The sequence below is a fragment of the Tinamus guttatus genome, unplaced genomic scaffold (genome assembly GCF_059628265.1).
Source record: "Tinamus guttatus ecotype Peru unplaced genomic scaffold, ASM5962826v1 Tinamus_guttatus_pri_ptg000208l, whole genome shotgun sequence".
Lineage (NCBI taxonomy): Eukaryota > Metazoa > Chordata > Aves > Tinamiformes > Tinamidae > Tinamus > Tinamus guttatus.
Window position 1 is genome coordinate 4,793,015 of NW_028288742.1, and position 72,089 is coordinate 4,865,103.

The window sequence follows — 72,089 nt, forward strand, 5'->3', positions numbered from 1 at the left end:
AGCAGTCCTCTAGTCCACCCCTGCCAGAGGATGAGCTGTGCCTTAAACATCACCAGTGTTTCGAGTCATCTTTGTTTAACCTTTTCTTAAAATCGTGTACGAATGACTTTATAATGTTCTCAGGAAATGTACTGCAGGGCTTTCCAAAGATACCATCAGCCCTTTTTCTCCCTAGTGTCTAGAGGTAGCCAACTACTACTTGTCTTATGAATAGGGAATTTGGAGAACAGAGTTTTGGGGGGAGGGTTTTTACTCTCCTCTCTGCAGTAACTTTCTACAAATGTGAATACTCCTTTGGTCTTCACTCCTGCAGACTAAACAAACCAAATTCTTTCATTTTTTAACTCTCGTCATTCTTGTCTCTCTCCCTTGGGCTCTTTCCAGCTAGCCCCCAGCCTTCCCACAGTGCGGTGCCTAGAACTGGATGCAGTATTCCAGCTCAGACCTAACTAGAGCTTAGTAGGCCTAATTAGAGCAAAACGTTACTCCATGTGCATTTCATGGGACCTCATTATTTATTTACTCTTATATACATATATATAATTATTTTTCACAAAAACATGGTACTACTGACCCATGGTTACCCTGCCATTCACTGGAATCTCCAGGTCTTTTATTTTTTCACAGAATTACTAAAACTACAGTATTAGCCTTCATCCTCTATCTATTATTACTAATTTGCCCTCAGTGAAATGAATTCTACTTACTACACAATTTCTCCAATTAATTAAAAATAATCTTGTTCTAATCTTTTCCTCTAGTGCACTTTCAACCTTTATCAGTAAGTACTGTTTGTAAGTGAGGCATCTATTGCATAATCCAGGATAATTTACAGTGTACACCGAATAGCGTCAAACAGATCCAAGTAGAGCCCTGCATGTTGCATTCTCCTGGTGACAGTGACACCAACTATCAACTCTAACAGCACGAGTCCCTGTGGTAGCTCCACTTAGACTATGCTCATCTACTTGGGCTATGATGATGTCCAAAAGCGGCCTTTATCAAAAGCCTCTTACCAAAATCAAGATGTGCCACCTTTGCAACAGAACACAATGCCAATTATTCTTTCATGGAAGGAATGATTCCATGGGATTTATTTGGTATCATATTTCTTCTTTTCCCTAAAATTTTGCAAGAAAAAAGGAGAACTCAGGGAATGAAAAATGGGCATACAAAATATCTTTTCCTCTGAAGAACTGCGAAAAAATTAAAATGCTTATTGCAGTTTGTGGAGATCTTCAGAAGAATGAAAGACATGAAGATGAGACTGAAATTCAGAACCACTATGCTGAACTTTCAGATTTTGGCCGGAAATATCCTATGGTAACACTAGTAATTCTAAAAACATGTTTAAAAAAAGGTTTTGAAAACTGCAAACCCTTTTTTTATGAAAAACTTGACAAATCCCTGTATTTTATGAGCAGTCACGGATTTAGGCTGAAGTCTGATATAACTCTATACATTTGTCTTATTCTGGTCTTCCGCACCTACCGCCTCCTACGGCCAGTTGCCCAAGCTCACTGCTACGAGATGTTTCAGGCATATACATGCAGGTTCCTTTACATCTTCCCAGCTTCTAGATCTTCATTCAGGGAACTGTAGTTTCTACCTGCCTCTAAGCTTATGTCACTGCCTCCCTTAGTCCTAAATTGAAGGCCCAGTCATGAGTTCAATGCATTGCTGTTTTAAGAGTCCTCCTTAACTAGTCTATTTTTATCTTGATTTATGCTATATAGAAGGTATATAAGAAGGTATATAAGAAGGTTTAAGACAGGACAGTCAAGGTTAAAGATAAATCAAGATGCTGGAGAAAGTCCTCAGAAGACACAATAACACCACCACAATTGGCAGTATTTCAAAGTGAAATAGCCAGGATTCACAAGCTTTATGGAGGTCTCAGTAAAAAAATCCATTAAAAATCACAAATATAATAGACTTGTCCAAAACTCTTAATATCATTGGTCTTATTTTTAATATTTCACTTATTGAGGTTACAAATAATGTAAAATATAACTTCGGTATTTAATTTATAAAGCTTTTATATTTCCATGTAAAACAAACAGTAGATTTAAAGTAAAAAGATCTTAGTAGAGGCAACAGCTTCTTCTTTAACTTCAACAAGATTCTAATTTTTTAAGAGTAAATGCGTAAACAAAACATCCATGATTTCCCTTTGCACACATCTGTGCTGATCAGTTGACACAAATATAATTTACTATAGAAATAAAAAGTATATATTTTTTGTTTTTGCTACACACAGTTCTATGCTGGCATTGCATTTTAGCTGGTTAATCTTTTAAAGAGTAAGATCTATGCATTTTTCACTCTAATCCCCAATATGTCCATTGCCAGCAGTGGACTTTATGTTCAGAGAATCAAATTCACAGTGTCAACAATGTAAAATTACACTTAAATACAAGAATTATAAATATTCAGAGAAATTAATACAATTATTTTCATATCACAATTTCCAGGTACTTAAAGGCCATGATCCAAATCCACTGAAATCGATGACAGTTTCCCCACCTGCTTAGCTGGAATTTAGCTGCAGTCCCGAGCGACTGCAGATTTTCATCATGATCCCATAATTTCATCACAGCAAGAAGATTTAAAAGTGCACAGGGTCACAGCTTCAGCGTGAGAAGTAAAGCCTCCAAGTCTTTCTGGGTCTCTTTATCCTGAAAGAGACAGGCCATCATACATAAACTTCGGATAAATCCCTTGATTTGCCTACTGCTACGTGCCTATCTGCATTTCTTCACCAACTACAGACATAACGTACAACTGTAATAGCCACACAGTGTACAAGACTGCATAGTAAGTTAATTTATCAGCAATCGCAAAAAATAAAGTATGAAGTGAAAACAGGAGCCAGATGGCAGCCCCCCTTATACAGCTCTGTTAAAGCACTTAAATTGTTAGCCACAAATAGCCTTCTCAGCAGAGCAGCAAGCTTTCAGCTCAGGCCGCAACTTTTATTCATGTACTCTCCGTACAGTTTTGCCATGTCTTATATTTTACGTAAGCTCACAACCCACTTTTCCTATGGATGTTTCTGCACCGTTTCCTAATCATTTATTATCTAATTATCAAGGAAATATTGGGAAATGTAATTAAAGGCACAGATGAGATTATGTTTTCAGTGCGTATGGCCAGACCTACCTATAAAATCCCACTCTCCCATGGTGCAGCACGTGGGCTCTGCCTACGCTACAGGGCTCACAGCAGAGCGGAGCTGGGGTGGGAGCAAGAGGTGGGAAATCTGCTGTGGTCAGAGCGGACACTGAACCCTATCGCCTAGGGGAGAAGGGGGAGGCTCCTTCGAGGCTGCTGCGTAAATGCAGTTTGCGCAGAGCTATTCCCCAAAACAAAACCTGACCCACACAACTCTTCCAACAGCCTCCAGTGACATATGTCTTGGCTTCTTCATATAAACCATTTGGGTACGTGTGTATGAGCATGTAACAGCAGTACAAAAAAAAAAAAAAAAAAAAGGAACTACTTTTGTACTTATTTTTGTAATGTCTCCTGGATATAATCCACTTCCTGCTGCAAAATTTCTAGCTTGCAAAATAGACCGTGGCTTAAACCAACATTTCTAAGAAGTTAGCACTTCATACCTGCAAACTGGTAAGGGTCCAAGCAACCAGCACTTGCACCCGCACGTATTTAACAGTACATGGGCATATGTGCATCACAAATTTTGTGCAAGTATTTTTTTGTTCTGATAACAAGCATTTCTGAAAGAAAATACTACAGACAGACAGCGAAGCAACCACTGAATTTCAGGATCACTTCATTATCCAATCAACCAAAGAGCTGGAACAAAATACAGGATATTTTAAAATATATTTCACGGGTGAAGAAATTCCTGCTTCTCTTTATTTTGGTTACTTGTCTATAATGTCATGGAGGAACAGAGCAGAATATTGAGATGAGAGAAACCATATGCCAGATACGTCAAACTATATTATATTATTGCTCTGCATTAAGGCATTAATACATTAGCTGGACACTTCTCTCAGAGCCAGTGCCTTGCTCCCACTGGCAAGAATATGCTAAACTATCTGCCTAATCATTTATCAGAGGCCTCTAAAAGGCACACACTGTAAAGCTAGAAAGCACTTGCCAAAACTCTCTCGCAGAAGGAAATGTCGCACTGAATTCTGCACCCCTTAAATTCCATGTCACTGTGGGCTGCTTGGGGCTGCAGTCCATGCCTTTCAATAAAAACTGGAAAACCCACAAAATTTGCATCACTACGTCAATTAATTCAGGGAAGACATTTTTCCCCCCGTACCAATTGCTGCCCATGAAAACAATTTCTAAATTCCATTAAACATAAAAGTAACAAGCGAGATACTGTCCCGTGCTTTAAAAAAAAATGAAAAAGGCTTTCTCTGCTTCTATCTGGCCCTAGTCTTTTCACACATTTCTGAGCCAAAAATAATAAAGATATAGGTTTTGTCATATATTAAGGAATTGAGGTCCGTATTTTATGGGTTCACAAAATTCTTCATTCACTTTGCACAATATAACTTTTTAAAAACGGATCTCCAAATAGTTCTGCCTAATTATCTTTTTCCTTAGAAGCAAACTATTATGTCGGGCAATGAGTTTTAGGGAGTTGCAAAGTCCCAAATCTATTGGGCAATTTCCTGAATCATCCTCTGGGCTTAAGAAAATGAAGGAAATAAAAACAGGACTGTTCTAAGACCTAGTTAAAGGAGAAGCTGGAAAGAGCATGTAGAGTTCTCCACCTCTGAGTTGCCAGTATTACGAAAGACTATACCAGAAAAGGCAGGAATTACTGTTGTGAATTGCTGTGGATTTAATGTGCTGTGCTAACTGAGCTAGCAGCTTCCATTCAAAAGTAGAAACACAGCTGGAAATCCAAAAAAAAAAAAAGTGTAAAAATTAAAAGAAAGGCTGAGAATGGGCTGGGAAGGAAACTATTGTCTCCTGCAAGTAGGGCCCTTCCTGAGAATTGTGTCACGCTAAAAGAAGAGAGAAGCCCCAAAATTGTTAAATGCCATTCTCCAGTCCCACCATTACTGCCCAAATCTTGACTGTTGGGGGAACACAAAGTCAAGCAAAGTCAAGTCCTGTTTCTTCCTCATTTTGTTCCCGGTCTCTGGCTTTCTAGAAACAAACACTAAAAGTTTTTTGTTGTTTTGATTTTTTTTTAAACAATTTTGATGCCTCTGCGTTGTGGGGCAGGGGAGAGGGCAGCGTGTGAGTCAGATGGAGAATTCACTGCGTGCACCCCGTTCCCCGTTGTTCAGCCTGAGGCTGAGCTTAGCTCTCATTGAACACCCCGTCATTTTCAACCCTGGCTTTCTGCTGTCAGGGCTTACGCTTCTCAAACACTTCTCACATCATTTTCTGAGGTGAATATAGGTTCAAAACGTTCTGCAAACCATCACACAAAGGGCATTCAGAATTGCAGGGTCAGTGACTACGTTTCTGCCTCTTATTTACTTTTTAATTTCATCATTCACAGGGGATATGCACAGAAAAGAAAGACCAGGGAGCTGGGGACTGAGCAAGGGAAGAGAGGGAATTGAGAACAAGAGCAAGACGGAGGAGAGAGTTGGTGGGAAGAAGGGAATGTTGGCTTAACTGCATGCAGCCCATATTTTTACAGTTAATTTCTGCTAATAGGTTTCATTTATACATACATAAGCACACATATAGTCACATAAACATGCATGTAAAAATTATATGGCAATTAGGACCGAGGCAAAAAGATAATGATTTTACCTTCCATCTCAGTTAATTGCTTCCTTATGCATTAAGCACACTGGGCCCAGGCACCGCATGTGCGTGCACTTGTTGACAAAGTCCCGACTGTCAACAGAGAACTGATACACCCCCACGACCACAGCCAAAACGGTTACAGCCGCCAACTACAACATACTTGTGCGCGGCGGGTGCCAAACACCGAGCCGACACGCGTCCCGCGCGATCGCAGCGCGGGCGGCGGGGCCGCGGCGGCTCAGCGAGCGGCGCCGCCGCCGGGGTGGTCTAGGCCGCGCTCTGCTCTCGGCAAGGGCCGCGAGGGCCTGAGGGGCGGCCTGGCTTTGGGGCAGGCCCGGCTCTGGGGCAGGCCCGGCTTTGGGCACGGCTGCATCGCTCCCTCACCTCCCCACGAGGAAGCCTGGACCAGAGCAGAGGCACCCGCACGAGTACGAGGGGTAACGGCCTTTTCCGGCAATATAAATCACTAGGGAACGTGGTGCGCTCTCCCTCCTCCTCGACTTCGCCACAACTTCTCACACGTGGTGTGGATGCAGTACGTGTTATATTATACTTAGTTGCCTACTGCTGTTTTCACCCTTGGATATTTCAATAAACCATTGCAATCATCCACTTGCAACTTTCTGTGTAACTGCTGCATGTGACAAGTCAGGGCTTTTTATATTGCTTCCTATTTTCAGCATCTTCCTCCATGAATGAAAGATGACTTCTCTGAGCTTTTAACGTCAAGGCAAACAGAGCTTTAAAATATGGAACGGACAATAATTCAACATACTGTGATTACACTTCAAACAATGGCAAAGATACCTTTTCCTATCAGAATGACTACGAATTGCTAGTTCAGTTAGCTTTAGGATTGCTGCTGCAAAGTTACAAAATAACTGAATTCAATTTTTAATGATTAACAGTTGGGCAGAATTTTTACACGCCAGCAGATGCTCTCCTAACCCGAAGCTCAGAGCCTCCCGCACAGCCTCTTCCTGTTCTCAGCGCACACACAGGAGCTGTTGGTGCTGGAGGATCCCCCTGCTCGTGACACCGCGGCACCTTCCCCCCGTCTCCGTCCCGCTCCCTGCTGCACAGGCTGCACCGTGGGTGTCCGTGTGCGTGTGCCTCGTTGCAGCCTCTTCCGAAAGATGCCCGCTCACCCTCACCCTCTGCATTGCCTCCGGGATGATGCATTTCAAACTTCTAGAAGCTTCCTTTCCCGCAGTTAAAATATATATATATATATATATGTATATATATATATATGCTGCCACCTCCGTGAATCTCTCTCCTGCTATCCCCTCATCCTCAGCATGCCAGGGGAGGATGATTCTCTGACAGGATGTTGCTAGAAATAAATGGGTTCATTTCCTCATACATACATTAAACTCGATATTTAACTACTGTTAAATAGACTTTATCCACATTAATGAAATTACTACACCACTGAGCAACCAAAATCCTCATCGCTTTTTGAAATCTTTTTTTAGGAGGGGAGTAAAGAGCAAACTACGCAAACAAATCTTTTGCCAAGAACTTGAAAATATGCAGCCTGTAAAGCACAGTGATCAGTAAGAGAGAAAAATAGACCGTCTTCTATGAAGAGCTAACTAACGCAAAGTATAGGAGCTCTCAAATTCTTTTAGCAGCGCTTTTACAACTGTCTCATTTTAGTAGCATTTTACAGATTGAAAACGGATCCCTTTAGTATGAGTTTCTGTCAGGTCCGTTTCCTAAGCTTCAGGAACTCATATTCCATGTAAACAGCACTAACTAAAGTAATAGTTAAGGTTTTTTGTTTAAGCAGCTAACAATCTTTTGTCAAACAGAATATTCAAAAGATACTTTAATTTAGGGTTGGTGGTAGCTTTAAGGAAATCCTTACTGAACTTCAAAAACAGTATTATTAGGAAAACAACAGTCTAGAATTTAAAAATGAATACTAATCTGAATAACTTCATTATTTTGTAATTGAAACATTATGGATTTTTGTTTGGCATTTTGAGAACAAATGTACATAAAATCTAAGTGAAAGAATACCCTCTGAAAACAGTCACATTTTGTTTTGTGTAACATCTGTATTTGATATGTTTTTGAATAGGGGGGAAAAAGGGAAGATAGAAAAGAAAATGCTCTGGTTAATGAGAAAACAAAAACATTTTTGCGGAAGGTTAACCTAAATTAGCCATATAGTGTCAATGGGTGGTTTCTTCACAAATAAGTTACAATTTGCACCCTTTCCTTTAAAAACAAAATGACATTACTTCTCCTCCTGTCAGAATCTTACTTAGAAATACAGATTACCACATCAGCTTCAAATGAGATCTACTGGAAAAATCTCAGCAAGGTCGGCTACATAGAATCAGTGCTGAGATTGGAAAACACCTATCCTGGAAGATTTTTGTGAAATTAAAGGTATCTAAATACTCCATTTTGACAAAAGCAACTGACAGGTGCTGAATTTTATATTCTGTGCCCCTTACTATCCCTTTCTTATATCCCTTTTTCCTTACAGACAATATTCAAAAAGAAAATCAGTGTCTTGGAATCTCAATTACTGTAAAGTAAAAAAATATAAGAAAATGTCAGACATGATTTTTCCTCAGCAGCTGTATTCTTGTTCAAACATCATGCCATTACCACACATACCAATGTGCAATGCTACATACACCTCTATGACCTTACAGAGTTTCAGGCTTTTCCAGTGTCACTGGGTTCGATGGCAGAGTCCTTACCAAGCCTATGCTTCCTGCCATGCTATGAACATAAAAAGTCAGTCAAAACTGTCAGTTTCTGTAATATCTGTAATATTTTCAATAATTTTCAGTTCTGAACCTCCTTTGTTTTTAGTTACTGGGGAGGAGGGAGTGTTTTGTTAAGATTTTTTTTTTTTTTTCCAGAATAATATTGTGGAATACAGTCTCAACTTAAGCGAGGTTTTCATCTGCATTTTAAATAAGACTTTTTTCAGTGCAAATAAATGTGCTTTGGTTTTTTTCCTGCTTTATTGTCTTCAGTCCAAGACTACATTGTTTTTTGTAGAACAACTGCTGCTTTTTAGATTAATTTTCAAGCAATGTCATAGAGACAAGAGCCTTGAGGTTGTGTGCAAGATCAATGCTCATGTTTTCAAATTTAAATTATATTTTTCTCCCCAAGCTTAAAAATGTCATTTTTTCCATCCCAGTAGTCTGCCACATCTGGTTTCAACAGCCTTTTATGTAGTCACACTCACCAAGCCTCTGAGTGCATTACAAAGCAATGAGTAGAGTCTCAGAACGGGTATTGCGAGGACTATTGGATAAACAGAGCAGCTATTATACACTTGACAATAACTCACATGCAGCCCTGAACATTAGGAGCTCTTTTTTTGAAGGGTGACTGTTTCCCAGGACCCTGAGGTTATCCACCTGGCCAGCAACCAGAGAAAAGCAGGACAATTTAATGTCCTGTGAACCTCCAGCCATTTAGCACCATTCTATGATACGAGAATATTTACGGCCAAGGAAAAGCTATACGATTCAGAGCTTTCTGTTTAGAGTAGAGAGGAAAAAGGGAACGGCCTTTCACATGGTACTCTAACTTTGGTTTCATTCTCCAGGTCTAATTTGCACCAAGTGTCCTGGACATGCCCTGACAAGAGGAGAAAAAAAAATATTATACATATATATATATATATATATAATATATATTACATATATATTTTATATACACACACACACACACACATATATGCATACTGCTTAATTAAGAATGTGCCAAACTGAGTATTTTAAAAAAAATGATACTAGGACTTATGGGAATCTTTCTTAATAAATTGTCTCTCTCTTGACAATTGCTTTGGTATTCTGCTTTATCACTGGGTTGAAACCGGACATCAGATTTGTTTTCTTTAATAAGAATTAACTCTGTTTGGAAGCCCCTCTCCCACTGGGAATTAAGCAAGTATTCTGCAAGTGGTAGAACTGACGCACAAAAGGGGTAACTGGATGTGATACAGCATTTGAGACAAGAATCATCGCACTTTATTTGAAATGTTACATGAAATGAATCCTAGAAGAGTGTCAGGGAAGTGCGTTGACTTAGCCCAGCTGAGAATTTGGCCTCAGGATTAAAATGAGCTATGGGTTGTTTTACTGATGCCAAGTACCTCTGGTTCCCACCAAAGTCAATGGAAACTGAATGCTCCGAAACACTAAAAATTAAACCATTATCGACTATTATTTTTCATATTTGTGCTGCAGGGTGATTTGTATCATGAAATGCTATACATTTTCTGAACGTGGCACCTTTCCAGCGACTTTGTCTTTCTGTCTAGTGCTGCTTCTATGCCTTTATACATATATATGTTTCTCAGTAGAAGCCAGCATTTAAAAAGCAATAAAGGAATTCCCCTGCCTGAAGAGAGAGAGGTTTAAAAAAAAATCACATGAGAAACTGTGATTACTCTCAGATTTCTAGCATGACTGTGACAACCTACTATGCTGCTGACAGCCTTGACATTCTGTGCCGTGGCAAACTGGAGAGGCCCTCAGACTGCTGTTTATCTGCATTTGCTATTACAGTCCGTGAACTCCACCTTCTACAGGGCTGTAGTCAAGCCAAGCACTTTACCAGCATCTGTTTTTATTGTCTCCCCCAAATCTCCTATTACAGCCTCTTCCCTCCCCTTTATTATCACAGCCTTTTCCCTCTTTCCCTCAGCTAAAAGTTATTCCTATGCTGAACTCCAAACCCTGGACAACTGCATTTCCAATGCATCTTTCCCAAAAATCAGAGAGCCTTTCTCAAACACGGTAACCAGAGCAATACACAATATTATAATGCAGGTGAGACTGGAGTTAACAGCACCCGCAGCAGTCATGTTCCTAAACTTATCTCAAAAAATATCACACGTAACAAGCCAAATCAGATAAATCTGTGATACCTATAAAGTTAGTCATAGCAGGAGGGGACAGATCATCTTGTCCTCTTCAGATGAAGAAAAGAGTTTTTGTGGCTACTTGCTGCTCCTTTTCAGTTCACATACCAGTATAATTCTTATTCTCACCACCACTCTGCTTATCACAATACACATGCACCCTCCAGATTGCTCCTACATTTCTTCCCTGCAACCCCTTGCCTTTTCAGGTCTGTCAGCACTTCAGAAATGAAATACGGCTTTTCCCTTTCCAGGAACAAAATACCCCCAGATTGGCTTCAGCTCATGTCTAGAGTTTGGAGGCAGGATTTGTCTCCCATTAACATGACGGCCTAAAGGTATATATTTCTCTCTAGTGACTTTTGGCCAGCTAATCTTAGCAGATATGAACCCCATCCTATGCCATCTCTGTATATTTTGAGGAATCTTTATGAATATGTTGAATGACTTCCAGCTTCCTATACACACGCAGTCTTTCCACTACAAATTTCTATGATATATGTATTTGCAATTTTATTCGGCAGCATTCACAATTACATGCCTTATTTTTTGACTTCAGAGTTCATTGCAATATTACGTAGCCTATAGCAGAAAAAGCAAACAAACAAAAAATCATCAGCATAGTTGGTCCAAATATACACAAACTTGGCTGAGCTCAACCAGTTTCAGTTGCATATTCTTCCCCTTAAACCACTGGTCCTACTTTTTTAATTTTTATTTTGCAGAGAAATATGGCACAAAATTACTGCTAATTGATAGCAATCTCTCCCATGTTCTGTAAAAAAAAAAAAGGGCAAACTGAAGGTACATTGCAAGAGTAAGCAAAGAATAGAGTGAAGGGATTACTAAATCATATCTACATCAACACATATTTAAAGAAACAGTGAAGTTAAGCAGTGACTGCTTAAGTCATGACTGGTATGCACTCCAAATTGGGCAGAAAAGAGAGGCCACCCAGGAGCAGCTGCTGGTGAGGTAGGCAATGGTCTTTCTTTCTTCTCAGCGTGAAGATTTCACACAAACATGTTAGTGCTCCACACACTGCACTTCTTGTCAGTCAAACTATGGAACTATTTAATGGCCTTTTCCTTAACTTCAAAGAACTGAATGAGATAGGGCCAACTCCTCTCTGGAATCACATCTCTCCTTTCTCTCTCTCCCGCCTTGCCACATCTGCTATGCTCAAAGGGGGTCCCTTAGGCTGACTAAGCTCAGGTTTGAACTTGTGATGCTTTAGGATGGTGAGGCAGTTCCAGTCATAGGTTGTTAATTATGGAACTTGCTTCTACATGAGATCAGACAGCAAGAGTGAATCTTCTTGCCATGGCTTGGGTTACATTTGAGAGATTAAACCACTTTGAATCTCTCCAATATGTGTAGAAATTTCACATTCATGTACAACAATGCTCTAAATGATCTAAAAAATAACATTCATCTATAAAAATAAACTAACAACCAGTAACTGGAACTGGAAGAAGTGGGTCTAACTAGACTGCAATTGAAGATAAAGACAAGCAATTAATCCAGTTTACCCTGGGAGGCCTTGACAATAATCAAACCATAGGTTTTTAGGCGAACTAGGAATTGTAGGACTAAAATCCAGACTACTTTCTGCCGAGAAAGAGTAGGTGTGAGGCAAAACACTCAGCACAGCTAGAGTGACGCACTCAGCTGCTTGTGCTTAAGACAGTTTAATGAAACGGGTTGAATTACAAAGAGCTTAATTCACACGTCAAATCTCTGACAGCCTTAGACACAGACAAGTCTCTGACAGTTCCCCAAGATTTTCTTTACAGCTGTTGATACAGACAACTGTGATGAGCCAGCCTAGAGTAGAGGAGAAAAGAAGGGTCTGTGTTCAAAGGAAAAAGTGAAACATTATGTTATTATTGACACTGTAATAATGAGTACTAAAAAACAGCAAAGCAGTCACAAGAGAACAAATTATCATTCTCAATACCCACCTCATTAGTAACTGAGAGAATTGACAGTGCAGAATCACAGTACTTCAGTGCATTGTTTTTCTGGCCAAGATCTTTATAGCACTGAGAAGAAAAAAAAAAAAAAAAATTCTAACCAGGCCACTGTAAGAATACCAGAGTCTACAAATCATTATTTTCTAAAGAAGCTGATTACCTTTGCCAAATACACATAATTCGACTTGGAATATCCTGGGCACATTTCTTCTGCCTAAGTAACAAAAAACAGGAAACAAAATAGACATCAATATTGTGTGATGAGATGTATGTGGTTAGCATAACATTCTTAGTAATGCTCTAAGCTTCCTCAAACAGCAGACTTAATCATCCCTACTGTGTGCATCACAGTCCATGTAGCATTAAAGGAAAATAAAAAAGCCCAAACCAGGCACAGGAGATGTTGACATTGAACACAAAAATGTTCTGAACTCCTCAGGCCTCTCTCTCTTTCTAAATGCTTTGTAAAGACAAGGGATCATTCTAAACAGAAAACAAAACATATTTATTTGTACAGTGAGCTGAAAGACACTATTTCTTTCTGCATTATTAATAGCTATTTTTCCATCAAAGAAATAAACAAGAAACTCATCATTCTTCACTTTGGGTGAAGCTTAAGAACTTATTAAGAACTTATAAGGTAAATAAATATAAGCATTTTTCTTTCAACGACTTATTTACTGCTTCTTTACAGAAGCTACATGTTTTGGACCTCAGGAGTGCTACTTTCACTGTAATAGTCTATTATCAAACAATCTAAAAGGAGGCGCAAACAATTGCCTTTAAGAAAATGGTTTAATTTTTGTTGTAGAAGATGATTGAAAATACAGCTGCTTTGCAGCATGAGGTCTGCAAGCCCACCACAAAATGCCCTGCAGCTAACTGAATATTTCAAATGATTTTTCCTAGCTTTGGATCATGACCTTAAAGATAAAAATCTCTTACATAGAGAAAGCTATAATATATTGTGTAGTCTAAAATACAAGAAATTATTCCACTTTTAAATAAACTAGGAATATAGAAAATAAACACTTCTGATATTGCCAAAAATACGCTTTTGTGAAATTCTTTAGAGCAACTGTCTGAAAGTAATTATAATGATGAAAGTTTACACTTTGAACTTAATCATGTAAAAAAACTTCCATTTTTCAGCCTCACAAATAGAAATGATCCACATAAAAGACACTGAAAGACAGCTTTATTTTATACACATGGGATACTTGCTTGTAACTCTGCATGCATATAGAATGGCCAGAGCCTATGTGACACAGAGCTTTCTGTTCTCCTTCACTGTAAAGATCATTTCTTAGCCTCCACCTCACCCCCTGCCAATAAATAAATAAATAGGAAAAGCTTCTACTGAAATTCAAAGAGGAGCTTCATGTCAGAAGTATTCCTTGCTCCTGTTAGATCCCTTGCAAAAATGGGCAAATAACCAGTTTACTGCTGTGGTCACTTTGTTGCAGTGTTATGTATAACCACATCTATTACCTATCTCACATTAAAGTAACAAGTAATGTGGCAAGTCCTTAAAGAGTTTTGCAGAACATAATTAAAAGAAGAAAAGCTTTAGCCATTTGTCTCCAAAGTAATTTTAAAATAGAAAGGAAAAAATAAATATTAGACAGCCCTGTGATATTTAGAATTTATAGCTACTGAAAGTCATCTGTGGAGCAGACGTTCTGGGAACAGTCACACAGAGCAGCTGGCAAATAACCACACAGAAAAACCCTTGGCTAGGACCTACCTTGAGGAAATTCTGCAATGCTTCTTCTACTGTGGAAGTAGGAGGAGCTCCAAAAAGAGCAGTAGCTACTTTCTTTTCAATCCAAGACAATTGAGCTACCTATAATATAAATGGAAGAACAAAAAAGAGAATTTTGGGGGGATTGTTTCTTAGATTCAGAATAAAATATTGTCCTATGCTGCTGCACTGCCTATACAACTTAGTTTGCAAAAGAACACACAAAAGAATCAGCCGATCTAAAGCACAGTTTTTTGGTTTCAGAGCCCAATAACAAGGAAGCATATACAGGTAGAAATACACTACAAAATGCTAACATTGTTGACAGATTATCCCAGTCTATAAAGCTTAGGTTACACAGATAAAGCATCCTAAGACTGCAGCATGAAAAAAAACAAAAACACAAAAAACACTAAGGCTACTGCTTTAATCGTTAAATATTTTCAAGAAACAGAGATAGCAGAGCATGATAGTCCATCTACTCAATGCTTTTCAGCAGTACGAAAAGCTGTTGTTACCATCCAAATGTGCTCCTAGCCTTTGTAAAACAAGTTTGTTTATTATACAGAAGCTGGTCACAACAGCTCCTCCGGTTCTGACACGTGCCCAAAAGGCCCTTCTCTGCTCGGGATGACAATCTCTTCAGCGCTGCTGCCACCTCCCCTGCCTCTCTGAATCCAGGTGCTGAACCCAGTAACTTACCCAGCGGATTACAGTTAATCATACTAAAACATGGGAACACGTCTGCGCTCTAACGTACAGCTACCCACTGCCATCAATCAGAACACTCCTCTTTTATGCGGGCATCAAGTTCTCCTTACTTCTTGCTGCAAACTGCCTTAAAAATACCACTGCAAAGAGAGCATGTGCTAGGACAGTGCACGGAACCCTGTTTTCTCATTTGGCATCAACAAACTCTAAGTAAGAGCAACATTGTTTGGAGACAGGAGGTGTCCTGGCAGCCTGCTTCAATGCCCTGCTTCTTAGATGTCACCAGCAAGTCTTCTACTCAAAAACACTGAAAATAATATTCCGGAGATAAACAATACTAACACAGCTTAGCTTTATTTCTTTTTCCATCATCCCCTTCAGATCTCCTGATCTTAAAGCAATAAATGCAATAAAGCATTTTTAGAAAAGCTCTCTTCACCAGTCTCTCAGTTCTCATTTAAACAAAAACATTTCCTCTCTTTGCACTGAAATGCTTTAACACTGTGCCTTACAATTTGTAGCACAGAGCTTAAAATTTCAGGTTATAGATAGATAAATAGTACAGATGCACATGCTGCACTTTCCTAGCTTCTCACAGGTTCTGGGTTTTTCTTTTTTATAAAAATGTTTTCTTCAGGCCAATCTACTGCTATAGGTCTCTATATTCTCTTGGAACAGAAAGGGATTTTCTGTATCCCCGGGTTCATCTCGGCAACATACAGTGAGCTTAGAGGAAAAGGAAGAGATGGAAAAAAAAATGAAGTGCCTGAATCTTCTCATACTGCTTTCTGAGAGTCTGCCCGGCACTATATATAATCTGAATAGATACACAATTCTCACATACACAGAATGAACTCTTAGGTTTTCCATGAAGGGCTATAATTAGCTATTTAAAATAAAAGTTCTTCCTAACAGCTGTATTACTGTCTTGTAAGATTCAATCAGAATGATTTTACTGAGGTCTTAGTTCTTATTTCATCTGCCCTGGGTACTGGTTTCTTCTATACATACTCAGCCATTTCTATATTACAAAAGCTACCGATTTAAAGCATTATTTAAAAGGAAATTGCAGCTACAGTGTGTTTTCATTAATGTGCACTGGAATAAATATTACACTTTTTATGGGGAATACGCAGGTAGTCAGATAATTCTGGAATGCTTTACATCCTCAGACTTGCACAGTGATGCCTTGATGAATTCATTGCAGCAAACTCTAGCCATTTACAAATTAAGTGCCTAGTTTACACCGATTTTATGGGCTCCTTGGAGAGTCAATAGACAGGCAGCAGCGTTTCCATCAGGCAATTCTTCTTGCTTCCTCCACTTGAGCCTGTTCTCAACCATCCACTTTTCCTCTTTCTTTCTTTTGACTAAAAAATGAGCGCTGACAATTGGCTCAGATCTGACACGTGTCTTGGGGATGGCTAAAGACACGTGAGATGAGTCCAGCCCAACAGTTTAACCACCCACCCCTTAACTCCTCTCCCGGCCTTTTTTCCTCCCCTCTCTCCCAATACGTCTGAGCAGGAACAAATGGAAAAGCACTGCTTTGTGACAAAAAACTGTGTCCTGGAGCAGTAATCATGTACAGGAAATCATATCCTTTCCCTAAGCTGAGACAAGCTGAGTCTTTATTTTTAAATGAATTTATGACAGCACATTTTATACCAACTTCATGAAGTGTTCTCTGCGTGTGAGCAAGCACATGCAACAAACCCCAGTGCAGGAAGCTCTAGTGAAATTTTAATTTCTGCTGCGATTTCCAGCAGTGCGAAGCATACCTGGAGGCCCACACCAAGCGAAGCACAGACACTGGATGGAGCAAGACCAGAGCTATGAGCCCTCGGCTTCAGCATGAGCATTACTTCGCCTAGCGGGCAGTCCCAGGACAGGCATAGGAGAGCAGAAAGTAAAAAACCAAGATAACTAACGCAGCAGGTAATAACCACTACAACAACCACGAAACAGAGATGAAAAAACATGACTATTCTCCTGAACTTCCCTAGGGCCACCCAGCTCAGCCACCGGCAAGGAGGGGACATCATTTTCCAGCATCCTTAGGTAATCTTAAGATTTCTCCTGCTAAAACAGCAAGTTTTCAGCAGCTTATTCTACCTAAATGTGCAGAAATAGAAAAACACCACCCACAGGACTCAATTGCAGCTGACCATAAAGCCAGAGTTCAGCATTCTCCTACCAGACCTTTCCTTGCACTGAAGACTTAAGCAGAAAATATTGTTCTCCCCTATATGTTTTGCATCTAAATTGGAAGTGGCAAAGAAGCTTCTCTAACATACCTTTCTCCTATGAACGAGCGGCAGCAAAACCCTGATATAAACTAAATCATCCACTGCTTGCAGTCTGTTTTTGTCTTCTATTTGGTTTCGCTGAGATGCCAACCCTGTCCATTCACACCTCTGTCAGACTCCAGCACGTTGGTACTACCAAAGCCAGCCCAGTGGGTCTGAAAACTCAGCCAAGACTGAGCTGCCTCCCTGCAGGGTTTCCTTCTGCACTGCTTCCTTGGTAAGAGTTCACTGAAGACACAACACAACTGTCTTCCATAAAGGCAAATCCTCACACTGAGCCAGCTTCAGTAAAATTTTAATGCAATCCATTCAAATATCTTCGGAGAATTTTCATTTTTTTATTACAATATACTAATATGAACGGGGCAATGCTTCCACTTCCCAAAGAGATTAACTAATCAGACTGCAGCCTTCAAACACTGGCCCCCACCACAGACACTCTCTCCTCATGCCAGCCGAGGAGCCCCTGCAGCCTGCAAAGGCCCTCGAGGGTCAGGCAGCCGGAGCTCCCGGGGCTGCCGTGCTCCAGGGAGCCGGGACGCGCCGCTCTCCCCGCGCCCCAACGCGTCACCGTGCGGTCGGGCAGCCCTCAGTCTTCACCAGGCAGGGACTCGGTCTTAAAAGCTACTTGAAACATTAAAACACTAAAAAATGCATCGGGATTAAGAGTTACCAGATAATTGCTCACACAATTTTAAAGAAAGCTCTAATTCATATATATAATACATACATTTGTATATACACAAAATATACATACATATAATTTACCACAAATCAAATCATTTCCATAAACACTTCCTGTTGGTTTAACGAGCAAAGTAGTTTTCACTCTCTCTTCCCAGAGGTGAAGAAGGTGAAACACCTAAATCTCCAAACAACCCTGAATTTGCTTTAAATCACATGCAACAACATAAGCATATATTAAACACATGAAATCTTCCCTAAAAGATATGTACTTCGCAAAGTCTGCTTTGCTTACACTAACCACAGATTCAATTTGATTACTAAATATTTTAAAATATCTTAGTCATAATTATATGGTATAGAATCATAGAATCATAGAATCATAGAATGCTTAGGGTTGGAAGGGACCTCTAGAGGTCATCTAGTCCAACCCCCCTGCATACGCAGGGACACCTAAAGCACGTGGCACAGGACTGCGTCCAAGCGGGTTTTGAAGATCTCCAGAGAAGGAGACTCCACAACCTCTCTGGGCAGCCTGTTCCAGTGCTCTGTCACCCTCACTGTTAAGAAATTTTTCCTTAAGTTCCTATGGAATTTTTGATGTTTCAGTTTCCGGCCATTTCCTCTAGTCCTATCAGTGGCCACCACTGAAAAGAGACCATCCCCGTCCTCTGCACTCCCTCCCTTGAGGTATTTATATACACTGATTAGATCCCCTCTCAGCCTTCTCTTCTCTAGGCATCTTTTCCTCAAGATTACCTCCAATGCTATCCTATACCAAATTACCACTGGTTAGCTGTACATATCAGCTCTGGAAAAAGGACTATTAAAACAACCTTTTGTACGGTTCTGTGATTATTCATCTCTAACATTCTTCAATTATGTTTGCTAAATGCATTAATTATTCTTTTCCTTTTCCTCATCACTACACTGGAGCTTTATGTGGGTTCCTCTACGCATGGTTAGTCTCGTAGGAAATTTTTTTCCAATCGTGGTATCTATGAAGAAAGACTGCCTATCTGATTTTGTTACCAGAAGCAGTTCTCTGATGAACCTGAGATGATCAGCGAGTTAGAACAGAATCTAGCTGTCTTCCCTGACAAGGGAAAATCCCAAGTGTCAGGAACGGGATTTGGGAGCGGGTGGTGTCCGAGGGCCGCGCGGCAGCAGCGGAGCCCTCGGCCTCGCGAAGCAGTGGCACCAGCAGGGATCTGGTCCCAGGAGAACTGCTGCAGCCCCGAACAACCTGCTGCTGCTCGCGGTGGGCCTGGGTCATCCCGAGGAAGGAGAGAACGGGCAGTCCAAAGCCAGCTCCGGCACAAGGCTGCAAACCAAACTGCTCTCCCAGCAGAGCACGTGGGCTCTGAGCACAGATTTCAGCCATCAGCCAATGCTTGATGTTTGCCTCCACTGCATTTTTATGCTTGAACGTATGTTGAAATGATTTTCATTCAAGAAAATCAATTGCAGCTCAGTAATAACACTAAAAGCATCCCATTTTAGAGTTTCTTATGCTATACCTGACTGTCAACTTGTCAGCCAGAAGAGTGCTAGAAAATAGAAACTACATCCATCCCCTATCGTTCAGGGAGGAATAAATCACAGAAAGTGATAAGGAGCTGACCAGACCCAGAAGTTGAAACAAAATGTAACAAAATTTCATTTATTTACAGCATACAAATCTGTCCTACGTGCCTCAGGTTACTATTTTGCCATGGCCATCCAGACAGCCACAGGATCTAGGAATTAAAGAAAAAAAATCCTGAAGCAATCCAATGGATACATCAAATTATATCTGATTAGGTGTATTGTTGACTTTTGTCTTTTAAAAAAAAAAAATTAAAAAATGCTGGTCAGGCCCTATCCTGAAGCAAATGCTAACCTGCAGCTTTGCTGTTCAGTAGGGAAGCACTGCACACATGGGGCTGTGAGGGTGGAAGACGTATGCACAGTGATAGGGCACAACGGGCAACACATCCCTCGGTCAGGAAGTGGAGTTTGTCACTAAAGTAAAACAAGATTAAAAGAAAAACACACAAACAGTGTAATAAGAAGCAAGTGGGATATATGGAGATTACATACAGAGTATCCAAAAGAGACAGCTCAAACAAAAAACAAGCCATGAGAAACATCTGGGAGTGTCTGATACAGATGCAAGCTGCAGCCAACTGTTGGTCTCAGCACAGTATAGGAGTGTCAGAGACTCCCTCAACGGCAGCACAGCAGGTATAGGACAGGACAGCCTATAGGAACTCACTTTTGCATAGGCAGTGCTGATATTGCAGAGCACGTCACGGTGAAAAGCTGCACGAAAAGCTCTTTGAAAAATCTGGTGACATACCTTGTTTGGATCAACTAAGAAAAATGTAGTCACTGAAAGTTTGCTGAAAGCCATATACACGATCTGAGAGAAGTGCTGAAAGATCACCTTGCCTTCAGTCTCAGTGCAGATGAAGTCAAAGGCTGCCATGTTCTACACACCCCAGCAGCTCCTTCTGACTGGGCTGCAGGCACTTCACTCTGACTGGCTTTGGGAGTAGGTGAAAAACAAAGAGGCAGGGCTGGAAATCACTTCTTTTTCCCGCCCCCCGCTGGTAGTTTACTTATTTATTTACTTTAAAGATGTGTGAGGAAGGACTTGTGCATACCGGATATATATACCGATATACCTGCTTGGTCAAAACGTACCATCATATGATGTCTTCCCAACTCACGGGGGCATAGGTGGAGGGAAAAAAAAAGTAAACACCCTGGTAGGTATGTTAATACTCTTGCGTTAAAGGAAACTTTCACCATCTTTTCTGCCCTCAAAGTATTAATTTCTCAATCGCACCTGCTGGATTAAGGAAGAGCAAAGCTAAAGTTGTCAATTTTGACAAGTAATTATTTTAAAAGACTGATGATTAAAAAACAGAATCTAACAGAAGAGGTGTTTGTCTCCCTGCACAGATCAGCAAAAATACATACAGATGTTCCAGAAAGTGAAGCATGAGTTTCAAGACCAGCTTTCAGTATTCAGAAGGAAAAACAACCTGCCTCAAATTAGAGCACTCAAAATGATAAGTGATTGACCTGAGCTCACCAACTAGGCAAAACTAGGAATGTGTCAGTGAAGGAAGCCCCTGGTGAATGCAATTAAAAGGCTGGTGTGCTTTGGTGCACGGGGGGCAGCCCATTTTTCTGAACTATTTCAGTTTTTCAAGGCATGCTGAACGCTTGATCCCAATCTACACGGATACTTGCGTCTCATCTCTGCATATGCTTTTGATTCAATCAATGTGCTTCAAGGAAACACCCCACTGCAAGAGGGATACAGTGGCTTCAGAATGTGACTTTTAATATGAAGCACTCAAACTTTGAATTTTTGGAGAGAAATAAGAGATGTCCTCCTAATGCTGGCTGCTGCTGTTTTGACAGGTCTCCTCATGATCTCTTACAGTGTAGACCTTGCAGGAACATTTTCTTCTAAGATTCCGCACAACATGCAAGGTGAAGTGATAAGGACAGCTATGTGAGCTATTAAGGAATAAAGGAACCCTCAAATTACAAGCAAAATCACCGATTAAAAGAACAACAAAACAAAAAAAACCCCACAAAACTAACACCTAAATATATAAGCCAAACAATTATTTTAATTTTGCATATGTGAATATGTGAATACTCATCACTATGTGATTAACAAAATATCTAGAAAGCATATACGTTGTCAAAAACAAACAAACAAAAATGTATTTCTCAGATATTTTGAGGTAAGTTACAGATTGTATACCTGCATCTTTGCTGGGACATTCACCTGAAATTCACCAAGCCACTGTGCCACAGACCTGCTGTCACTAGTTAGAGGTGGGCAAGGAAGTCACATTAGGGCTAACTGCCCCAGGGCACCCAGGCGGCCTGTGGCAGAGCAAAGGGCTGAATACAACCCTTCCAAAATCCAAGGTTGTTTCCTCTTTTCCAAATACCTGTTTCTTTTCATTTATATATTTAACGAGAAACCCGAATACAGCAGTGAAGGCCATATGAATGTAGCTTGCTTCATGTAGCTTACCTAATACACATGATAAAAATGGACAACGCTAATATCACCAATGAGGAAATAAAATTCAGAAACGTGCATGTATAATTTTATCTAGTTACAAAATACCGACTTCGATAAATATATATTTTATCTTAAATGCTAAATATTTCATTTCAAGTGCATTATTATTTTCCAGTATACTCAAATGATACGTTAGATACAGAAAGCAACTTACAGAATAGCACCATCTTCCATTTAGGTAATATAAAAAAGGATCTTGAGGCTTAAGTTCAATTGCTTTGTCTAGGTGCTCCTATTAGAAAGAAAATCAGTGTCACTTGAGATGTTTGCTTGGCAAGTGTGTTTACATTCTAAGAAATTCACTGTAAATCATTCACAAATTTTGAAGCTCTCTTCTGCTTTAATTTTGTTCTAATATCCTAAAATTATTTTGATCAGCAAAACCCTTCTTTATGAAGGAAAACCACAAACAAAATTACTGAGCAACTTGGCACACCATGCAGCAAACCGTGTTGCATCTAGACCATGACTGAGCAGCAACAAGGGTCGACCAAACAGCTCAAGAACTTTTGTCTTAGAAAGGCAACAACTTTAGTTATATGAACTGCATAGTTACCACTATCAAACAATAGCACACCAAATCTCTAGGAATGCAATTATTCCCTTGGACATATCTTACAACCCAGCACCAATCCCTGCCATCCTGGAGCATCTCTGTCCTAATGGTATGATTTATAAGGCAATAAATTGTTGCTTTAATGTAAAATACAGGAAATAAAATGGTTCTGCTACAATGAACCAAGAAAACCCAGGAACTATCTAATAAGGTGCTTCTTTAAAAATATTTTCATTACAGGTCATTAGTTTTTTATTTCTCTGCTCAATTCACTGCACAAAGCTCTTGTTGCTTAACCTGATTTCAAAGAATAAAAGAATACATTATTGCATCGCTAACTTCTACTTGCCTCTCAAAATAAATTTCTCTTAAATAGCCATTTTTTCCCCAGATATCTCTGTTTTGCTAATTAAGTCAATCAGTAAAATATCCAAATTATACTGACCTGCGAGCCTATTATTTCATCAGTTTGTCCACAACTGTTCAGACATAGAGCTACTTTTTCATGCTACTGTATTCCCCAAAGTCTCCATGGCCCCAGATGATTTGCATGGCATCCAGCAAATAGTTCTCAAGAGAAGGACCTCACTGGAAAGGCCCAACTGCAGGCTTCTTTTAAGCTCCATCCTTCAACAGCAGCAGCACTTCTCTGTTACATGTCCCCTTTTACACAATATCACAGCAGTTTTGCTTTGCTCCTACCAGGCTCTGACATGTGGGACAGCTGAGACAAAATTAACAGCTCTCCCAGGAGTGTCCAGCAAGACCCCATGCCCTGTCAACAAGGACAGTTCTTGTATTTTGTCAGCATATCACCTACGCACGTACATAAAAATAACTCCTTTTCTTTAACCTGGGCACCAAAATACACCTTTGAGGATGAATATAGTGCTGGAAAAATCCATCTTTGACAATACATGAGGAAATAAAATTACAGGAATAGCTTAAAAAGAACAAAAAAGCAAACGAATATAAAAAACAAATGCAACCCTACAAAACACATACCTTAAAGAGATAACCATTCCTGATTTTGTTTTGTACACTTTCAAACTGAGACATATAGCCACACATAATTGCAAACCTGAGAGGGGAAAAGAAAAAACACACACACATACTTTTTGCGATTTGAATAAACTGTTGAAGCAAATTACAAAATATTTCAATAGCTAAATCACTCATTAACACCTGTTTTTCTTCCACCTTGATGGCTGCTTAGAAGGTTGACATGACCTGTACACATTCAGGAGTAGGAAAAAAACAAAACAAAACACAGCAATAATGGAAACAAGAAGCTTACACGACACTGGGCTGCCAGCGAAGTGACCAAACAGGGATGTTCCTCCAAAATTCAATTCACATAAATCAGCGACACTTCCCGACTGGCTCTGGGATGGACAGCGGTTTAACCCAACCCGTTGTGTTCAGCACTGCGAGGCACCGAGACCTCGACCCGCACCAGGGATGGCGCCTGCGCCGGGGGGCACCTCCTCGGGATGTGCCACGTGGTGGGAAGGGCCCATCCCAACAGGCCTTCGCCGTCTCCACAACCCTCCTCAGGTGCCATGGGGCGTTTCGCTACCTCTAGCTTTGTTTCTGTATGTTTAAATTATTTAATTATTACATTATTTAAAGATATTTGTGCATATGCTGTTCTTACAGGATCACTACTGCTATTCTATCTGTCCATGGTAACTTTTTTTTTTTAATTTTGAGAGAGTGGGGACACTGATAACAAGAAAAGAAACGTAAGGGAAAAGAAATTCTGTCAAAAATACTGTTAAGCAAGTAAAGCTTGTAATATTTTCAATGTTATTACATAATATAATATTATATAACATAGAATAACATTACTCTCTATTACACTTCCTCAGCGATACTGTTGCTTTATTGATGACTCACTTTACACATTTTTATTGCTGTGCAATTATTACAACAGAACTTTCTAGGCATAACCAAAATACAATTCCCCATGCAAGTCAGTCCTACCTTCCACAGGCCTATTTTCACTGGCATTAAGACAACTTTACATTTCTGTGTAAAACTAATGCAATCACTTATGATACAGTTAAGCAGCATAAACTAACACAGATGTTCTCTCAATTTTCTCAGAATTTCACTTTCCTATTAAAATTTTTACAGTGCAATGTCAAACTGAAACAGAGTAATCCCCAAAGAGGGGGCTCAAGTTGAAGTGCAGAGGAAAACATGAGTTATGCAAGAAACTTACCGAGTTAATCGCAGTAACAGAACCACAACCTGTATGGCACACACCGATTATAAGTATTACTAAATCTCAGCTTTCTTGAATTTTTTAATACCACATAATGGTTCAAACTCCAGTGAATCCTCATTAAAATGTCACTTCTGACCTTAATAAATCATTTTATTGCTTACAGTCATACTTAATGGTTTTAATTTTAAAATCTATTTTAGAAGCACCCCTGCTACAGACGATTACTTTTTTATTCTGTAAATGTTCCCGGGTATGGCAGGAAAGTCAGCACAACTGCGGCAGCTGAAGCTGTAAGAGCTCCAGACAGACTGTCAAACCCTGTTGAGCAGGATGGCTGTTGTGATCAATGTGCACTGAACAAAATCCAGCTAATCGCAGCACTGCTCTGACAGCTCAAGCTGCAGCAGGAGCCCTTTTCACAGGGGAAAGGGCTGCAGTGCAAGGACAAAAGCAAGGGAGGGTCAGCAAAGTTCAGGTATTTGCAGAGAGGGGGAAGGTACTGAAAACTTTCTTTGGCTTAAGTAACTCTGGCGACATTTCCCCTATTCCCTTTACTCATTAAGTGCTAATCAGATAAACTCAGCATACCATAGCTAAACGGATTGCTGCTACAAAAGAAAACAATGAAAAGCGAACAAGCTAATCCAGCATCTTGCAGTATTTCCCTGTCTGTGCGTGACAAGAAAGAGGGCCTTAGTTTAAAGCAGTTCAGAGAGAGAGAGGAAAAAAAAAAAAAAAAAACCCAAAAAAACCAACAACAACAAAAAACCTTTTACTTACAGCTCAAATCTCCACTGGAGAGAAATGCCAATAAAATTTTTACCAATGAAAAACGAGCTAGTCTACTGACTTTAAGTGCATTTTCTTTCTTCAAAGCTAGCATGAGAGCGTCTCATGTATGAGCATCCCTTTTTTTATATTTTAAACTTCTGAATTGGGCTAAGTAAGCACTTAGCATAAATTCATTATTTAGTTTTTGGAGTCAAAATTCTATGGCATTTCAGAGACTGATTTTCGGGAGGTGGGAGGAAGTATCTTTTGCCAGGAAAGTTTCTACATTTTTGATGCACGTTTAGAACAGTTCAGAACAGAAGGGTAAGAAAGCAAGCTTTATTTTCACTGATCTGAACAGTGCTAGTAACCAGTAAGAAAATGATCAGTGAAAATTAGGATCAAACTAGAAGTATTTCCATTTTGCTCTTTTAATTTAATACAGAGGACATCTTTACAGGTTTATGGTACAGCTCTTAATGAAGCAACCAGATTGGAACAGAAGTGCTTGTGTTGCACTTTTTTGCTGCGATCTTTTTTTCCATCTCTTTCTGTACATCCTCGCCCTCGGAGCTGCACGCACGGCACTTTGTGCTCTGTCTCCTCTCTCTTCACAGTCACCTCCCCCATCTAGTGGTTAAACATACAAATATCAGGAAGCCTAAGGCCTGGAGATTTTCCCAGGTTTTGACAAGGTCACCTAGCGTACTATTATCAAAAAAACGTGAAAGAAATGCCACAAAAATGTGCAAATCCTCTATGAGATGAACAATGCACACGTGTTTTATTAGAGCACATGATAATGTTACTGCCTGAAAAATGTCAAAAACATGCTCACAGATATATCCATTAAAAAAAAGAAACATAATGGAGATCGTCATAGCTTTGTCAGACAGACACCGCTATGCTCGTTAAAACACACATATATGTATATTTCTTGGTGGAAGAAAAAGCACTGAAAACAGTTTAGAAGCACATGGCTTAATCTTCCACAGTTCATATTCTCTTTCTAAGCATAAACACAATAACATTCAGCAAAATGTCAGTACTGGGTCTCTGTCATAAATAATGTGACAAACTCAGAGCCACAGGGAAACGTAGCCGACACAGATAGGTGACAAGCATCTTTATGGGCCTCACGTACAAGGTTGACTAGGAAGTGAATTTATGTCTTCCCTTTGGGTGTTTCAGAATTTCTATACATATTGGAACAAGATTAAATTGCAAGAGGGAATTACCTGCTGCAAAGGAAGAGCAGCAGGTTGATCCAGCCAGTTTTATCAAGCAAGTTCACAAGCAACTTAACTTTAATTGCACCAAATACTGAAAATACAGACAGACATTACCAGTGGTTAAGCTCTGACAAGCAGAGCTTATCCCATATGAGAAGGATTTACAGAAAAGATTTAATTTTGAAGTCAAAAAGAAGCTGCTTGAGGACACACACAGAAAATTTCTACCTTTTCCCCAATAAGCATCATGGGACCCAAATCAGAAACAACATACCTCCTCCCAGGCTGGCTCTTGACTTTTCTATACCTTCTTCCATCCATTTGGAGCCACTCCAACTCCAAAAACAAAAATAAACAAAAAACCCTCCTGTTCCATGCACACCTTGGCTTGGAAACACAAGTTCGGAGTCAGGACTTTCAAGTCTCCTGAAAATTCCCAATCGCCATCCCATCCCAATGGGACCCCAAATCCTCCAGAGGGAGGCTCCGCAGCTTCTACTGCTGTTTGTGCTTCCTGCAACATTGCTGCTACAGACATCACTTTTGCCTACTTAAAATTTATGGCTTTCCCACCATGATGTATCATCTATAAAAAGGCATCTGATATTAAGTTTCAAGGCAAAAGCAAAACACCAGTTTGATACTATTTTCCTCATCCTGGCATGGAAGCAGCAGCTCTGAATGTGAAAGACAGGTTCACAACAAAAAGCTCCAAGGTACAAAGCAAAGTGTTTGCCTTTTCCTTACTTGGAACACAACTGGGGCGACACTGAAGAAAAAGGTAGGAATACAGTTTTTATATTAAAAATTCATCAGAGTAACAGAGCTGATCTTCAAGGAAACATCAGATGCAGTACACACTTGGGTAGCTGCCTGTGTATAGCAAAGGCATGAGAGCCCAAAGCATGAAGCCAAAGACATTCAGAAATTCTGGCTTAATAAATTATTGCAACACATACAACAAATCAAAACAGGCAAACATGTTGCTGCTAATGGGTATTCACAGAAGTGCATTATCGGATAATTGCATTTTCATTTCAGAGGTTGTGGATCCTGCAAGTGATCAACCATGTTCCAGAATGTAGCTTTTTATCATAGACATTTCTAGTCCTTATCCTACATGACCTCAAAAAAAAAAAAATCTGCAAATCTGGAAAAAGTGAAAGAAACTACAGCTTTCAAATATAATAACACAAAAATTCTCCTTGACGGGAATGTAATGAGAATCAGTAGGCTGCCAATATTATTTCCTCCGAGATGGTTCTGGCAGAAAGCTTCTAGTAAATACATGTTTTCACAAGCCAAATCTACCCCCTTTGCACTTGCCTAGCGATGCGGGAGCATTTCACCGAGGGCTGCTGCTCCTGGGCTGCCTCTCCAGCCCGGGGCTGCCTCGTGGCCTCCTCACAGGCTGCACTACGGACCAGGGCTCCGTTCCTGGCAAGGGGCTCCTGTGCTGCGAGCGCCGCCATCTCCTACGGGCAAGGGGTGAAACGTGCACCAAGCAGGAAGATCAGCTCAGGAGAATGGGCCAAAAACGTCCCCAGGCGCTGCAACATCATCACAAAACTTCCAAACAGAAACACGCCAGTTATTTACTCTGCTAGAAACAACACAAATCCCACATACAGAGAATCCTAAATTGTGATTTTCTGCCTCCTCATTTTTTTTTCTAAGAACACCCATCCAGACATAATCCTTCAACCATTCTCTCATTTAAATGTTCCTTAACCAAAAATACACAAGCTAATATCCCTCAGATTCACTTGCTACAAAATAAGTTACAGCTCTTCAAAAATAACTTCTGAAATTGCCTTTCTCTATTTGAAGTTTTAAAACACTGTTGCCAAAATAATAAAGCTATTTAAGAATAACTGGCTGACATCAAGGATAATTAACAATGAAGATTCCTATAAAACCTTTTTCGTCTTGCCATAAATCAAATACAGGATAATTAACTTATAACTTGAAACTCTGTTATATCAAGTTTTGACTGCAAGCAGCATTTCTGGCCAAGGCAGCAGGTCCTGATAAACACGAGTGTACAGTAGAAACATATGATTGTATCTTGCCAGTTAATCTGTCTCTGCTACCACTCCAGGACTAAGAAAGGAGTAATTATGGAGAAAAAGTCCTAAGTTTTTAGGAAGAAAACGCACTATGCAGATATTGCTTTCAAAAGCAGTTGGTAATATGGTAACATCCTATGACATTGCCTACAGTTGTAAAAATGTTACTAGATGTTACTGACATTGCACCCTACACATCCCAGAAACTATCTACTGCAATTCTGCTCCTAAGAGGACATGACATCTCCCCTTCTCTGTGGGAAATCTGTGTAAAATTCCTTTGCATGTGCATGCCATTAAATACTGAAGTACTTCTTCCATAAAGAGAAACACTCTTCCTGCAAAGCCCCTTACACTTCTGCAAAACAACCAGGTTACAGGCATTTAATAACTTGACTTTACCATGCCCAGGCAGAAGGACAGCAGAAAATTCTACATGACAATAAAGGTCAGGATTTTTGAATTAGCCCTGGTAGCCCACAGCTACCAAAAGCTAGTACAGTGTCTATGACTACCTCCTCCTCCATTTTCTGCCACGTTAATGGGCAGCCCTATCTCCAAGTCACTTTTAATCACCTTTTCACTTGCTGTTTTCTCTCTGCTGGGAGAGGGACACATGCTCTGCACAGCCCCTGTCACCAGGTGAATTCCACAACGCAACCCAAACTTAACCTCACCGCAGCGCTGCGCTGGCTTCGCTGCCAACAGCACCAAGGTCCCATGCAAAGAACCATCTTCCTGAGTGAAAGCAATGAAAAACGGCCCCTCCTAGTAACTTCTTTGTTCTTTGAAGAGCCTGCATGCAACATACTCTCTTCACCAAAAAAACAGAGTTTCAGCAATCTGCACAGAGAGCAAAGAAACTTTCTGGACTTCTTCCTAAATCCTGGAGAGGGGGAGTAGTGTAACAGCAACAACAACAAGAATTCCACTTGCTTTGAAAAGTAACTTCAAAGTGATGGTTCATATTTCAGTAAAAACACTCTTCAGCACACCTTGGCATACTGCATTTTCTTGTAATTGTGAAATGGTGCCATCTGAAGTGGCTACAGCACTGAACCAGCCTTAGAGCACTTCCAGTTTTTATCAGGATGACAAGGATACAGCTGGAACCAGGATGAGCTGTGAGGGTTCACAGTTATCATTTGGAAATTGCAGACCAAAAAAAATTAAAATATATATATTTTCTGTTTGAAGCTTGGGAAAACAAAATGACCCAAGAAACTTCTGCATTCAGGGTCCTTAACAATTTCAATAACTACCACAGGCTGAAGAAGGCAAAAAATCACCTGAAATATTTACTCTACCTCTCCCTGGAGTGGCCAGGCAAACACTAAAAGGTTACGGTTATGTAACCTTTGTTACAACTGTCTCCAGTGTTTCCATTTAAGTTTTTTTTTTTTTTTTTTTTTTTTTTTTAAAAAAAGGTGGCCATTCAAACGGTCTGAAGGTTTTGCAATCTGACTGGCTGTCACAATATTAAATATGAACACATGTTTTCAACTATCTGGATTTGGATACTACAAATATTAGCAGCTGGAAAAGATGGCTGTCTGACTACTACTAGTCCTCTTGCCCAGTTCTTCCTGCTGTATCTCATCAAATGCAATCTGAGGATGGACACAATGGCTATTTGTCAGTGCCTTGGTCAGTAAGTTGATATAAAATCCAGTGTTGATATATTATTTCATAAAACTAGATCACAAAATATAGGTGGCTTAGTAAGGGCATTTTTTGTTTGTTTTTTTTAAATCAAATACACATGAAGAGTAAAGCAAGATATCTAAACTCTAGGTGTTGTGCACATTAGCAAGGGTTTGCTCTTAAGACCATTCCATTAAAATCTCCTAGCGGACACAAAACATACTTTTTATTCCCCAGGACATCTCACAGCAGTCCCACAAAACAGAGAACAAAAAGCGAAAGGCGAAAGGGCTCTTTTCCCAGCAAAACTCCATCCACACTAGGGCTTTATCAGGACACTTTTGCCAGTCAGGGTGTGACCAAAACATATTTTGCTGTGAACAAAGCAAAATATGCTTTTAAGCACTAGGGATAAGCTTCTAAAACAAACTTTCAGAGAGGCCTACAGCCTTAATCCTTGCTTGACAGACACAGTATACATTTCTAGTGAAGAACATTACACCATGAACAGAACAGGATCCAAGGAAATCTGAGTGTCGGGTTATAAAAAGTTTTATAAGGAGTGATAAAGGCACAATATTATAAAATCAGAGCAGCAAACAAGCCTTTCAATGTGGAATAAAGACCGGACAGGGCTTTAAAGGCCAGTTCTGCTCCAGTGAGGTGTTCTCCAAAAGGAACTGAACCCAAAAGCAGAAATAAGAACACATGGCCAAGCTGGTGATACTGGATGATTACTAAAGAATAGCATACAAGTACTTACAGACAAAATTCAGAAATACTTAATACAAACTAACTTGCAAGAGACATAAAACGCAGTAAGAGAAGGAAAAAAAGCTACAAATGGAAGTACAAAACCACTATTAATAAGATAAGATGATGACACCAACGAGGCTGAATTATTCCATCTTTTCTTTGTGTATTCCCTTTCCTCCTCACCCACAAGTGTTAATTGTAAGCAATAATAGGGGACAGGACCACAGGCCAGGTATGAAATAGACCTGTCATTAATCCTCATACTTAGTAAGCCATAATATATTAAACAGTTTAACAGAACATGAGAAATAATGCATGACTTAACCATACAGATAGCAGCTATACCAGTCATCAGTAAAAAAAAAATCAATCACAGTGATAGGAAAAAAAAAAAAACAAAAAAACCCTCAAAAATGAGAAGCTGCCGAGAATCAAGAAATCAGCCAAAACCTTACTTAGGCAACAGTGAGACAAACTCTTCATGAACAGCTAATGCAGAATGTGATAGCATGATACAAACATGAGAAAACTGCATAACCAATAGGTGGTTCTATCTTATCCAGGTTAAGATATTTTTTAGGGCCTTCAGTTAGCTTATACAGTTTGAGAAAACTGGTGGTGAGTGAGAAAAGGGGCTTTTGGCACGAGGCAGCGTTGCACTCGCACCGCGCGCGGACTCGTGCTGAGCTGCTCCTCATCAGGCAGCCCAAGTTCTCCCTGCGCATCCCAGGGAGCCCCTGGGGACCTGCTCCCTTCCCAGCAGCCGGCCCCAACACCGGCACCTCCTGCCCCTGGAGCTGCCCCAGCGGCTCCCACCTGTTCCAGGTGCAGGTCCTGAAGGGTAGAGACTGCCCAGAAGTTCTGTGCTGTGTCTGCCCTGATGCTCCCGAGGGGGAAAAAAAAATCACATCTGCACAGTTACAAAGTAATTCTAGTTCAGCAGCAGCATGGCAGAAAAGGCTCTGCAGGGACCACAGACTGAATGAGGGTTGGTAGGTCAGGTAAAAACATAAAATGCCTTTCTGGAACATATCAACAGGGCAGTATTTAGAGCTCCAGCTGGAGAGGTATATCAAGTATGGGCCATAACAATTTAAGACTCACCAAATCAGAAAGACATCAGAAAAGAATAAGACATCAGAAAAGAATAAACAGACAAAATATTTGAAAAAAATATGACACCAGACTATTCACGTCTGTTATGTCCACTGGTTCAACAGTAATAGACAAAAGTCTCACGTTTGCTTGCAACCCAGATACACAAATGATGAAAACTAAAGCATACAGAAAGACCTTGCCTGAAACAAAAAGCAGCAGCTTACAAAACATACGATTTTCTTCTTGTATCTCTAAAACAGGCTTTCTGAGCTAACTCTGGAACAGATCTCCTCACACTTGTAATTCCTCCCTTACTGGAAACGCCTGCCAGTGCAGAATCTTACATTTGAAACCTGGCAGACCACCTACATTTCCTTGAACACGCTGCAAGCTTTTTTGTCAGCCCCGTTTCTGTAGCCAAGTGGAGGCTTTGCACTGAGGAGGGGTGCCCACATCTTTCTCTAGCTTTGCCACCACTGCAGCAACCTCCAGCTGGTCACAAGTAAGCAGGAAAGGAGCAAAGCAAGGGCTGGCACTGGGCATGTTATAGCTATCTGGGGCCTGCACCTCACCTCCAGGCAGGCATCATCACTCCTTCCACTGGAGTGGACAAATGCAAACCCAGCAATGCTCCACCGAGATGAAACTTATCTGCACAGCACGTGACTTCCAGGGCCCCATGGGTTCAAGGCAGGTGTTTGCACCATTAGCTGCTACGAGCACAAGGAAGAGACACGAGCACACAAGTATGGCAACACTCACAGGAACACAGCATGGAATAACACAGCCAGCTTTGAAGTTTGGAAGGGGAGAGAGAGCAAACACAAGAACCACCTAACTAAACATAAACATCTGCATCTCATTGTCTAATCCTGAGTTCACTGACCTGGGCTGCTCCCTTTATTGACAATGGAAATGCAGTCAGCTGAGCCTAGGGAGAAATTCATCCCACCCTCAGGCAGATGTGCACCACGGGCTCATATGAGCTGCACTCCAGAAGGACCTACTGCCTGCTGGACTAGGAAGGGAGCCTGGGATAACAGCATCAAGTTCAGACACATCAGGTTAAAATGAAATCCCACCCTACGTGTGTGGTGAAAGGGGAAAAACAAACAAAAAATAACACACAGAGAAACGAAAATGGAATTAAAAAGCTAACAATATTAAGAAAGAAAATACAGCTATTAAAAAAAAAAAGATTAATAAAATAACCTGGAACTATGAGCTAGCTGGCAGAATTATTTTCCACAGACAATTCTCATTTCATAAAAGTGATATGAATTTGCAAAGGCTTAGTTACTTCTGGAAAGGTCTCCAAAAATTACTCCAAGTGCCAATCTGGGAGAAAAATGCAATAATCAAAGCAAAAAGTTGAGAAGTTGACTGAGGTTAGGCTCTCACTGTCTATTCTTCTTTATTTTTTAATAGATGGACAAAATTTTGGCAGGATGTTTATTTTTCATATGGAAAAGGGAAGTAACAGAAAAGAAGGTTGCACTACATTATTCTGAGACAGTCAGAAAAAGTTGTGAGAGAAAATAAATGAAAATTAATCACTTCTCCAAACAGCAGCGAACACTGGTTTAAGCAAATAGTCCTATATTTCATTATGCTTCCTGAAATATTGTTAGTGATGTTTCAGCTGCCCTAGTAAAAGTTTCAGAAAATATTTAGCTGCAACGGACTGAGTTGATGAAATTATGAAAAGATATTAATGAATGACTAACAAAATTGATGTCCAGCTCCAGTATGATAAACGTGACTTGGTGGTGGTAGTGTTAAGATCTGATAAACACATACAACTTCATAAAAAGGGACACTCTTCCAAACTTACCACTGATGACTCTCTGCATTCCTAGCATCCAGCTGGATGGCCTTTTCAGCTTTAGTCTTTCCTATAAAAGGTGTATAAAAGCACATATGTTTATATGCACATAATTTTAATATTTTCTCTTATATAATTCAATTCAGATTCAACCAAATCAGGGAAGGGCTGGACTGGACTGATGAAACTGGACTATGGCATCTCCAAGAGGGAAGACCCTTAAACCTGGTTTGAGAAGCATCTGCCAGAACAACCAGCAGAGCTGCTGTCCACCTTGGGTATGGAAATGCACTAGGTAAGGTTCCTGTCCAGCACAGTGATCCTCATTAAGTTCCACCTTTAAGGGAGTAAAGGGGAGAGCGGGTCATTTGATCAAATCCCCGCTCCCAATAAGATGTTCAAGCGAGACCCCTGCTCTTTGCACAGTCTCAGCTGCATCCAATTAAACCACACTGACATTTCTGAATTACAAGTTAACTTCCTAAAAACAAAGGGCAGCAAACACAATCCTCCAGCTGAGCGGAATGAAAAAAACACAAGCTACTGCCAGCTCCCCCACAGGCTCAATCTCTCTGCAGCACTTCCAAAAAGCAGATGGAAAAGGCTGCTACCCCCCACCACTTCAGCAGAATGAGCCAAACTTAACTGATTACCCCACACCTAAGACCCAGTTTCATTCCACCACTCCTTCCCTCTCACTGTCTTTTGCTATGCCATTATCTCCCACCAGCTAAAGCTACATTTAACCACTGGTAAAAGCAAAAGCTCCAACCACAGAGCTCAGCATTGCATTTTTCCCCTTTTTGTTGTAATTCTCCCTTGACGGTGTGTTTCCCATATAAAAAATCCACACTGATACCAAAGCAAAGACAGTGTTAAATAGTTAGAGCATTGTGAGTCTTCAGGAGCATTTAGATGACAACAGGATAGGAATGAGGCCCTTGGACAAGCCGAGGTTGGCTATGGCACGTTTAATGACACATTGCCTTTGAGGGTAACGAAGGGTAGTGAGAACTGCTCTTTCAGGGATGTCACTGACAGAATATGAAGGCACAAACCAGGGAGATGAGCTACGTGAGACAGAATAACCTAAACTTGTAATACAACTATAAACCCTTTAATTTGGTGCAGTTAAAAAAAAAAAGAATGGAGAAAAAGAGGAGAGAAGCATATTCTCAGGCAGAGCAGAAAAGATTATTTTATTTTTGAACAGACAGCAGAAGGGTGACGTAAGTAGAAAAGAAGTAGGGTTTATTGCAACCAAAAGAAGGCCCAAACCAAAAGGGAAATGGGAACCATTCCTCTCCCCAGGATGCCTTTAAACAGTGAAAGAAAGGACAATTCCCTTAAGAGCTACACAGAAAGAGAGCTGTGAAGAAATCAGCATCTGCTTAAGTCATCAGCCCAGACACCTGGGGAGAGATGCCTGGAAGCAGCATCCTCAGCTGTCACATGTGGCCCCTGCTTCTGGCAGACAGCACTGCCCAGAGTACGAGCCTACCACTACCACAAGAGGCTGCTGATCTGCAGGAACGCTCCCTTGCCATAGAAGGGATTAAAACAAATCTTGGATTTCCTTTTGCATCAATTCCTCTCTCTCAAAGATGTAATTAAGCTGTGCTGAAAACATTTTTTTAAAAAAACATTGTTTCTTTGTTTCTATTTGATTTGCATTAAAGTAAAGGCTTTTAGGATACCATCCAGAGCCAACTGCTTTCAACTGTGACTGACAACACTTCTCCTACACCACTTCTGGATTTCTTCACTGTGAAAAGAACAGACAGAAGCTACATAATGTGGCAGTTTGTTGTGCAAAACATTTTTATTATCGTATACAAGCTCCCACTGACTGGGCTGGAAATTGCTTGGACTGGAAAACTTGAGCATGAATGCTTCAGGCATGTTTCCCCACCCTCAGATGGCAGTTTATATAAACAATTTTCCTTGACTTACCATCAGTAACATACTTCTTCTTTTCCTCAGCATCTGCAGTCAGCTCAAATAGATCTCCATAAGCACGAGCAACTCTCCAAAGAAAGCTTGCACAGTTTTCATACTGAAAGTAGAAGACAACTAGGTAATTTATATTCATCAAAATTTGGCTTTCAGAATACTTCGAGTAGGTTTGAGGAACACTGAATGAATCCTTGTTATTTTGAATCCTTCTGTAGGAGCTTTCCTATGCATGAGGACCATATGACCAATTTTTCCCTCTACCAAAGATGATGATAACATTTTGTTATCTGGTATATATCTAAAAAAGTTTTATTTTATAAATGATTTGTAGAGGTCTCTTCATAATAAAAATCAAAAGGCAATCCAATAAAGCATAACAGGCTACCGAATGATGTATATTTTATTTAGGTATGAAATAAGATTTGTGAGAGTATACAGTGCTTATCACATCTACCCATCTGGATATTTCCATAAGGAAATAAAATCAGACATAATAATATTTGTCAAGTCAAGAAACTAGTACACTGAATTAAGTGCTATACATCAAACCACTTGAAAACTCCATTAGAAGTTACACATGTGCACACAAGTTACAAGTCATACACAGCATACCAGAGAATTATGAACAGTCGTAAAATTCATTTTTTGATTTCTGGCTACTACTTAATTCCACAGGACCTTCTCGTGCAGCCATTTTAAAAACAGTAAAAATATGTATCATTTATTGGGGAAAAATCCCGTGGTATCATCCTCCACTGCATGCAAGAACACATATACGAAACAGAGCCTTAACATTATTGAACCTGGATTGCCTACAAAATAAGAAAACTTCTTTGGATGCCCAAGAAGAATACTTGTAATATCTAAAAATATTTCTTTTTCACTTCATTTTAAAAATAGGCATGGAATTTAATCTTCCATTCCTGCCTGAATTTTAATGCTTACATTAAGGAAGTCCTCAAATACAATGTTAAGTCTAAATTAAAAGCAGTAATACTAAGTTTACCCTTCAATACCTTGTCCTCTTTCTCAAGCAGCAGCCTGAAACCCTCCTTTTTATCATCCTCTGAACCCTTGTGCAAACTGTCCACCTGCTGTAGAAGGTCAAGTAACTCCTTTTCTTCTTCTAATCTCTCAACATCAGGCGATTTCATCCATCCCTTTTCTTCCTCAGACTCTCCTTCAGTGTCAGTATGAGCTGTAATGTAACTAAAACAACAGGAAACAATAACTGTATTTTCTGGAAATATTGTCAAAACACTGCGAAATTCAAATGCAAGAAAATCAGAGTGTGATTTCTGCCAGTTGTGAAACCCTAAGGGAGTTTTTGCTCATGGAATCAAGCTTTTTATTATTATAGTACCTCTCTCTTCAAAAAGACAGGATGATCATAATTCCAAACACAACAGGCAAGTAATTACCCTATGTCCTCCATAACAGTGGAGGACAAAGTTAAATACGTATTAGAAACATGTGCGTCCTTGAGGTTCAAATGCAGAACACGGTTTACATCACACTGTTAAACCATAAGGTCTGTTAATACGTGTTCTGTAACCCTGAAGAGGCCTCTTCAGCACTGTGCCTCAATATTTCCATTTTTTGGAACCGAAGAGCTTACCAACCAAAACAGGAGTGCTTCAAGAATCACGCAGTGTTTTCTTAAACACCTTAAAGATCATAGATACGATTTTAAATACAAGCAGTAACATCACTATTGTCAGTTTGTTTTTCTTTCGTATATTCTGAAGATTGGAATATGTGATAATGGAAAACAGCTTGCATTAATTCATAATTCTTAGTGCACAAATACTCAGCACAAGGCAGTCAAGGATAGGCAAATATTTCCAAAAGCCATAAATTCCACACAGAGATAAATGAGTGACCTTATTGTCCAAAGTTTTAAGCATTCAATAGGGTCCTCAAATATCAAATAGGAACAACTTAATAACATTATTTTTAAAAGTAGCTATTTGGTTATGCACTAAGTACAGACCAAAAATCCTGATCTTTTGCATTTCCATTTTTGAAAACGTTCTTATGAAAAGAGTAATGTAAAAGTATTATCTTCCAAGTTCAGGAAATTATAAATACATACACACACACACACAATGCTTTAGAAAAGGATCAAATTAAAAGACCACCAGATGCACTGGTTGTAGCCTGTAATAGTTATAAATGTTCATTTAAACTGGAGAACTGCCAAGATTAATCTCTGCAAGATTAACCCAGTAATATGGGAAAGAGGATTCAAAAAACTTATAAAAAAAAACAAAAACAAACAAACAAAAAACCCCACACACACGCCATAAATACATCTTCAAACAGAAAAACGAAGCCCAGCAGAAGAAAGAATAGGCTTCCCCAGAATTACAACACCAAATCTTGATGCTGGTGAAGTCAAAGCCAAATTCTACTCAATATGTTGCAGGGTCAGTGCTTGTGCATAGTGGATGTTTACTTCGGTTTCCTGATGAAAAATACCCAGGTTTGAAGAGTATTTGGAAAAGCACCTTTCTGCTTTCCTGCATGGATTTGGGTTGCTCTTCCAATTAAACTAAAAGTAGGTACTTGCACAAAGCTTAAATGCTGGGTGTTACATAATATAAAGTAGCAAGGACTAAGTATTAAAAGGAATAGATAGCCCAAGAGATGCAACAGCATTCCTCAAAATTTCTGTTTTCTTCCCTCAGAATGCCAACCATATAGTGCCTTCAGAGAGTTCTCTCCTCCTCTTCCTCCTTCCTCAGCTCCAGAGCTGACACTGCTGGCTCCAGGTGTTTCCCCAAAGAAACAGGTCTCCAGAACTGACTTGCGACCAGTTCCTGCCTCACTCATCAGACCCCTCACGCCAACTCCTACACTGGTTGGGAGCTACTAATGTAAAATGCCAATCAGGTAATTTAATCAGGTATAAAGCATTATGTATCACTTAAAACATTCTGCCAAACTAGGCATAAAAAATAGTTTTCTGTCCTGTGTCTGATTAAACAAATCTCTCTGTTCAATCCCTAACACAGTCAGACCAAAACATTTCTTTTAAGCATGAAGACATAACATTTAAGATGGCAATACAGCCTTTAAAAAAAAACAAACAGCTAGGACTTCTCCTCAGAACTCGGGTAAAGTACGCTTCATCAATTTGAATTCAAGCCAGTTTTACTTCAAGACAGGAAATCCTTCCAGCTACCCAAGGACAAAATAAGAGCCTGAAAGATACTATTGACGCAAAACTACAATAAGAGCAGCTACACAACCAAATTTCAACAAACTGGCTAGCAGACTTTCATATTTGCTCATTCTGGAAGTAGAGGAGCAAGCTGTATGTCAGGAAGTGCCACACTACAAAATAAAGCTATCAGTTTTAAACACATAAAACTGAACTGAAGATTTTTAACACAATCTAAAACTCAAAACGATTATGAGAGTAACCCAAAAGGCATTTAACAGCGAGGAATCTATTATGGTTTATTTTACATGTTTCCTATGTCAACACTGATAACAGTTATTTTACTTGGTATTTTACTTAAAAAGGTTTTATCAAATGATGAAAAGTGAATATTTACATGCGATAAAAACATGGAGCAGTATCCAGCGAAATGCAAGCACCTTAAAAATGTGAGTAGTCACTGCCATCTTGTTTTCACCTTTATTACCAATACATTTCATTTACAAGAGAAAACAAGTGATAGGACTGTAAAGAGCAATGATCAACGAGTTGGACTTCACTGTGTTGCAAAGGGCTGCTCAAAGTTCAGAGAGCACATGGACACCACCCTGGGAACTCCCCACGCTGAGGTTAAGCGGCAAGTTAAGAAAGTTAAGCTCAACAATCCCATAATTAAAACACCTGAGCTACTTGATATAAAGCACTGCTGTGGTAGAGACTCACTCAGCTGCTTCAAGAGCTGTTTTGGTGCAATATTTTACTGGGAGGCACTGGGCCTAACCAGATACTAATCAGATCACAACACTCCAACTTCTAGATATATCCGATATTATCTGTTGTCTCTGTGCCAACATAAAAAGCATAAGCTGACATAACTACTGCCTAATCCACTCCAGCTAATTCAGTAGGAAGGTGATTATGTGTCAACACCTGATCTGGATCAAATTAGCCCCGTCTGACCCAGCAGAAGGCAGATCCATTTTTAATGGTAAGGGCCACAGAGCCAAAACCTCCCAAAGCAGATTTGCAGGTGAGCTGAGGATTGCACTGTAAAGGGATGGGTAGCAAACATGAATGAAGTAACAAGTGACATAGCACAAACAGCCAAGAGAATTACGATCCCCTCTGCTTCTCTGTCAAGGAGAAACTTTTCCAAGGAAAGATAATGTGAAAAGAATTTGAAGAAAAGAGATTTACTGTGGTTGGTCTTTCGGGTGACTGATGACAAATGTAATGGGGCCAAGCACAGCACTGTTGTTGCCAGCTCATCACCACTGCATCAGGGAAGAGCAGCTTCCAAATGACTGAGACACCAGAGCTAGGTGACACCCTCCATCCCAGCTGATCATCTAGACACCATTTATTGTCTTTGTAAATGAATGAATGCTACAGCTCCTCAAAAGTAGGTAATCCACCACCATGAAGGAAGGATGTAAACTGAAACAAACTATTAAGAACAGTCTATAGGAGCACACAGGCTATAAACAACGGGCTCCTCAGCATCCATTTAATGTAAGATCCTAAGATCCACGCAACACACCTTCCTTTCAGGCTAGCTGTCATTATATAGAAATCTCAATTATTTTGAAAATATGTCATTTTTTTTTCACTTCCAGCGTATATAATGATTTGGGAAAGGCAAAATACAAAGCTTCTATCTCTAAAATGTTGCACATCAATTGCAATATTGAGAATATAAACAGAATGGATCAAAACCATGAAGATGACAAGTGAGCCTGCCAGCATCAAATATATTATGTGGGAAAAAAAGAGAGGAAAAAAAAAAAAAGTAGCATTAAAATCTCTTTTGGGATAAGTTTGCAAACCTGAAAGTGGTGTAGTCATACACCACAAATCAAAACACAAGTAACTTCTGTTAGTAAAACAACTCCCAAAAATCTCTTTACAGAAGAGATTAAAAAAATAGCCTTGGTAAAGCACATACCCAAATGACTAACAGATCTATAACTTAGAATTACATTCCTTCCTTCTGGCTGTAAACAAACATCCATTAGAGAAGGCGTTTCTTAAGGACACCTTCAGTGCTTTTGCGCACAAAAATAATTTTGCTCTTGGATCATCTGGCATCTTCTTTGTCATGCAGAAGAACCTGAACAGACATGTTTCCTTCATAAGCTGTCAAACTGCAACGCACCCCACAAAACACAATTCTCTTAAAGGCTGGGTATGGAATAACCTCTGCAATGAGTATATGAATCTGATAACTCAAACGGGATCCTTAGTCTTATCCACATCTCCAGATGTTTTATATGCAATATAAAGGCTTTTGCGAACCAAATAAAAGACAAGTCAATCTGAGAAACTAATCGAATTGCAATGTTTCTACACCATAGGAAGGGAAATAGGTCTTGGAAGATCCTTGCTAACACTGGAGCATGAAAAATATTTAAAAGTATTTATAATAGAACTGACAGGCCTAAAAATAGACAGCCAAAATACAAGGCCCAAGAAGCATGTGGACTGAGAAGCAACAAAAACTTCTTCCTACAGGAATTGAAAGGGCTCAAAAAAAAAAAAAAAAAAGGAGTTTCATTAGTTATAGCAGATACCACGTTGCTGTCTTCAGAATATTAAAGCATCCTAAAAAATATGACTTAGGCAAATGACTGAAGTAACGATGCCTAACATACTGTGATGGGAGCACAACAATTCAGTTGCTCCAAACATGTTAATGCAATCAAATAAGGTGCTTGTATGCAATTTAACATAAAATTCAAAGACTTCATTGTGTCTTATCTGCATATATAAATGCTAGATGCACGATACCAGTCTTGATCTAGAGACAGAAACATTGCAGTCAAGAAAGTAACGTCACCACCATTTTTACATGGCTACTGTAGGGTGCATTGGGTAACATATTAACACAAAAACACAGTCCTCTCTCAGCTGAAGTCTATAAACTAAGTTATGAACCACAGAGGGTCTCCAGATGTGGTCAAAACTAGGAACCAGAGCCCAAAATCCCTCATGAATTTTTATGACAGGGAGAATTGCATACAGTAACAAACACACATAACCATACACCTATTTGCATAGTGCAAGACTTGACTTTGGGAGCAACGCAAACACTTCTGGTAGACAATGTAATAACTCACCTTGAAAGCCAATGGAAGATAATTATCACAAAACACTCGTACAGTTTGAACACAGCACTGTTTGCGAAACACAAGTGCCTTCTCACTAACCCTTTTAAAATCATTATTCTGTGATATATATGTCTATTTGCCTGCTCATTACACAGCTGTGGAGCAATGCTGCATCAGGCTGTTACCGAATGGACCCTTAAAAATACGAATTGTTCTTGGTGTCAAATATAAACCTCAAAGCATCTCAAGGACTTGGAGACAGTTACCCAGAGTTTCCTCCAACTTAAAAATGATGAAGTTTTAAAGGACTGTGTTCCTAAATACAGGAGAAACATAAAATACACCTTAAAAAAGGTGTATTGCGGCTGCTTGCAATGCAGTTTCACATACACACTGCCATGAGATGCCCTGACTGTATTCTGCACTACATGCAGTATGTTACTGACTCACCCTCCTTCGCTCTCGGCCTCCTCGGAGCTGGTGGTTTCTGCTGTGCCAGGAGCTGCCTCTGCTTTCCTGCGCCGGGCGGCCCTGTGCGAGGGGCTGACCCTCTGCGCATCCCCCTTGCCCTGCAGCTCGGCTCGGACCAGCTCCTCCAGCTTCGGGACAGCCTCTCGGAGGGACTTCACCTCCTTCTTCAGCTCGTCCACGCTGAGCAGCAGGCCGTTCAGTTTCTCCAGGATCTGCAGCTGCCTCCCGTGCAGAACCATGACGGCTCCCTGCTCGCTCGGGGTTTCGTTGTGCAGGGCCGTGAGCAGCGCCGGAGCGCCCGCCGGCACACCGGCCTTCCGCACCTTGTGGTACCAGACGAGGAACAGGCTGATCCCAGCAGTGCCTGCCATCACACCCAGGATCAGGCCTTTATTTTCAAAGTGGGACATCGCTGCAGTTGCCTGAAGTAGTGACACAAGAAAACAGGGGTGAAGGCGTGAGAAGCCTTCTTCTGCTCTCACCAAAACACCGACTTGGCTCTTAAACCCTGGAAGCAGCAGGGAGCAGCACCCGGCTCCAGCACAGGCTGCAGCAGCAGCAGGAGGAGGAGGAGGAGGCTCCGCAGCGCCCCGAGCAGCCACGGGCACCCAAACCGCCACAGCCTGGGTCGGTGCCAGCACCCCTGCACCGGCACCTGCGCAGGGAGCAGCCGCCATCATTATTACTATGATTATTATTATTATTCCACCTCCGCGGCACCGCGGTGCTATTTTGCTCCGTGTCTCCCGGGTGCCGGCGCCGGGCACCAGGACCAGGCCGCGGCCGGGCCCGCGCCGCCGCCTCCCGCTCCCGGCCGCCGCGGGCCCCCCCCGCCGCCGGCCGCCCGCCCCGGCCGCGGCCCCCCGCCTCGCTACGTACCCGCGGCCCCGCGGCTCTGGCGGCGCCGCCGAGGGGCGGCGATACCCGGATCGAGGGGCCGGGCCGCGGCCGCCACCGGCGGGAGGGCCGGGCCGGGCCGCGCCGCGCCGGGCGCCTCCCTGGGCCGGGGCCTGCGCGTCGTGTGGCGCCGCCGGCCACCGAGGGAGGACGGCGGGGAGGGCTGCGGGGTCGTCCTTTAACCGCGGCTGCTGCCCCGGGGGGAGCGAGCACAGCGCTGCTGGGCAAAATGCACCCCGAGAACTCACACCTGAGCGCCAGCGAGCCTCCTGGGGAAAAACAAGCAAAAACCCCTCCCGCTTCTTTCTCTTTTCTAACATGAATTAGCAAATATGTCTCAGCCTGTTGCCTGATCGTTAGGCTTAGACTGACTTTATGACTTAACCACAGCCACTAAGGAATTCTCTGTGAGAACCTGAGGGTGAAGCTGCTGCCTCATATGAGACCACAGAACAATCCAGGCAAAATATAGAAAGTTATTAAGAGGGGAAAATGGATATTCTTTCAGTACTTGACACCTTTCCTAGTTACAAAAATAATATATATTTTATAAATAAAATATATAAATAAGACTATATATATAAACTAAAAATAAAATATATAAAATAAAACTATAGTTTGCTCATATATTTGTATTTGGAAATTTTAAAACTGAGGATGAATCTCGTAAACTTTATGAAAACTTTAATAAAATTACCTCGAAAGAGTAAGTTTCACAACAGCTGAGGTGATTTTTTTAAGTTACACAATCCACCAACGGTTTCAAGATGGAAGGGGGTAACATGGATCTTCTTGGTGATTGTATTCCAAATGTTGTTCAAGAGCAGTAATAATAATAATAATAAAAGCAGTAATAATAAATAATAATAAATTATAAAAATAATTTATATTTTCACTCTTAAGTATTATTTGCCAAATATCTTTCTATAAGCCAAGTAAAACAGGAAAGGCAGTTTAAAATGGGAATCAGAGGAGAAAAGCAACACAAACCTGAAAGATACAGGTACAAAAGCAAAGTGGATGTTTTCAATGATAAAAGATTTTCTGAAGTCAGCACCTAAGACTGCAGGCCTCAGTCAAAGGGCCTGTTTTCTAAATAATGGTCATGAGAACCAGTGTCTACATCTGCCATTACCTTCCCTGGGACATTCAGCAGGTGTGAAAATCAGGCCAGCTGTTTGGTCCCTAACTCATCACTTGCTTTGCACCTCTGACCATTTAACCCCACAAGGGCTATGCAAAAAGGAAGAAGTCACTGCAGGTAGAAATCTGCCAGGACAGTTTGCCAAGTTGGGACAGAAACACTGGTTCACCTAGATTTGGCACAACTGAATTGGTCTAAATCTGATTGCTGTTGCTCACAGCAATGGGTGTTTTAAGCAGGCCATGTAGCTTAGCTTGTCTTTTAGAATGTTTTGCACTCAGGGAGTATTTTTGTGTCACATTTTAAAAGTTTATTATTGACTGGTTGCATTTAAAAGGTAAAAGAGCAATTACAAGCAACCAATGATTTTTTTTTTTCTAGCCAGGAGGATGTTTCTCTTACTAGAGAGAACTAGAAAGAAATCTACTGCCTGTAAGGAATACGGAAACTTTTGAAAGTCCAGTCCACAGTGTGTTATCAACACTTTATATTTAATGGTTGTCTTGTAACCATATAGTTGAACCTTGTTAATAAATTACCGAATATTGTGAAACCTCAAATACCTTTGACCAAAACTGTAGCCAACCTGCCAGAAATCCTGCTGTTCGGCCAAGTTGTATTGAATTCTCCTGAATCCTTTGCTATAAGAATAGGCAAAACTGTATCTTACCTCAAAAGGAAGGAAGGAGCGATCACCATCGGACTCGTCACTTACTCTCTGCTGTTCTTGCCCTGAACAATAGCGTAGAACTCAATTAAAAATTAATGCCCTGGAGTTAAAAGGAGATGGGCAATTGCACACTGACCATCTCTGGCTTCTTCAAAGAGAGACATGCTGTTTAGCCTGGTTCCCAGAGGAGATGAACTGTTCTCACTGCACTGCCTTCATGCATGCCTGCGTGCACGTGTCTATCTACCTCTGTGTCCTCTCAGGTGTTTTGTTGACTCTTTGGCCAATCTCAGGCAACTTAACAGAAAACTGATGTTTTGACAGGCTACTGTGAATTAGTTAAGCACCTAGTGGGGAAAGCCCTGAATTAGTGCCCCTGACAGTGAAAACGTCTCACTCCTCGTTATTTAGCTGAGGATCCACCCAGGAGAAGAGCACTCTACACTGTGCGAGAGCATGAAGAGCTTCAAACAGAACTTGGTAGAGGTGAGGGAGCTGGACTACAAGATATAAGCTGATAGGAAACCTGGTTTCATTAGCTCGGCTGCGCACAGAACCATCTGTTTATTTATTTATTGTGTTGATAGGGTACGGTGCTGCTATTCCAGCTAAGGACAAATGGTCACTGATGTCATGGTAGTTAAAAAGAAAAAATGCCCCCACATTTCATCTCGCTGGGAAGTTCAAGGACATTATCAAAAGATATTTATGCAAGCTCTGCTAATTGTTCTGGCCAAGGTGCACGATTCAATTGCCCTGGCACAGGAGATGGCAGCTGGCAGTCCAAAAGGGCTCCCGCATGTTGTGTCGACAGCAACAGGAATCAGCACACGAGGTCACGGCAGCAATGACTGCCCAGCACTGCCTGACGCCTTCCCAAGGAGAAACGGCCCTGGGAGCGTCCTCCAGGCAGGCTGCTGGGAATTAGTGTGTGTGGTCAAGAACAAATATGTGAATAGTCATAAGAGCCTAAGAAAGCGTGTGTGTGTATATCTATAAACATATATTTTTCTGGTATGTAGTGCGTATTATGGATATATTCCTTGGGAGACCACCAGAACTTTTCATAAATGCATGTGCATGTGTGCCCACATATTTCGCAACACCAAATTAATTTTCTTCTCTCTATTTCTTCTCTCTGACCTTTCCTTTCTGCCTCCCTAGGCCATTTCTGAGTATATTAAAGTATTTTAAGGGGTCTTACAGTTCCCATCTGCATAGAGCAGAGTGCCACTTCCTGACCCATGTCACTCCCTTGCACAGAAGCCACCATTGCACAGACCTCACCAAGCTGTGTGATGTGTCCAGCTCCCCATCTTGCCCGAGCTTGTCAAAAATTCCCCTTCGGATTTCAGCTTCCTGTCCCAGTCACTAAGGCTGAGGGCACACCAGCAAGAGCGTAACAGCCTTTCCTAGGAAAGACAGAATTAGTTGGGGTCTGCAATAGCATAAAATAAAAAGGTTGTGAAACTTTGGGAAGACAAGCGAAGCAGTGATAGACAAGTTTCCACCTGCCTAAAAGCTACACAGTGGATGTCCTTCCTTATCCCTGAAGAAAATATGGTTCAAATATCAAAGTTTTCAGCTGATTATCAATGCAAAGGTTACATTTAAATAGTTTTCGAAGTGATACTTCTCCTCAGCTTCCTTTCATTTAAATGGAGTCCCAAATAGAAATTATTTTTTACCAATGATAATTTAAATAAATAAAAAACTTATAACATTCCACATTTTTAACATTGTCTTTTGGTTTTCTGGTAGCAAGAGGCTTATCTCTGGCTCTATTGCAAACTTGTATGTATCCTTCTGTAAGTCATTTCATCATTTAGCAACTGCATTTCTCTGTTAAAGCTGTAGCTATGTGAAAGTATAGATCTTTTTAGAGTACATTTACTACCTATTCAGATGGTTAGGAAATACTAATTTAAATTAAAGTTCACCTATTCAGGTAATGTGACTGCATAAATGTCAGTGACTGTGTTGTGGCTAAATACATTATAGGATTGTGGTGAAACAAATTAAGGGGAAACAAATTCTAATAAGTTGAGAGGCTTTTTGAACACACATGCACACAAATATATACACACACAACATCTTAGCTTTGCGCGTTGCTACAAATCCCCTGCTTTGCTTTTTCAGCATGGGACAGGTCTGTTAATACAAATGCCAATGTAGATCTTATTATTTTAATTGCTTTTTGCACCAGGTGCTGGCTTTTAAGAAGGTAGTCCTCCCGGATACAGACTCCAGAAAAAATAAAATAAAATAAAATAAAATAAAATAAAATAAAATAAAATAAAATAAAATAAAATAAAATAAAATAAAATAAAATAAAATAAAAAGCAGCCAGAGGGCAACCTTGCTGCATTTTGGGCAGTCCCGCAGGCCTCTTGCTCATTAGTAGTACTAATGCTGCCGCCGTGTGGGAACAAGCGCTGTAGCAATGTCAACGACAAGGTGGCCTCCTTGTAGAGAAGCGGGTATTAAAAACAAATGTCAAGAACACTAAGGACAGGCTTTAAAATGTTTGCATGGGCTTATCGTTACAATTTAATGTTTTCTAACTAGGGCAATTATAGTACTCAACCTGTATTAATGCGATTAAAGCAGTAGGTTATATGGGGAAGAAGTATTCACCGTGGTCCAGAAAAAGGATTTGGACTTCCTGAATACCTAAATTTTTATAGTGTTTTTCAGGAGAAGTAACAAAATCCATCCAAGTTCTTAGGGGGTAAAAGGAGTATTACCATCTGTGAAAGCAGTGAAAATATTTCTTTTCCTTTTAGCCCCACAGCACTTACTACAGCCACTGCTTAAAGCTGCTGCACTGTTTTGCAGTATGTAGCTTTGAAAAGCCATTTCTAACATACAGTTAGAAAAGTATCTCAGTGTTATGCTATTTTTCTGAAACACGCATATTTTTGGTCAGAATAGTTGTTTTGGAAATGTTTTCATTGGCATGTGTTTTTATATTCAAAGTGAAATGCCAGTTATTTCTGAGAACTGCAAAGCTAGGGTTCCAGCCTGAAATAGAAATTGCACTGATAATTTAAATGTTTTTCTGACATTTTGCTTTCAATTTCAAATGCTCGTGCAAATACAGCTTTACACATCGATATGCCCATTAAATACCTGATAGACTTTTATTGCATACCGATATAAGCTACCTTACTGTACTTAGTGTTTTACTGAATACACTTGACTTGGCAACGTGGGGCTTAAGCAAACAAAATGTCTAGAAAAGTCAGAGACAGAAATAGAAGTGTTTTGCCCTAGAGCACAGAAAATTAATAGTGTGTCAAAACAAATTTGTTTTGACTAAATTATTTCAATTTCAGTGGGACTGTGTCTGCTGCTTTTTAAATAGGATGGGGGCAGAAAGGCTGGTTTGGTTTTACTGGCACTTGAAAGACAAGAAAACAATTTCCAGAAGTACAGTAATGGCAAAAATACAGTATGTCTTTAAGAGGCAAACCAATTCTTTTAGATACTTTTAACTATTAAAAAAAAATCCTTTAAAATTTAAAACAGTTCCAAAGCTGTAAAGCAGTCTGTGGATCTGCATGCCTTTCGCAGCTAAAAGTCCCACTGAGGGAGAAGTTTGAACCATGAATAAAATCTAGCTCTGCACTGTGAGCAAGCGTCCTGACACACATCAGGAGTTTCTTTGAAGAGCCAACGGCATATGAGACAGCAAAGGACATACACAAGTTGTTAGCTTCAACATTTTGCATGAGATCCCAGTTCAATGAAATACCCATCTGCCTAGAAAGAATGCTAAAAATGTACTTAATTTTGAACATGCTGGAGTGCTCTCTCAAATCAGGGTGCAGAGGGATTTTGTAAAGCTTCAGCATATGAAATCTCTTTGATCTTTGTGTACTTTCCTCTCATTTGTGTTAGGCTGCAAACCAGTGTTGGGCAATAGCTTTTAAACCTTTCGTGATATGAAAAACAGTATCATGTGTCATGTTGCTATTAAACCTTTCAGACCGTGAGGTTGGAGCTGCTGCTGAGGGCAAAGGTATTTCTCTCTTTCCTAGTCCCTATTAATGCCCACTTCCCCTGTTGTCCTGAGCTTGTGGGAGGACTTCCTGCACTTGTGGAGGAGGGTGGAACAGGAGGTGGCCCCGTTTCATGCCCCATCTCTGTGCCAAGGGCCACTTGTCCTCCAGCATGACCCTCCAAGGCCAAGTCAGGCTGCGCAGGTGTTAAGATATATGTACCGGGCACAAGTCAGGTACTGCAGGTGCCTAGGACAAAAGTGTGAGGGCACTTACCCTGCTCTGTGTATTAGTCTACAGCTGAGCCAAAATGCTGTGCTTGGCTTTGCTGTTTCCTATTTGCCTTTACGGCCACCGACTCGGCTAACTTTAGGAAGCCCATCAAACCTGGAGTCCTCTCTGTCGCTGCAAGGGCACGTTGGACTTCAAGCTGTTCAGAGGGACACGGCACACGGACAGAGCGTACTGTCGCAGGGGCTCCAGCTGCCAGACTGGTGGCTCCCCACAGCATGTGTCACGGCCCGCTGCTACCACACACCTCCCCTGCCTGCCCTGGCCGCTGGCGATGCTGCCACCAGCAGCGCTCAACGCGCAGGCACCATCTTGCCCGCGTGAGTGGACAGAGGCAGGAGAAGGAGAGCTTAGCCCCCCAAAACACAGCAAATCCGTGTAAGCTGCGCATGAGCAAACAGCCTGGCCGCTACAAAGGAGGTTTTAACTAGTAGACAAGCCGCAGGCCCTAAAAAATATGTTCACGTTACTACGTTTCTGCCACCTCCCAAGCGTGGACCCCCGCTTCCCTCAGCGGGCTCTGCGGGGCGCGAGAGCGTGGCCGCCGCCATCACGAGGAGCGGGAAGGCGGTTGGCGGCGCGGGCGCTTCCCTCAGGGAGCCGCGGCGGGAGCGGCTCCCGGGAAGGGGCCGCCGCCGGGGGTGTCGCTGGGACGAGGCGCGGAGGGGCCCCGGCTGCCGCGGCTCTTTCTGGCGGGCTCCCGCAGCGGCCGCGGGGAGGCGCCGCGCGCCCGGGAATGCGGTAGAGGCCGCGAAACGGGACCGCGGCCTCTGCGAGCAGCGACGGGCGCCGCGCGGCGGAGGGAGCCGCTGGGGTCCCTGGAAAGGAGCCTGTTCACACCGGGGAAAACGTCCCGTCCCGCCCCGCCGGCTTTGTCCCGTGTCCCGGGACTTTGTGGTGCGTTCCCAGGCCGCGCATGGAAACGCTGAAGCGCCTCCAGTTGTTGACCGGTGTTTGTCCATGTGGGATTTCCAGCCCGGCAGTAAACAGGAAGCGTCACGCAAGAGTCTCTTTGTATGAAACCCTTGGTCAAACCGATGGCAGCAGGCCGAGGTCATTTATGTTTTATTTATCATTTCATTTCATTTCATTTCATTTCATTTCTGTAAATGGCTGCAAATCCAGCTTTGAAATCCTCCTTCAGGTACCTGCCTGTGTGTCCTGATGGTGAGAGAGGCTCAGCTGGCGCTTAGTGCTTGGGAAAACCACACCATTAATTGCTACTAGACAGTACTTTGGGTGTATCTTAGGTGAATCTTAGAAGCCTGACTTCTTTAAAATTTTGACCTCAAGAAGTTTTGACATTTTCTTGAGAATTAAACATTTTAGTCTTTGGTTATCACTTTGCTCCGAACCCAAATAATTCTCGTGGTGTGTCTTTGTGTAAGTTGGCTCTTCATGAGCTAGGTGCAGTTCAGAGCCCTGTGTTTTCTGAGTCTTAAAAATAATAATAATAAAAAAAGTCAAGAGAGAAATGGAAACAGGCAGCAAAAGAGATGCAAAAGACAAAATCTGATCTGTAGTGATCAGAAATAAAAAATGAATGGATTCCTCTCTCTCGATTTAAAGTGTGTAACCAGGATGTATAAATGTAGGCTTCCCGTAACTTCCACAGAGGGAAAAGCACCTTCAATGGGTAACACAGGTCTCTGAGTAGAATAGCTGTAGTTGTCTGTCTGTGTCAGGTTACAGACTGATCCCTGACTTTAGCTCCTGTGTGCCTGTGGCACACCGACCTCTGCCTTTTGCAAGATACTCCTTGCCGTGGGAATAACTGGGGTGTGTTACATGGGAGGCCAGCCCACAGGATCATCATTGTCTCCTTAGTCTTAATGATGGTGAATTTATGTCCAACTGTTGGTAAGACATCCTACAATCTTTTCCAAACTGAGGCAGTGGGATGAGCAGGCAGCGACGATGCTGTGGGAGCTTTTTCTAAACAAACATGGGTCTCTCAATGCATTTTTTCTTATCTGCATCTTTTTTTTTTTAAATACTTTAATCTCTTTGAGGCAATGGCAGGCTTTATCTGTGATGGTACTAAGACCATAATCACTGTTTAACAGTAAAGAATAATAAAAGCTAGCTGTAGCCAAGCTGCAAAGCAGCTGGGTTATGGACACAAGCTCTTTACTTTAAAAAGCCAAGTTTCTACTTAGAATCTAGTTAATTTTCTTTCTAGTATCTACTTCTAAATACCTCGAGCATATTAAAATCGTGCACTAAGCATAATTTTGTGTTTCCAGTGTGTTTCACTTTCTAATAAGGAAAAGGGTAGTACTTTTTACAATGTTTAGAAAACAAAAATTTACAATGTAAAGAAAAATTGTTGATTTGCTACTTAAGCTGAGACAACAAAGACAAAGTAACATTTTAAAATGTGCCTATTGATTTCAAGACCTGAGCTTCAGCGATTATAATTTTGGCCGCTACGATTTTGGTACTTCTCTGTACTTTAGATAGAGACACCATTGCCCACATAGGACATAAATGCATCTCTGCCAGCTAAAGTGACAAATGCAAAGTTATTAAGCAACTGTGTGTTTAATAAAAGAAGCATATTCTGTGCAGTGAAATAAATAGCAGGAGAAATCATGTTTTCTCTTCAATTTAAAGAATATTGACCAGTTTTGAGGCTCTAATAAAGAAAAAAAAAAGGCAAAAAATCCCAGAAGTTTTTGTCAGGATTTTGTCAGGATTACAGTGTTATGGACATGCTTTAATGTTACAAGTCTTGGGCAAGACACCTGTGTTGCTTTACTGGCCTTGCACCTAATTGTGGAGGGAGTATCTGAGATTTCAGAGGGGTATTTGTGACTCTAGCCCTGCTGCCACACCAGGTCTCCCAGGACCCTGTGTTGCTCTCTTGGCCAGGCGTTATGGGCCTTTTGGACTTTTTTTTTTGTCTGGAGACACAGTGGCAATATGGAACAGAGCTGGCTGGGAATTTCTGATGGAATATTTTTCCAGTGGGGGTAAAACAAAGCGGACAGGTTTCCAAGCAGTGCACTGTCTCCAAGAGAAGCCAGGCAGGATCCCGGCTGCCTGCGTGCCCAGCAGCCTCACTCAAGCTGTTGGTCAGCAGCTTGCCTGGCTTCGGGGCTGGGCAGCTCAATAGGGAAGCTCCCAGGGCCAGGGAGCTGCGAGCCTGACAGGCCGGGCCAGAATTCAGCTCACATTTCCATTTGAATTCCACTTTGGAAGGACAGTCTTTTCCCAAAAGGTGGGAGATAACTTCTGGTTCTCCAGGGCTCTGATGAAAGAAAGAGAAGATGTTCTCCTTTCCCAGAGCACCCGCCAATGGCAGAAAGAGTGTCCTTCCCTGACCAAGAAGTAGCAGTAGGGCCAAGGTGCTCTGAGGAAAAGTAGGAATCCTCCTTTCCCTTTTTGAGAAGTAGAGGTAGAAGGTGCCCATCAGCTTCTAGTCACTGCACCAGCCAAGTGGTTGTGATGGCTGATGGGCTTTTCCATTCCTAGCACATGACATTTTCCACGGGGATCCATCCGGTTAGCACCCATTTAACCCAGACCAGTGAGTGAGGAGAGTAAACAGAGAGGACAGTTCATGGCTTCCACATGACAGTTTTCAAGCAGATAAAGGCACTAGCTCGCCCTTAATGCCACAGTGGTGCTTAGATGATGTCTGAAACTCCCCTTAACCACCAGGCACCTACGGTTTTTAAGCAAGCAACAACATCCTGAACAGCTATGTGACATGAAGATTTTTAGCCTCTCTACCTGCAAGCACTGATATATATATATATATACATGTAGTATTTCTTAGAACATTGATTTAGGACATTTATTAGGATGATCAGGGCAATGTGTGGTAACTATGATGCTCATTAATGTAGGGTAGAAACTGTTCTACACAGAATTTAACTTGGTCCCAGAACACTCTGTGTCATGTAAACCACAGAACAGCTCAAATTCTGAAGCTTTTGTGCAGGCCCTTATTAAACAAACTCCACAAGCATAAATCTAACTAATATAATGGCTCTCTGAACTCGAGCCCCAAGTCTTACTCAAGCAAAACCATTCAAGGAAGTTAAAGCTCGTTTGTGGTTTTTAACCTGTTCTTTCAAGTCAGAATGCTTACACCTGTGAATAAAGCCAATTATCATTTTCTCCTTTCATACCTTTTAGTTCTCTTCTTTTCACAGTCACCCGTAATTTATTTTCCCAGTTCAGGGTATTTGTAGAAGCAAACAGCAGGACAGCCTAATAAGGCATCTGATCAAAAGGCAGAATTAAACTTGTCACAACTAAGTAAGTGATTTGCCACAAAATGATGAAAAAAAAAAACATTAATCTTTCACTGATTCCATTTTAGGCTGTGAGAAGAGAGGTGAATTTTATTTTAGAAGTTTTTCTTCTGTACACAGCACCAGAAGGTTAGACAAGCATTTTATTCTCCGTAAGCAAGTCCAAGCATCTGGCTACAGTCCAGCAGACATTTTTCTTTGTCCGTTAAGACAATCTCCTACACAGTTTACCAGGGGAAGATAAAATTCCTCAAGCTACGTTGTAAACATTCATCACTGAAATCATGCTCTTACTGGCTTTACATATGTAGGCTTTACATATGGGCAGTATTGAACCAGAAAGCTGAAGACCAAACAAGCCACTGTGAAAAAATTAAACAAGACAGTTTTCTATCACCAAGGGTTTTGAGGATCTGGGGAGGTTAAGAGAAGAGAAACTGGATTCTGTCACTCCAGACATAAGACAAAATAATACTGAGAAGTCAAAGGGAAAAGTCTGAGAAAGATTTTTTTTTTCCTTTTCTTAAAAATTATTGGTTCCTCCCTACAGGAGAGACAATTTGGACGTATTGCAAAGCTACACAGTCTATATTTTCTTCCCTGCGCTACTTTCTTAAGAGCTCAGAGGAATCCCTATGTTTTTCCCCTAGAGGTGACAACTGAGATGATGGTTGTGTCAAGACCATGGCACTCAATGGGCAGCACTGATTTTGACTTGACTGAAAATGGGCAGTGGTGACAGCAGCACCCTCAGGCTCCTGCTCAGGGCATCTCCCTTTATCAGTTCACCTTCCCGTCTTTCTTCTCAGCTGTAATTTACTCCCTTCTCCATCAGGATCCCTAATTAGTTCTGAGGATTTGTTTGGACACAGCCCTAACAAACAGGAATCAAATGACATAAAATGTTTCCCCAGACACAGATTTTTGGTTCTCCAGTCATGTCCTGTGCCAGGTGTTGGGGCAGGGGGTTGGCAAAGTATTTCCTAGGTACTCCTATCACCGGCAAGGGGGAACTCAGACGTTCCTCCCTCATTTATGTCTGCTCTGCAGGCTGCCTCCACAGGTGGATTCTTTCCTTTATGGTAGCCCGTCACAAAAGGGAACAGAGACAAAGCCTACAAGGTTATGAAGAAACCGAACAAATTATTTCTGGTGTGTTTAGAAGAACAAGAAAACTTCTTAAGGGCGGTTGTTTTTGTGGTAAAAGCCATGCAAATTTGTGAAAGGCATACATCTTTCTAAAAAAAAATAGTAATTTGTAGGAAATTTCAAAAAGGTCTCTTGAAACGGCAAGAGGTTGAGGGAGTGGGATTTTCCGCATGTGTTGTGAGCACATGAATACGAGCCACTGTGGTCTGCAGCTAGTTTTTAAAGAGTTGCGTTTTCCACAGACATTGCTTGCAGGTTTCTGATGTATGAATGCAGTGAATCTGGGAGTCCCACTGGACTCTAACTTCTGTGGAAGGCTGTGCTGAATCCTGGCAAGCTGAATTTTCAGGAATTTAAAGGTGCAAATGGGAGGAAACATGCCAGACCATCTACCTGAATGACTTGTTCCCCAGCACATTCCTCTGGTGTTCCTTGGCTGGCTGCTAAATCCCCCAGCTCTAGACCTGGGAAAAAATCGTGCTTGAAGTTATATCCCACACAATTCTTTATGTATATAAAGCCAGCATATGTGGCAAAAACATGCTAGGATACTATAAAAGTTCAATTTTCCAAAAATTAACACAAAACCCAAGAAATAGTTTCAAGTTCCTAAATCATTAGGTCAGTATATTTTTAATCAGTACTCCAAAGGAGTGGATGGGTTCTCTTGCATTTTGGATGTAGATATTATGTGAAAAGAGAAGCTTATCTTTGAAAATTTAGCTTTCCAAATTTTGTTTTGAACAATATATTGGCAAGTTAAGACTTTGAATAGATTGCTTTTTAATGCAATCTTTATTAAACAGACCAGACTTTTTTTTTTTTTTTTTTTTGGAGTGACTCTGTATATCTAAGAACACAAATTTATCCTGTATCATCATAACCACTCTCACTTCTTTTCTCTCCAGGGATGGTTTGGCCAAAATCCCATAACCTGCAATGCTCTGCTCTCCTTCTCTACACTGGATTTCTATTTATGTAACACTTGAAAGCAGATGGAGAACTAGCACAAAATTGGGGTTCTATGGAAACAGAAGAGCTTAATCTGGGGAAAACAAGCAAACAAACAACACCCTACCTCTAGGAAAGTATTAAGAAGGCCTTTATTTTGTGCTTTCATAGCTGCCATTGGTAGATGATTGACATTTTCTGCCATAGAAAGTAGAGAGCTTTCTGTGATTGCCTGTGTGCTGTGTCACAAGAAAGGTGGGTTGTGAGAGTCAGCCGTGTCACAACAGGAAAATGCAGGGCAGATTCCATGGAAATGATGGAACTGATATTTTAATAAGTTAAGGAGTATTTCAAAGAGTTTGCACAAACTGTGTATTTGTGATTCTTTTAGTAACTATCATAAACACTGAAGGTTGTTTCCAGCAGAAATATTATTTAGTGTTATTGTTTCTTTAGCTGTATGTTAGCTATATGCTGAGCAGAAACTTTTAACAGAAAAGACAGCAGCTGCAGCAAAATGACTGGTTATCCACAACATGTTACTGCACCTATTGCACATACTGTTCCAGCTCAGCAAGGAAGGAGAAGAATTTAAAAGTAATTTCATACAATATATTTGTGGGCTCTTTCCACTTGTCTTGATCAGACAAAGGAAAAGAGAGAGTCCTGTTTTCACTAACATTTACCACTACTGACTTTTATTAATTTCACAGATTTTTGTCAAAACAGTCTCGCATACATAAAATTACAGTTCTTAGTCATTCTTGTGCATAAAGAAAGAAAATTCCTTCCAAGTGTCTTGTGTCCATAAAACTTCAGTTACCATTTCCTATATTTCATGATGTTACTAGTTGTAACAGAGTCCTTAGAGGATTCTCCATCCCTGTTGGGGTGGAAGGAGACTTTCCACTAGGTTCACCAAGACTCGGATCAGACTCCAGCTTGCCTAGCCTGCTGTTTTGGGAAGTTCAGTGCCTATCGTGGACTTCACTCCCTCTTCCTTTTCAGAATACTAATTAATTTATAGGTTTTTAGAATACCAACCATTGTCTTCGGAAAGTTTGGGGGGGAGAGTTTGTTCGTTTTAAACTTGGCATTGAAATATTGGTTGTTCACAGGCTAAAAAGAGCCTCATGTTTATAGGCCTCTGGAGAAAACCGAATCACAAGTCTTCAAGTAAAATATAATCAGCCTTTTAAATTGCTCACAGACATACAAGTTTAACTAAACATAGAAAATACCCTGGTGTTTCACCCCACAGGGCCTTATCAGAGTCAGCTTGGCTTCTATACCAGAAAAACATCCTCAGCTCTTCAAATATACCAATAAACTTCCCCCGAAAGTCAGACTTCAGCAAATAAACCCCTCCACTCCTGCTACATCACCAATGTTTGCTTGTTAGGCTTGGGATGAAAGGGTGAAAAGTGTCTCCCCTGAACCAACACACTGCTGCAGAAGTTCCAACTGCTCTAAGTCTGGGAAAATAGAAGACTTGAAACCATAAAGGTAGGACTTGGGCCAAGGTGATGTCATGGCCTAGCATGCAACACTTTTTAATACAAAAATAGCAAAACATCCAAGCTCCAGAATCCTTCAAGGCAAGCAGTTCTGCTTCAACATCGATGTCACCAGGGTGTTTTTAAAAGGTTTACTCTACTCAGCCAAAATGAGGTCTTTAGAGAGTTACAGGAGAAGAAAAACATGCACATTTAGAACGTGAACCAGACCAGTACTGGTGCTTTAGTTGTGCACTGCCATCACCAGCAGAGATGAGGTTGTACTTTAAAAAATTCTTTTAAAGAGTTCACATTGATTCTCCAAAGAATTGTGTTAAACACCAATATACTCAGACTAAAAAGTTTCACTGATGTACATCAGATGATAGCATCAACAAACAGAATAAAGGGAAGTTGGTCCCTAAAGTAATATATTATTTTTCTTTGAATAAGAGTGGGCTAGAGCAAGGAGTATGTTACTAGCCTCCCCCTCCTTCTGTGGTGATAAAAAAGGAATAACATAACTCCCAAAAGATTGAATAGATCCACCATGTAATGATATTCAGGCAGGATGCTAGGAAACAGAACTCATCAGGAATGAGCAATTTGTTCAAAGAAAGGAAACGTAAAATTAAGGTTAGGAATATCTAAGTAGAGAGCATCTAAAATGTTGAATTCACTCTTTATAAAAAGATAAAATTATCTTGAGAAACAAGGTTTTTGTTTTTAAATCAATTTGGTACTCACTAATAAAAGCAATAGCTCACTTTAAGGACAGCAACTGTCAACTCTCCGAGCAAGGCATAATAGCAAATGAGCATCTGCTATTAGATTATAAGAAAAATAAATGTGTGACAATAATTAATATTTTAGAAGAATACTTCATAACTTGGAGAACTTCTGAGAGAAACCACAATCAGTGCAGTCTCCCTTCTACTTCTGTGCTCTTCTGGGCATGACACAAGTTACATTCTGCCATGGCTCTCTGTTTATGAATCATAACAAAAAATACTTAAAATTGCAAATAATTCATCTTTTGGTTTAGAACCACATACACATTTACTACTCTGCGGATACAGAGAAGATGATCTGAGGGACTGGCAAGCAGAATGTTTGTGACATTTGGTCTTCAAGTGTGAATGCTTTTAATCATATTGGTAGTTGGACTAGACAACATCTGAAGTCTCTTCCAACCCAAATCTTTCTGTGATTCTATGAAAACTTCATAATTATAAATAAAATGTGAGGAAACTCTGTACAGCTTATCAATGGTGATCAAACCTACAAAACTGCTGAATTATAGAAGGTTTCAGTATTTGTGGCATTGTGGGTCCCTGGACTTGCTGAATCTGGACCTAAACCCAAGAATTGCACCCACACTGTGTGTCCTCCTGAGTAATCCAGCCTTGGGGTGATTTTTAATAGTTTGGATTGCTTTTGTGACCCTGGCACCTGGCACTCACCTGGAAAGCCAGACTGTCTGGGTCAATTCCAGCCATGAGGCAAATCTGTGTCCTTCATACATCATGCAAGAATGTCAATGCAGCAGAATTTAGGGGCAATTTATTTAGGTGGAAACGTGTTTGGACAATCATTTAACTGACCTCTTTCTGACTTGCCACTTTGCAGGGGAGCTGGTGTTGGCAGAAAGGAAAATACCCAAACCCAAAGAACAAAGAAACCCATGTACTGATGGGTGGAGCCATCAGGGAGCCAAAGATTGCCACAAGGTGATGAGAAAACTGGAGCAGAAAAATGCATGTCTGGAGTTGCGTATTTTGAGTGAACTGAAATCTGAACGGACCTGCTACCTCTACTGCGGGAGCGCTCTGGGAAGCTCATGCACACACAAATCCAGTGTCAGGACTGAACAGAACTGCCTCAAAAGGTTGAACTGTAAGAGTGCTGCCTGGGCCTGGGACATCTCCTTTACAAAAATCACAAAGACCTTTTTTTTTCAGGACAATTTTTCCTTCAGTCGCCCTGAAAAATTCCAGTTCTCCACTCCATAGATAGCAATCCATGAGAGAATTGGTCCCTAAAGGGGCTTCAGCTCCTACCTGCCACACTGACTGCCTGAATCCAGTCCTTGAATCCCCGAGGGACCATTCAAATGTCCCATGCTGGGGCAGGCACCAGACTTGTCTGCTGCCTTTACAGCACATCATAACTACTGAAGAGCAGATAAATAGGTCCATGCCTGTCCTTGTATAAATCCTTCTTAAATGAGCTATTGGCTGATGTACTTTGTCTGCAGGGCTGTGGCTCTGGGCATTTTCTGCATGTGCTCTCACACAGAACATTCCCACTAAAAGTGTTTCCACCTGAAACACAGCACTGCCTCCCCAGTAAAGGGACATTCAGTATGGGTAGAGTAACAACTGCCCTTCTTGTACAGGCAAAAAGAGAGATAGTACCTGCTTTTTTTTGAGAAGGGACTGACTGACTTGCCCATGAAAAGCTCACAGCAGTGAACACTGAGAGGTAAATACTTCCATCCAGCCCAGAGCTAGACCCCACCTACCCCTGAGCTCTGCCCTTCCTCTCCACGGTTCCCACTGACTTCAAAATCAGCTTCTCAGCTGCCAGGAGACTCTCAAGACTCCCCGTGCAGTGTCTGGAGAGATATCCAGGTATTAACTGGAAGCAGTGGATGTCACCAGGTAGCAAGGGGTCAAAGAATAGTACTCTGCACAAATCCCCTTTGTGCTCTTAGCCCTTGAGGTAGGACAGGAGAGGAAATCTGGAGGGGGAGAGCTGGGGGAGCACAGGGAACCCCCCCTTCCCACTCGAGAGTCTCAGTTAGAAGTCTCACAGGCACGCTCCGCGAGAGGCAGCTTTCCTCCCAGAGGATATTAGAATAAAGACCTCCTTAGGAAAGCATTGCATTTAGTGCTAGCAGTTTGCTAAGGCTATGGTGCCTACACTGTAATTAGGAGATGCAGCCTTTGCAAGTGTGAATGTGATATTTATCGAAGCACATAGTGGCAGGTCCTCAAAGTCCCTTGTTACAGTTCCCTTGACCTTGGTGAAGCTGTAAGGGCCAACATTAACAGAGAATCTGCCCACGCTTGTTTTCCGAGGCAGCGGCAGACAAAGGCAGCATATCACAACTCTTCTGTCATAAAAGAAAATATTCTTTTTTTACTCACTTTTTTCAAGACAAATCAGGACTTTCTTTCCCCTTCTTTCATCTCCTTTAGGAACAGGCTCCTGCCAAGAAACTTTTGAGACATTTAGACCGCTGAGGCTGCTTCAGACCCATTGTAGGACCCGCTGAGAGGATTTCCAGAGGTTCTCATCACCTTCTAATAAAAACTTGTCAAGCTGAGAGGGCATGTGGGCTAATTTCCTATCTCAGCAGCCTTCTCCTTCTACATTCCGGTGTTATTTCCTAAAAAGATTGTATTTGTTTTACATTTTGAATGGTCTGCAACATATGTGACATGACCATGCACAGTGCTCAGGACTAATCCACAAGTCAGGTGCACCCAGGTATTTGTGCAAACACTGAACCCATTCACACCTGGGGACTATTTTTCATGCTCCAGACAGACACGTGTGTTGCTGCAAACCTGGCCTTTCATGTTTTCCAAATGGGCAATAGTGAGCATCAAAAGATTTCAGCTAACATAGCTCCTATCCCACAGTGATTTGTAGCTCAGTTTATATGCCCCCCATGCAGTCCTAGAACTTTAGAGATGGAAGCAACCCTGGTCTTGCCAATGAGTGTTATATTACATGATGGCTCTGTGATGTTGGGTTAACCTTAAAAGAAACTAGGCTGAAATCATGTAGGTATTTTCATTACAGCCACCACCTGGCCTGACATCACAGCCTCACATAATAAACAAGAGCCCCGTCCACTAAACCCTTTCAAGTTTTCAGTTAATGTAAAGATTTTGGTGAAAATCCCACTTTGAAAAAAAATCACACTCTGAGGACCTTTATGTTTGTGGATTTCCCCTTGATCATATTTTATTTTGTTCTGTTTCCTTTACTAATTTTGCCAAAACTAACTTCTGCAGACTTTGGTTTGCTTTACTCCTAGGTTTCTTCTCCTAACATCTGATTTTTAAAGGTTTTAAAATTTGGATTCTAGAATAAATGTCTCAGGTTTTCAAAGACAGAGTGACTTGCTTTAACAAACTGCTGTATTGCACCTGTATCAGCTTAGTGGCAGAAAACTTCTTTGGAAAACTCCATTTTTCTTTTCTTTTCACTTTATTTGTATTCAGCCTAGTCAAAACTTGATTAAATTTTAGGTAGTTTTACTCAAGATGCTGAGAAGAAATGGGCTGCACAAAGAATCTGTTTGCCATGCTCTTGGCTAGTGTGAATGCCATAGCATTATTACCAAAATTATTTGTACTGGTGTTCAGCCTCAATGTGTGCAAAAAAGGAAGTATCAGAAGGAGTCTTAGCAGAGAAGACGTTCAAACTATGGCCTCAGGGAAAATGTGCCATTTTGCTTCAGCTGTAGAACTGGCGCAAGTGTCACAGAATCAGAGAAAATTACCAATGTTTTAAAAAGGCAATACGTGTTGATAAGTGGTGCTGTTATGATGAATTGTGCTTATTATTTTCTATGCCCAGAGATCTGTCCTTCTCACCTCACTTCACATTTCTGCTCATGACCTCGACATTCATATGGACAAGAGTTGATGTTTGCCCTGTTGCTGCCGCTCCTGCTTCCATGTCAGTAGGGAGGGGTCAGTACCCAGTCACGGACCTTTCACTTTCATACACAACCAAGGACACTTTGTGATAGAAATTACCTAAATCAGCTTCATTACCTCATATTTGCCTAGTCTGGTTTGGCCCTTTGCCCAGCGAAACGGTGTGTCACACAGGAAGGGTATGAACCTGGTATTTCTCCACACCTCCTGCTATGCCACAGTTTTTGTTTGCACTGGGAACGCAAAGCAGGATGACTGTCAGCATGTGCAGTAGTGAGAGAAACTCATGAACAACGTTTTATATTGGCAGCTTAAGTATATTAAAGCCAGTCAACACCTGAATTCCTTTATCTAACCTCAGCTACAGGCACACAGCTCTCAGTCACAAGCACAGCCCTCTGCTAGCTAGGCTGGAAGCTGCAGGTGCCCTGGTCTCTGGCTGAGCAGCACCTTGTGCCTTTGCTCTTGTGAAGACCTTGCAAGTGGGGTGTGTTAAACTCATTTAGACTCGTTGTGTGTCTGTGGGGCTCTCTTCACACACAAGGGCCCAAGACAAGGGAGATGGTTTCGCTTCAGCCCACCCTTCTGCCATCCCTATGTTGGGCAGTATTTATTTCCAAAGCAACCCTTGCTGGACTCCCGGAGGACTATGAAAATCATTCTGTCATGAGTGGTAGGAGCCAGAGGAGCAGCTAAAGCCAGCGGGGTGGACGGGCAAGTGAGACAAGCAGGTGATGGGCAAAGCTGAATGACAGAGCCCTCGTGCCAGACCTGTGCCTGCTCTCCAGCCCAAGCTCCGCATCCACCTGGGCCGGACACAGCTCCGTGCGCGGCTGCGGGCATGCGAAGACTGAGGCAGAGAGCACCTGAGCCCCCTCTCTCATTTCAAGTGGAGCCGGTCATCAACCTGTCTGCAACAATGCTAGTGTGAAATCCCCCTCCAAATACCCTGCTGAGACTCCACCTGTACTTTCTTCCTCTCATCCCAGGACCCATAAATTTCCTCACTAGCTACCTCCTGATACTGCCAGCAGAGCCATCTGTAGTGCTTGGAGGAGGAACCAAGTGCTCCTTTGTCTGCTAGGCCCCTACTAATAGCAGCTCTCCAGGTACCTCCAGAGCACTTTCAGCAGCATCTACTGTCTCTTTGGGTGCTTTCAGAAATGGCATTGTCGGAAGTGCTCTGCAGAGTATTTCTCTCTTTCTCCTTCTCTCTGACTTGTTCGTCATTTTATCTTCACCCTCTCTCTTTCTCTCCTTCTCTCTTTCGCGCGCTCTCTTTCTCTCTCTCTCCCTCTTTTGTGCACGCTCTCTCTTTTTAAAGAATCACAAAATGAGAAAATCACAGAATATTTAAGGTTGGCATGGATCTCTGGAGAGCATCTGGTCCAGTGAGGTTTTGAATATCTCCAAGGATGGAGATGTCACTACCTCTCTGGGCAACTTCTCCCAGTGTTTCACCACCCTCACCATTAAAAAAAAAAAAAAAAAGATTCATTTTCTTATGCTTAGATGGAATTTCCTGTATTTCAGTTTATGCCCTTTGCCTCTTGTCTGTTCTCTGGGTACCACTGAGAGGAGCCTCGCTCCGTCTTTACTCTCTCCCATCAGCACGACCTCCAGCTGGTCATCGCCAGCCTGTATCGGTACCCGAGGTAATTCCTCTCCAGGGCCAGGACTCTGCATTTCTCTCTACTGAGCTTCATGAGGTTCTTTTCTGCTTGTTTCTCCAGTCTGCTCATTTCAGCATTTGAAAATTCTATTTATGAATATCCTGTTCATTAATATTCTATATTTGATAACCAGAGAATTTTCCTGTTCACCTTGGCTCCTTAGGTGTAACGTAGAACAATGCAATTACTAAATGAGTGTTAATCCAATAAAATTTGTAACGCAGAATTTCCAGAAAAGTGATACTTTTTCTCTGAATGAACCTCATGGAACAACAATTAAAGGAACACTGAGATTTATTTTTGAGTAGGGATTCTGTACAGAAAACTCATCTCTAAAAAGAGTTTTGTGGCTAAAATGCAGAGCACACATACTAGAAAAGAACAAATGAAAGGATACTCCCTAGCCCACTAAGAACACTGGAAATAATATGTTCCTGTACAGAAACAAGAAACATATATGTGTGTGTGTTTATATATACACACACACGTACATACACCTATATGTATGTGTGTATATATGTAGGGGGGTGTGTGTATATATAAATGAGGAAAGCTATATTTTAGCTCTCCATCCACAAGCAAAGCCCACCTTCATCAATCATGAGTATTGTACATGCTCTTTGTGCAAACATAGGTTCATTCTGTCAATGCAAACATATCCACAAAAATGAGAGACCGGCCTAAGGTGGGGTTGCTACAGCCTCACACAGAGCCACGCTCGTAAAATCCTGCAGCGTAAGACGTAGATCAACAGCTAGAATTTGCACAAGGCCAAAAGCCCCCAAGCCTTTTCCTAGCTGTAAAAAGCATCGTTTTCAATCCTGAGAGATAATGGGACAAAACGTAACTCTTGTTTGTTCCTTTTTGTGTTAACAGGCCTTGTTCCTGTTTGATTAGTGGTGCTTCCTTTTTCCTGTTCTTTATTTATTACTTAAACATATTTCCTGTTTATCAGTTTATAATAACCAGACAAAAATAATATTGTTTAGAAGCTAGAGAGGCCTGTATTAATGAAACGCTGGAGGTTCAGTGACGCAGAGCATTTGAATCTTAAGGTGCTTCCAGATCTCCCAGCTTCTTCCTCCTGTTGATTTTCTCCCATCCTGCTTCCCAATTCTTTTCCCTTCGCCATCATGTATGGTGCTTTACCTCCCCGCAGAGCCTTCCTTCACCCCTTCTTCTCTTTTCTGGCACTGGACATCAAGTATTTGGCGAGAAGGAGAGGGAGAACCACAAAAAGGGGCCACAGGGCAGTCAGGGTAAACATGAGCATCGCAGGGGGAAGCCATCGGCGCTCCAGCAAGGCTGCTCAGAGGGACAAAGTTGGATGTTGCTCCCCAGTGATAGGACGTACGTAGGGAAAGCCTGACAAATTAGTGAAACCAAGCCCATTGTTGTCAGATGCTTAATTCACTGAAAGCTGGATTAGAAATCCTAATATAATAATGATAATAATAATAAAGCATTGCTTTTCCTTGCTCCTGGATTTGGAACATGTAGGTTTTACAGTCTCAAGCTTTCCTTTTCCATATTAAAGGCCATTGTCTTTAAAATACTGTTCTCCTTTTCTTTAAATTATTATTCTCCTTTTTAATGAAAATTCGCATTCACAGGGTAATATCCTGTATCATCCATATCAGTATCCCCAAAATGTAAAAGTGGAAAAAAATGGAGGCATTCATTAGGTCTGCCAGAGGCTTTGCATTCAGATACCTGAGGCACCGTTGCTTCAAAAGTTAGTGCAAATGTGCAGATTGCACCTTCACACACAGCCCTGGCAGGACAGTGCCCAAGTTTCAGAACGGTATCCCTAGGTCCTTGGCAAGACATATAGTCAACTGCAGAAAGAACTGTGAGTGTGCTCCAGAGCACTGCATTCCCTCCACTGGATTGGATGTTAGGGAATTGAATAAAAAAAATCTAATTATAGGGTAATAAATTCTTGTCCTGAGTGTTTTCATTTTCATAGCCATTCTTGTCTTGAGAGCTTTCACAGGCATTGATTTCCCTCAGGTAAAAATATATGCACCAGAGTCACATTTACATTTCTGTCAAATGTTGCCACCATCTGTTTTTCAATAAGTTTTTATGCCTTTGTTTAATGACATGTAATTTGTAGTGAGTTTTATGCTTTCAAAAGAAATGCATAATATTGTCCTTATTGTCCCATTCTTTATTTGTCACTGGGTTCAGCTTGTCCCACCATGGTAGTGAGCAGTCATTTGCTAACAACTTAGCAGATAATCACCACTTGCATCTCCAAGACTTAAAATAGTCCAGGGTGGTGCTTGGAAGTTTTTGCATATAGACGCATACCCATCTCCTGCCCCCAACAAGCCACACAACCGCAGACCTATCTACACATCTATCTTTGCACAACAGAGGGAATATGGCTTGAGCCACCCCAGATCACTCTTTCTCTTTGGAACCATACAATTAGCATCTGTTTTTAGTACTTAACGTTCGGACAGAACAGGAGACAGAAATCCCAGTTGTTGGTTGTTGCTGAGGACTAGTCAGTAGCAGCACGCAAAACTGAAGCCAAGAGGACTCCAAGTTCATCCCCAGATTTCAACCTCTTAGCCTCCTTTTCCTTTGGCAGTAGTAATGCCCTTTGGAGCTGGGAATTGCAGCCGAGGGCCAGGCAGGACTTTGTCTTGGTGCAAAGTCAGGGAGGAATGAAGGTCTAAGAAGACAGAAGGTCTAAGAAGTCCTTGCATGTTATATCCCTGCACAGGCAGCTATTATCAACTCAGCATTTGTGTCCACCAAAAGAAGGAAGAAACCCGTGTCCTCTATTCAGGAAATACACTTGCTGACACTTATGTTTGCTCCTTAGATGTTTCCTCTCCATTCCACTGGTAATGCTCCTAGTACTTCACTTAAGGCAGGGCGACACAGGGATTTTGATCTGGCCTGTATTTTGCTGATTGGTTTCCGAAATTTTGGCAAACTCTTAAAAGAATAGTTAGTTTATGGGGCTGCACAGAAGACATGGAGGTAGAAGAGTAGCAATAGCATCACAAAAGGACACATCTCAGCTCTTCTGAGACTCAGCTCTGTCCCCAAAGGACTCAAAAGTAGTATAGCTGTGATGTTGCATTGGATTATTGCCTAAAGTTCAAGTCCATTTCTGGTAGTTATGAATTGCAAAAATCCAATTAAAAAAAACTCCTACCACCTTTACTCCTACTATCTTTATATTTTCCAGATAGGTTCTTTGAACAAGTAAGTTCAGATCAGATTCTAAACATATTTCTGTACCTCCCTTCTTTACCAAATTAAGCAGATAGATTGAGCAAGTATTTCAATATGGAGAACATCCAGTCACAAACATTCAGTGGAGGGTGCCGGAGCTTGCTAGGAAGTTCTTACCAAGTGATCTTGAAGGTCTTTTCCAGCTGTAACAATACTATGAGGTAAAGGGCGGTGTCCTGCAGGAGTGTGTGAGTTAAGTGCCGTTTCCGAAGGGAAGAGACGGCAGTGGAGCGGGAAGCAAGGAGCTGGCTGCCGCCCTTCGCAGGGCTCCTTGGGCGCCACAAGTGGCTTCGGGCCGTTGGCATTGAGGCCTGGCTGCAGCCAGGCCCTGGGCAGCGAGCAGGCTTTGCTTGGAAACACTCGCGTTTCCGCAGTCCTGGTGCCTGTAACGTGGTGGGTTTTCTGATGTGGATGGAACCTGACACAACAGAGAGACACCCCCGTAGCAACCGCTGTGCTGCACAGTCCGAATCCATTTCGTTTAGGGGTTTCTAAGGATTTAATCTTCATGGTCATGTGTAAAATGGCTGCCCTCTCCACTAAGGATGTGGCCTAAATTCTGAACTATTTAAAGTAATTTTGTTGCCCATTTATCTGAAGACAACTTCCCAGAGCAACTTAGGATAGCAAAAATTCTAGGAACTAGCTATATTTGGGTGGTTCAGAAGAGCACTGTTACTGAGAAAAGTCTTAGAACTGACCCTACTAATTAATAACCATCTTTCTAAAGATCAAAGAAAAGAACCTGATCAGGAACAGATGCTTTTATATGTGGCTATTTACATTTTCCTGTCTAATATCCTAGCATGTTTTTAGTGATTTATCTCCTTTTTACAATAGATAATTCTGTGGTTTTATGAAATGAAACTGATGTGTCTGTTCTTGGCAGATGATTGCACGCCTGAGCTCGTACTGCCCTTGATCTGCACATGGAATTTCCCCCTGCACAAATGTCAATTTCATACGATGTGCATGGTTGGAGTCCTGGAGTGGAAAAATCCTGCTGCCCTCGGAGAACTCTTCCTGGGGAGCAAAGGGAAACCTGTGATATTCCCCTGGGCAGGAGGACTGTGGTGGGAATGGTGGGAAGAGTGGAGAATACGCTGTGTCGTGGGCGCTGCTGTCCTCTCTGCATGGGCCATGCTGCAGACACCCCCACATAGGGTCTCTGCAGAGAAATCTGGGACTCTCGGTGCTCTAAGACACGAGGTGCCATTCACTGCTAACTCAGGCAGGAGAGGTGATTCATGACCAAGAAAACTAACCTCTTATCATTGCGTTTATGTCAGTAATGCAAGTTCAGATGTGCTGTTCTGTTAAGGGAAAGTAAACCCACCTAAGCTGAAGTTACACAAAACTGTGTTTGGGAAATTTGTCCTGAAATCTAATGGCACTGAGCTCAATTTCCATTTAGAGAAACTGAAGATAATAACCACAAAATTATTTTTAAAAAGACAGCCACTGATACGCAAATAGCTCAGAGAGAAGGCAAAAAGATGACAGAAATTGTGGCAGGGGAGTAGGAGTGAGAAAACAGATGCAAAGGGAGGAAAAAATCTCTTATTCTATGTTAGATTTGGTATGTGTACATATCCTGTATACAGGCCACCCACCTATGACACATGGATTTTGGAAGGGTGTTATTCTACCCCTTATACATAGCACCGGCTTTCCCTTTAACTAGGAAAACATTTATTTTAAAAATTGAATCAACCTTGACTAAAACATGGGTTTCAGTTACAGGAAGAATAAGTTCATGAACTCCAGCTAGATTTCTGAACCCTGCCATCTCAAAAAAAAAAAAAAAGTCAAACCAAAAAACACAATGTCTGCAGCGCGCTGAAGCTCCGGGAGGCTCCCGTCTCCTGGATCACCATGCAAACTACCCAGCAGGTGGTTTCAAACTGCACAGGAAGCAAACTCACTGCAAATAAGAACTGTTTACCAATGCAAAAAGCCAAAAATAAAGCTCAGTTTGATCACATACCATTTCTACATCATTACAGCCTCATGACTCAAGGCTCTGTCTGAGCGTCCTGTGCCTAAAACAGAATCAAACCTGTTGCTTTTCCTTTACATAACTGGAGAGATGGAGTTAATAATTCTGACTTTCATGCAATTACTTTGGATAGCACCTGACGATAAGAAAGATCAGAATCTTGCCTACTCCATCTGGGACTTCCATTTGTTACTAAGGGTATTCTAGTTCTCCCCCAAGCCCAAGTTATGACTTTTGACAAGTTTGCCTCTTCCACCTCCTCCCTGCTGAAGGTGATGAAGTGCACGTCTAACTCGACAGAATATTGGTTTGTCTGGGACACGTGCAAGAAGGGCTTGAACCGCTCTCATCTGCAAACATCTGGCAATGGGGACACACCTCTCAGTGCTGTTTGTGCCTGTGAGTTCAGATGCACAGCAGTGGATTCGGCAGCTGGGGCCTCCCTGCACAGTGAGCCCCATCTCCTGCGTACAGAGCAGGGCTTTGGGACGTTCGCCACGTTCAAGAACGAGCCCGCTCTGTTTGTTTTGGATGTTTACGTGACCAGATATACTCTGCTGAACAGTACTTGAAAAATATCTGTGGCATGTGCTTCGTCCCAACCGCTCATTCCCTTTCCTTGACCTGCCCTTTGCGGAGAGTGTGGAATGTTAAACATTTCTTGCTGCGCTGCCCAGCCTCGTGCTTTATTTACACTTACTCTCCCATTCCCTTATCCTGGGGCACCTTTCAGGATATTTTCTTTCCTGCTTGAAGCACTAGAGCGCCGGTAGGTCCAGATTCTTCAGCAATAGGAAAATGCAGCTTGGCTGCAAGGGCTCAAGTCTGCACCCACTGCAGCTGCACACAGGGCGAGGGTTAAAAAATGGGCAAGAAAATTAGGAATTCAATATGCTTTGTGACTCTCTGAGGCTTTTCCTTTCAAACACACTCCTTTTCTGCTGCTCTGTGAAGAAATCTTTTAAAACACTAAGTAAGAATCAATTCTGCTGAAAAATCTCTTCTAGAAATACACAGGTTTGGGTCCCTTGAAGCCCACCTGTTCAGTAACAGCAGAACTAGCTCTGCTGTGTTAAATGCACTTGCGTAGCAAAGAACAAGCCTCACGGCAGAACAGCCAAGAGCCTGTGCTTTCAGTCAGAGTAATTCAGCTACAGACTTAATTTTAAATCATTATAGTGGAACTAAGCTCTCTGGACACTTACTTAAAAGAGAGACGGGTTTATTCTGGCTTCAGCAAGGCCACTTGGAAATGGCTTTAAAATAAAATATAAAGAAAAGTCTGTGACACCTTCTTCGTTGGATTTGTGCATAGAAATATTTGAACATACCTGAGACAGGTAAAGAACCAATGGGAAGCTGACTGAAAGGAAACAGCACAGTGTCAATCCCTGCAAAAGCCCATAGTTAAATAAGAAGTTTGTTTTTCCCTTCAGAACTCAACTGCTTTAAAAGTTTTTTTTCATCTCTTTGTGGGGAGTGTAGTGACAGAGCTGCCATATATGCTGTTTGTTCCCAATTTCAAACACTATATATTTTAAAAGCAGATGCCTTCTTTCCTTCTTCTGCATTGTTTGTTGCACTAGGAGGAACCTGTGGAAAAGGAAAGCTGTTTTTGGCAATGGGTTTACAGTAGGACAGCAGCTCTAAACTGAAATCCATATACAAGTGTGGAGAAGTTTCCAAAACTTTGTAAAAGCACTTTTCTCATCATTGGTCATGCTAGACCAGCTCCAGTAAACCACCATGACGGTCTTTCATGTGTAATGTACAAGATCAAACATGTTGGTGCTGCATGGATGATAATGACAGCGCCATTACTTTGGAAAACTCATACTCTTACGAATAAAGCATGGTTAACACGTTACCATTAGTAGCTTAGGTTCCGTTGTCCTTTTTCATGCTGAGCAGAGCTTGCAGACCGACACACTCCTGCTGGAACCAAATAGCTGAGTGATGTAGGGACCAGGGTGCAGACAGGCCCTATTTGGGGCACAGATTAAAAATCCTTTAAATCTTCAGTCCAGCCCTTGGTCTGTGTCCAAACCTTACAAATGGTGTTAGCTTCACAGTGGATCAAATCTTACTTCCTCAGAATAAGGTCCTATCCCAGACTGTGAGAATTGCCTAGTTAGTACAGATATCTCTGTATCTAATGTACCTCAGATGATGTGATTTTCAGAACCTGCTGAGGAAACAGCCCTTTGGGCTGCAAGGAAGTAAGGTCAAAAACGCAAAGTTGCAGCTTGTGTAAATGTGGTGCGAGGCTGTGGAATTTATAAGCTAGATCCAGACATAAAACTTGCAACTGCATTTGCTAGCTTGGTAACAGTGACACCAAAAATAGGCACACATGCCAGTGTCACTGCAGTTTAGCAGGCTCAGGTCTAAATTACTGCCCATCTGCCTCAAGTGGTCACAAGATTTAGATCCAGGCTGCTCGCTGAGCTTTGACCTGAGCGTGAACACAGCACGTCTGTGCCTTCAGTCTTATCCGAGTCTTGGTGTGTTTCTTGGTGATAAAGGGGACATTTGCC

At 41.4% G+C, this 72,089-nt stretch overlaps 1 protein-coding gene across 1 annotated transcript; it reads right to left on the reverse strand.

Annotated features, from left to right (window-relative positions):
• Window positions 1-2,152: 2,152 nt before the first annotated feature.
• Window positions 2,153-43,489, reverse strand: RMDN2 (regulator of microtubule dynamics 2). The gene is made up of 10 exons (XM_088524182.1): window positions 43,056-43,489; window positions 37,349-37,541; window positions 36,330-36,432; window positions 34,386-34,446; window positions 23,754-23,829; window positions 22,347-22,424; window positions 14,393-14,491; window positions 12,806-12,859; window positions 12,634-12,714; window positions 2,153-2,678 (listed from the first exon to the last, which is right to left on the reverse strand). Exons 1-10 carry the CDS (start codon window positions 43,484-43,486, stop codon window positions 2,625-2,627), a joined length of 1,230 nt encoding a protein of 409 aa, XP_088380308.1. The 5' UTR covers window positions 43,487-43,489; the 3' UTR covers window positions 2,153-2,624.
• Between the last annotated feature and the right edge of the window lie 28,600 nt (window positions 43,490-72,089).

Coding starts and splice junctions, on each gene's coding strand:
- RMDN2 (XM_088524182.1), bottom strand. CDS start 43,486: ATGTCCCACTTTGAAAATAAAGGCCTGATCCTGGGTGTGATGGCAGGC. Junction 36,433..37,348: donor TGCTTGAGAAAGAGGACAAG/GTATTGAAGGGT, acceptor TTCTACTTTCAG/TATGAAAACTGTGCAAGCTT. Junction 23,830..34,385: donor AATGCAGAGAGTCATCAGTG/GTAAGTTTGGAA, acceptor TTCCCCTCTCAG/GTTTGCAATTATGTGTGGCT.